Source organism: Helianthus annuus, chromosome 15 (assembly GCF_002127325.2).
Source record: "Helianthus annuus cultivar XRQ/B chromosome 15, HanXRQr2.0-SUNRISE, whole genome shotgun sequence".
Classification (NCBI taxonomy): domain Eukaryota; kingdom Viridiplantae; phylum Streptophyta; class Magnoliopsida; order Asterales; family Asteraceae; genus Helianthus; species Helianthus annuus.
In genome coordinates this window covers 27,336,450-27,408,538 of record NC_035447.2, presented here as the reverse complement: position 1 = coordinate 27,408,538, position 72,089 = coordinate 27,336,450, and the positions used below count along the sequence as shown (strand labels likewise).

Below are 72,089 nucleotides of genomic sequence, written 5' to 3'. Positions count from 1 at the left end.
AAGTTGGGTGTAAAACATGTCTAAAATGTTTTGAGTTTAGACATATAATGGAAGGATGATAAGTTAAGGAAAGCATCTTGGTGATTTATCTCGTATGTTAGTCCTTTCCCTTATAATTTAGTTATGTTGGAGAAGCTCCACTTAAAGAAAGTTTATTTCCATTTATATCTAGGAATAACATTTGGGTCTCACTGGAAGCAGCCTCTCTATTCTTACGGGGTAGAGTTAAGGTTATCTACATTTTACTCTTCTCAGACCCTACCTTAATTTTGCTATTGGTAAGATATACTGAGTATGATGATGATGACGACGACGACATACCATAAAGTATTTATAAACTATAACTATTTTTATAAAAAGATGAGACTTGATGTATCATATGATAATTTATGTGATTAAAAAAACATATTACCCAACACTATAATTTTCAACATGGTTAGGTATAAAGGCGTTGTAATTTATACTTTGGGGGTTTTCCAAAAAAAATTTTGAATTTTTTACTTTTAACTCAAAATTATTTGATTTTTTTACTTTTAACCCTAGAACTTTTCTTCTTTTACAATTTAACCTCACAACTTTTTTACTATCAACTTTGGTCCCCTATACTTTTCATTTTTTGCAAAATTTTTGTTTTACGTTTCGTTCTAAATTTTGCGAGCTAACACAGCGCAACGTGCGTGTGTGGTTAAACGTTTTTATGTCATCTATTTTTTCCTGTTTGACAGCTTCATCGTAACGCGCGAGTCCTAGATTGACTTAGTTATTCTTTTAAATGTTTACGTTTCGGTTTAGTTTTTTCGCATTAACACGCCACAACTTCAGCGTTGGTGGTCGCTGACAGTAGTGTGTCATTGATGTTCGCCCCAGCCGCAACGCGGGGGTGCTTAATACTAGTTATGATTAAGATAGAACGTAGTGGGGCGCTATGCCCCAAGATGGCGCCGGAAAACGCCCCCAAACACCAAAACGAGGGGCGGTATAAATGAAAAAATGGGGTGAGGCGCGAGTATTATAGCGGCGGTGTTGGGGTTGGTTTTCAAACTTTAACCAATCAAATTTAAGCAAGGTTTTTATAATTAATTTATAAAATTGAAAATTAATAATTAGGTAATGATGGGTAGGGGCTTTATGACTACGGGCTTTAGTGATATAACGCCCTATAAAGCCTCCGTATGACGTGGCACGACACGTGTAGCATAACGCCCCACAAGGGGCTTTAAGACTACGGATGGCCAAATAAAGACTCTTAGGCCATGTGTAGTGGTAGCATCACATAACTCCCTTTATGGGGGGTTATGTGACAAGTAGCAAAAAAAATTGAAATGTGAGGGGGTTATATAATATGTGTGTGTAGTAAGGGATTTAAGTAGATATGGGGGCGAAGTATAGAAGGGGCAGGGAGGGGCGCCGACCCCCTGAACTTTTCGCTCAGTAGTGTTATATATATAGTTTTCGTATAGAAATTTTTGGGTATATACGTTTTCGCTCCCCCCCCTGTCATTCGGGTCAAGCTTCGCCACTGGTTATATGTGTGTGTGTGTGTGTGTGAGAGAGAGAGAGAGAGAGAGAGAGAGGCAAATGTGTTCACTCCGCTATAATTTTCACGAGGCAACCGGGTTCAAGTGGCATGGCGCCCCTCGGGGCGGTGTGGGGAGGCGCCATAGGGCGCTATAGAAGGGTTAGGTGCCATACAACCGTCGTCTACGGAAGGACTTATCATAACTCGTTCCGTTAAAAATTACCAATTCATATATCATAGAATGAGGGTTTTCTATTATAACTTGTCTTGTGGATGAGGGGAAATGGAACCCACATATTGTTACGTTCTCATGTCTCACAACTTATTTCTAACGTTTTTAGAGTAGTAAATATGAAGGTTATTGATTGTGGTAATTAGTTTTTAGCTCTTATATGATCATATAAAATTCTAAACAAGTTAATTGATTGTGGTAATTAGTTTTTACTTTTCTTTTTTTTTCTAAATCGTACAACACATTAGTCTTACTAGGGGTGTGCACAGGTTCGGTTCGATTATTAGCATTAACCGTAACCGTAAGTCCGTAATCGAAGTCATCGGTTAATCAGTTCGGTTAATGAGCAAATCAAACAAGAGCCAAAATTTTTGCTTATAAATACATGAAATAAAGGTATAGGTAAATGAAATTGAGGTATAAATACATGAAATGAAAGTATAAAACATGAAATAGAGGTATAAAAGCTAGAAATATATAAAAATATAAATGGTTCGGTTAAATTATCTTCGTTTTAACTGATGGTAAAAAAATAACCGATAACCGACTTTAGGTTAGTTCAGTTTCGGCTAATTTCGGTTCTTTCATTGGTTTTCCGTTCGGTTTCGGTTAACGGTTCGATTATTCCACACCTTTGTCTTACTAAGGCGTCCATATAAAGATGCTCAATTTGAATTCATTAGAATATTGTGTTATACCTAACATGATTAACATATACATTCATGATACAATAAATTCAAATTGGTCATCTTTATATGGACATCCTAGGGGCTGTTTGGCAACTTCTGAATGATTAAGTGCTGAACCAGTAAGAGATCCGAACCATTAAATGTTGAACCAGTAAAAGGTCTAAACCAATAAGAGCCAATATAATGCTTAACCATTCAGAGAAAAATGTCTGACCAGTTCAGATTAGATGTCTTAACTATTCAGACTCAGTCTAATGCTTAACCATTTAAAGGCAAATGTCTAAACCATTCAGACATCTGGTCGCGAAACAAATAGTCTGAACCATTAAGTATTTAACCATTAAGAACCTCATTAAGAGGTAAATAAACAACCCCTTAGTAAGACTAATGTGTTGCACGATTTCAGTACTTACTTTGGTTTATGCACTTAGACTAGTTTGAGAGTAGATATGAAAGAAAAAAAAAAAAAAAAAAAAAAAAAAAACTTGAAAAATGTTTGCAGGTAGATACAATAAGACCAAATCAAGTATTAACATAGCATAATGTCATGTGATTATACACAACTGCAATCAAGCAAATTGCAACACTCAATGTATTTCTTGATAGGAACATTAACTTAAAACACGAAAACACAACAATAAGGGTTAATCTTGAAGGCTTTGAAAACTTCACAAACGGTTTTAAGTTTAAGCAGCCTTTTCACAAACCACAAAACTTCCTGGATTGATAGTGATGCTCTTGGTACAATTGTCGGTTTTGTATATCCCCACGAGCCGGTCAGCCAACTCAAACATGTTGTTTCTTAGGCTGCATATGATAAGCGCGGTTAAAACAATATAAACAATGTTTAACAAATGTCACATGATATATATTTACCTGATGATGATGAACTGTGCATCCTTTGTACGGTCTTTAACATAATGACCCACGATTGAAACGTTCTTAAAATCTATCAGCCAAAATCGCAGCGAATTATTGTATGGAAATAATGAAAATAAATAAGGAGTCACCCATGATGATATAAAGAACATACCTAGAGCAGCATCGATTTCATCCATAACATAAAGTGGCGTTGGTTTGTAATGATGAAGTGCAAAAACAAGCGCGAGTGAGCTCAGAGTCTGGAACAAACAAGTAGTTGTAATACAAATTAAAAATAACGATTACATAGAACAACGCTGCGCGCATAGTTGTCGATGGCGAATAGCGACAAGGCACCTATAGGCTACGTAGCGAATAGCGACAAATAGCGACGGCTATTTTATAAATAGCGATTACACTAGAAAAAGAATTTTGAAAATTTTTATATGTATATTACATCAAAATACCCTTGTATATATGCTATTTTACATGTATATTTAACAAAAACCTATAAATCCAGCTATTTTATAGCTATATCTAATTGATATTAACATCAAAAAAAAAAACTAATTGTCGCTAAGCTCGCTATTCATCGCCATAACCTATATAGCGACACATAGTCACATCGCCATATAGCGCGCTATAGCGACAGCTATAGCCGCTATCGACAACTATGGCTGCACGTATGTTGGAAAGAATTTAATCAAGTAATCTTATACATTTAGTGTAATTAGAAAGTCAAAGTAAAAGTCAAACTGTGTCAAATTAAAAGGTAAATTGTCGTTTAGGAATCAGTGTTAAAAACCAACATGTCTGTTGGTTAGTTAAAACGGTTAAACAACCATCATATTGTAAAAATTAAAATCAGAAAATTGGGTGTACGTGTATCGTACCTTTTCCCCTCCTGATAAATTAGCAATATTTTTCCAACTTTTTTTCGGAGGTCTAACGCTAAATACGACACCTTCGGAGAACGGATCGAGAGAATCCACCAACTCGAGCTCTGCATCACCCCCGAGAGTGATCATCTGTAACAATATTATGATATAAGTTACCTCAAATTTAATCAAAAAAAGAATACGACATGATGAATGAACATATTCATAATAAAAAAAGAAGTTAATAATTGTCATTATATATATATATATATATATATAACAAACCTGATACATTTCCTTCAACTTTAGAGATATGGTGTTAAACCCTGCCATGAATTCATCTAGCCTGAAAGACGGAACCGAATCAGTATATAAGTATACAACAATCGCTTTCAGAGCACAAATCCAAACACCCGAAAACAGAAAACGTACCTTCTCTTTCTCCACTCATCATATTGTTTTTTCGTTTCGTCGCGTTCATTGGTTACCACATTAAGCTCCTCGACACGCTCGTTGTAAACGCTTACTTTGTTCCGGTAACTGTGAACAGAAGCAATAAAAGAACAGTTAACAGCTTAAAACAAACATGTAATAACAAACTGATTATTTTACGACTTTATGCACACGATTTCTCATTTCTTACTCAGCGATGGAATCAAGATTAGGGTTCATCTCTTTCATCTGTGCTTCGAGTAATGCCACCATTTCTAGCGACTTTTTGAGATCCGAACCATTAGAGAAAGATTCGTCTGCTAGTGTAGCTTGAAGTTTTTCGGGGTCCACTAAATCTTTTTTAATTCTGCAAAAATTTAAAAAAAAAAGAATTATGTTAAATTTGGATGTTTTAAATGTGTTGAGAAGTGGTTAATATTTGAGACTTACTGTTCCATTTGCTTCGAAAGACTGTTGTTTAATTCGTCGACCTTTTTCTTGTATCCCTTCTCTTTCATTTCCAACTCTTTTTGCATCTTCTTCATGTCTTGTAACTTATAATCTGCATCAACCTGTTCCAATCCGTGTTATATAGAAGCCGTAATTTCGACTTGTTTATGAATGGGTCGATTTATGTTGTGTTTTATCAACGGGTGGGAGGACAAAAGTCCCCAATGTGAAAACGTTAAATTATCTTACTTTAAAAGTTGGATTCTCACAGAATTAGTATAAAGCTCAATATAAAGCTCTAAGCGGGCTGAGCTTTGCTTATCGAGCTCGAGCCGGCTCGCGAGCCTTAACGAGGCCACTGTTTGTATAATTTTTTAATTAATATATTAAATATATATTCAAATAATATTAATTACTATTTACAAATCCACGAAAAAATAACTAAATTATATATAAAATAATAATTATAATTAATATATATTCAATCAATAAATAGTAAACGAGCCGAGCTCGAGCTTTAAAAACAAAGCTCGAATCGAGCCGGGCTCGGCTCGTTTGCACCCCTAGTTATTGTCTGTATACCTTTTGTAACCATATTTGTCAAAAATTAAAAATATACACAAAAAGTGTGTTTCGGATCAATCATCATAACCTGTTTTGACATGTACAAAAATCCCTAAATGTGACCATCACCCAACCCATTAGTCAACCGACTTAACCAACTCTCGTAATATAAAAGAAGCAATAATTTATAAGTCTAATACCTCAGATGTCCGTAACTCATCTACCGTCTTCTTCAACGTTTCATAATTGGATTTCGCTTCTTCAAGCACAGCCTTGTGTTGATCTATCAGCTACACAAAACAAAACAATATAACTTTAAAAAAATAAATAAATAAATAAATCCTCAAATCAATTAACTTTAATAAATGACAGTAGTAAAAATTAACCTCTTCTGTCTTCTTATAATCATCCTGAACCTTGAACGCTTTCTGCTCTATCTCTTTAAACGTTTCAAGCAAATGTTCCTTCTGCGCAATTAGTTTATCTTTCTCCTTCTTTGATTCCTCAATCCCGTTCGTTAGTTTTTTCAACATTTTCTGACCCGTTTCTATTTGAACTTTGTGTCGATTGATCTCTGTGCTGTTTTTATCAATGTCCTAATGGGAGCAAAAACATCAGCATACTAAAAAAAAACACGATAAAACAGTCGACTAATGTATTGTACTTACATTTTGAATTTTGGTAACCTTCGACTTCTGGCTTTTTAACCGTTCACCGCCTGCATTCTCGATTTTGCTTTGAAGCTCCAACACCTAAACAGTATTTGCGCTTTTAGTTAACGATATATTTAAACGTAGTTTTGACAGAATTATATAATATATATGATACGATAACGATATCAACCTTCTCTTTAAGCTGCTTTGACCCTTCGGTCAACCGTTTGATCTCCTTTTCTTCTTTCGATATAATCTTCGTAAGTTCATCAATTCGATTAAGTTCAGCCTTACTCGGCTCCGCAGCCGCCTTTAGAGAGTCGAGTTGCTTTGCAAGATCTTTTTGTTGTGAATTCAAACTTTCAATCTGTCACATTGGAATACGAATTAGAACTTTGACTTGTGAAGTCAAACCTACATAACGTTATCAATGAGCCTTTACCTCTTGTTGACTTTTCGCTATATCGAGTTCAAGATCGGTGTTTTCTCTTTCCAAATTTTTGTAATGCCGGACCATTTCGGAAATCTGTTGCCTTACGTTTTTCAACTTTTCGGATATTTGAGCGAGTTCGTTTTCGACTTCTGCAATGGCTTCACTGGAAACGCTAGCGGCTCTTATGGACGTCCCCATCTTACCGCCGCGTGGTTTTCCACCACCACTCATGGTTCCTGATTTCTCAATAAGAACACCGTCAAGTGTGACAACACGCCTGAATTCTTTATCCGGACCGTACGCAATACGGGTCGCCTGATCTTTATCCTTCGCAACAACGGTGTTACCCATCGCTGCAAAGAACGCGAGTTTCATTCTTTCGTCTTGCACCTTTATTAGATCGAAAAGACGCGGAACACCTTCCGGGGTGCTTACCTTTTCTTTCATTCTTGACATTTGGTTCATTTGTTTTTCCTGCATGAACATTTGGTTAAAAATGACAAACAAACAACATATGCGCTAGATGATGTTTGACACAAAACTACCACCTGGCGTCAAGGCGTTGCAACCATTTTCAGAAGATTCATCGATAAAAAAAAAGTTGCAATTCAAGTATGCATTTTTAATCAAAGTGGTAATTTTGATCCGTTTACTTATGGATGGGTCGATTTGGATAGTTTTTTTACCTCAAACGGGCCAGGTCATATAAAAAAACTAGGTAAAAGCGGAGAATGGGTCGAACGGGTTGAGTAGTTGTTTAAAGTCAGTATTTAATGAGTTAATGCATAAACCTTTCTATATATTTTAATGTAAAAGCTGTTAACTCTATGCGCTGAGCGAAAAAGCCCCAACACCTGTGCCTCAGTTTTTAAAACCAATTCAGAAGCGATGACCACCTCACTTGAGGGCCTCAAGCGTGCTTTTTAAAACTAAAACTACGGTTGCTTACAGAGTTATAGATATAACATGAGACAGAAACTAAAATGCCACAAAGGAAGCATCATAATACCAGTATCATGAATGTAGCAACACCGAGATTGTTGGTGCGAAGCATGTCGACGCATGCTTGTGCTGCTGCGCTCGTTTCGACCACAATATAATCAAGTCCAGGAACTGCCGTTGAAATAGCCACATCATACTTCCCTGAAAACAGAACTCACGTCAGATTCTGGAACTTTTTAAACACAAATATTAAAAAAAAAAAAACATTTTTAGAGTAAAACATACCATCGATCGCTCCCAAATCGCCCATCCTTCCGTAAATTCCTTCTATTGAATTTGAAGCTTTTGCTTGCAATAATGCTTTCAGAACAGAACCCTGAGTCTTTTCGGTTTCCATGACAGATTTAAGCTCGGTATATTTTTGTCTTGCAGCTTGCTCACGAGTGATCAATTCCTCTTGTTCTTTTAAACATTCCTACAAATTCGACACATTTTTTATTAATCAACTAATTAATAAAAATACAAAACTGCTTACGCTAAAGAGCCTAAAGTTGCATACTTGTTCTACTTTATGAGCTTTTGATGATTCAAGCTCGTTTTTCTTTAATCTGGTTTTCATTTCCTCTATCCGTGAAGTATTCGTTACGATTCTCTTCTGTATCTCATCCAACTGTTTCTGACCGTTTGAATACGCGGCTCGACCTGCTTCGTGCTGAAACACGCAAGAATTGATAAATAAATGAAAACAAGTTAAATGGTTTCAATATGGTCTCTCACCTTCTCAGACAGAAGTTGTTTTTCGGCGGATGCAACGTCAAGTTTTCCTCGATGCTCAATCAGTTGTTCTTCCCACGGTTTGAGTTCGGCACGAACTTTGGCAACCTCGGTACGGAATGCCTCGGTTTCAACTGTTAAACGATGCATAATCATTCAAATTTTAAATATAACAATACTAACTGCCAAATTATTATCAGGTTAGTATCTAAATCTTAAATCACCTTACTAATAATAAAACAAAACGTGTTTCGATATTCAGTTTGTGTGTGAGCATAAGAAGTTAAGAACATACCTTTAGAGCTCTCTATAATTTCCTCCAATATTTTATCCTCATCCGATAATATTTTTTGCAGTTTCGGAATATCTTCCTCTAGTTTCGGGATTGCAGCAGCTGACTCTTCAGATTGCTTAGTGATGTCAATGATCTTTGCTGAATCCTAAAGCAGAAAAATAAAACATTAAAGCTTAATTATATAATATTATACAAATATATATATGTATGTATATGTATATGTATATACACACAAATTACCTTTTCAACTTTCTCATCCATTTTCTTAATCTTTTGTTTCACATGTTTTAAATCTTCTCTGTGTTTCACATCCTGTCGTTCAAATTCCTTGAAATCATCCTTGCATCGTTTACGCCTAGTGTCGAGTTCCTTAAAAACGCAACAACAAAATAAAGTTTAGGGGTTGTTAGGATAACGTCACACAGAGTAAACACACGAACCTCTTCTCGTTTCATGTACTTATTATGCACCGTCTCGAGCTCCTTCAATTCTTTCTTACTTTCCTTAATCTTTTCCCTAAGCAAAAATAACGACCATTTATATTATAAGTTAAAAGTTAAAACTGTCATTTAACGATATTAAGACGACAATCACCTTTCAGACGTTAAGTTAGCTTCCAAGCCAGACGCATTCGTTCGAATCTCTTCCAACTTCACCTTGTTTTCCTCAGAAGCAAATTTTACGGCTTTTTCTTGCCATTTTAACAATGACAGTTCCTTAAGCATGTAATCTTCTGCTTCATTCTTAACACTCTGAAAGTATCAATCATGTTAATAACTTATTAGTTACTATACGATATATAACAACAGGCTTGTTGTAAGTTATAACCTCTAGACTTTCTCTTTCTTTATCAGCTAACTTAACCATCTGCACCACCCCGGACCTCTTTTCGTTAAGCTCTTCAAGCCTAATACACCAAAAGAAAAAAGAACATATACCCATTAGAAACAAAACAACATTCGATACTATAACTCAAAGTCAATGTCATACAAACTTTAAAAAAAACGTCAGGCGCTCCATTCGATATGAACGAAAACGCCTTCTCCGCCGTCACGGCGGAGCTCGTCGCTGTCGACGGAGAGGGGCGTGTCTCCCACAGCCGGATGCGACAGTTGAGATTCTGGTGACCGTTTTACCCTAACTTGGCTACTCTGTGCGTGTGTTTGGGTGTGAAAACGTGTGTGTGCGAATAGCGTAGCGAAGCGCTCATGTGTCGCTATCTGATTTTGGCACCTCCATAGCAGGATTTTAGGTTTGCTGTTTTTTTCAGTTTTAATATAAATAGAGGGATTTTGTAGGTATAAAATAGCGGGATTTTAGGTTTTTTGTTAAATATACATAGAAAACTGCGTACTTGGATATAACATACATATAAAATATTTCTAAAATTTTTTTCTAGTGTCGCTAAACATAAAACAGTGCTCGCTATTTCATCGTGATCGCTACGTAGCGTATAAGTAGCTTGTCGCTATCGTCCACCATTCACTGTTAATTACAACAGAAGTTATGTCTCTCTCGTCCGTTTACATAAGAACCTTTTTATCACGTAAAACTTTTATAACTTTCTCATCCTTTTTATTGTTTTTACATTATTACATAAATATCATAGAATCCTTTAAGCTCGCCTTTTAAAACTAATACGTAACAAACTCATGAATCATAACTTACTGCTTATGGGATTCCTCGATTTTCTCCAAGTATTTGTTAGTTCCAATAATATCCTCCAGATATTCAAGAAAGCCTTCATCATGGGGACCTTGAGCTTTCGGCTTCATAAGCGAAATTTGCTCAACCTCACCCTACAAACATTCAGCAAAATGCAATTCAACACTTGTAACAAACACATAAAAAGACGTAACTTTGTTGCACTAACTGCCAAACCTGAAGAATCAAAAACCGATTATTGTCCAAGTCAACTCCTTTCCCTTTCAGCTTGTTAGTAACCTCGGTAAATTTACTGTCGCGTCCGTTTATATAGTATTTAGAAGAGTTATCGCGAAACGCTTCACGCGCTATTACAAAATCACTTCCTGGAACAACTTCATATGATCCGTTTTCCTATAATCATCCAAATGAAATCATTACACACCAAAATCACTCAAATAGTCAAATCACACCAAACTGAAAGCCGGTAACAGAGACCATTACATACCAGATCAATAATTTCCTGAAAATGAACCGATACGCGTGCACTGTTGAGATTTTGGTGGTTTGTTGAATTGTGAATAAGCTCCGAGACTTTGTTAAGACGCATCTGCACCATTTTTCAGACAACAACAAACATTAGTTTTAACCAGTGTTGTAAAAATCACGACTAGTCGGCGATTAATCGCTAGTCGGCCAGTAACTGGGTAATTTTTCGTTAATCGGTCCATTAATCGCATTGGAGATTCAGGCCAGATTCCAGCAAAAAAAACCTGTATATTCCGGCGAAAACCTCTAAATTTCAGCCAGTTTCCAACCAAACCGTGTGAATTCCAACAATTAATCTTGTATACTTAAAAAAATAAGTTGAGTAAGAGTTAAAACCTAGCTACTTAAAATATTTACCTATAAAAATGTGTATATGTATACATAAAACTGAAAATTACATATAAAAAACCCGATCCGAGTAGTCGCTAGTCCCCACCTCACCGGCAGACTAGCGAATTCTCCAACCTTGGTTTTAACTGTCAAATAAAGCAAACCCGGTTTCAAACCAGTTCAGTTTTGTTTCAGGCCCAGGTTTGAAACCAGTTTTAGCCGGTTCGGTTTGAATTTAACGGTTTCAAAGCATAGATCCCCAAGCCGATTACAGTAACAAAACCCTAGAAAACCCATACCTGTTTGGCTCTTTTGCCAAACACAAACAGCATAGCATCAATAACATTACTCTTCCCACTTCCATTAGGCCCAACAACAGCAGAAAAACTCTGTACAACAACCCAATTCCAAATCAAATCAAATCAAATCAACAAAATAAACAAAACCCATAAACCCTAACAAAAAAGATTCAAACTTTCAATAACCCATTTAACGAAAACCAAAAAGAAAACCCTGACCTTGTGAAATGGGCCCACGCGTTGTTCACCGGCGTAGGATTTGAAGTTTTTCATAACCATTTCTTTGATGAAAAGCCGAGGTGTTGCGGTGGGTATGGAGTCGCCGGTGGTGTCCATTGGTGGTTGGTGAATGGTTTGGGGGTGAAGTTGTGAGATTTGTGTTCCGAAGGTTGTGGTGATTTGTTGAAAGTGGGAGGAGATTTTGGTGTGATGAAAATTTTTGAGAGGTTTGAATTTGGGAAAGGGTTTTGGCGGGATCTTTGGTTTTTGTTGAGGGTCGGTGACTGGATTGATGGAATTGAATAATTCTCCTATGTATTACTAGGTTAGAACCCCGTGTATTACACGGGATTAAATCAATAAAATATTAAATTATTAAATAAGTAAAAAAATAATAAAAACATTGAAAAGGAAATACTAAAGAAAAGAAATATTCATAGATTAAATATTATAAAGAAAAATAATAAATAGTTAAGAAACTTTCTCGTCAACTGACTCGGCGGGGAATTCGTTCTCTTACTCATTGCCAACCAGTTACTCCCATGCCTTGGCATAAACAGGCTAAATGGTTGTTTGTTTAGCTCTTAATGGTTCAGATCTCTTACCTCTTACTGGTTCATAACTTAATGGTTCAGACTGTTTGTTTTGTGAACAAATATCTGAATGGTTAAGCGTTATACATGGTCTGAATGGTTAAGACCACTAATTTGAATTGGTCTGATATTTGCCTTTGAATGGTTGAACATTATACTGATTCTTAATGGTTCAGACCTCTTACTGATTCAGCACTTAATCATTCAGAAGTTGCCAAACAACCCCTAACTTTCCTTAAGACTGCTTCTGGAACATCTCTATCCTTCTATGGATACTGTCGACATTACTTGTTATGAGGCGAGGATTGCCACCAGATGACTTCACTTGAGACATAACTTCTTCCGATAACTAAACTTCAAGTCTTAGCTACCCGAAATAAAATAAAATAGAATAAGGTATAAAATTTTATTTAATTACTATCAACATTTCTTATTTTAGAATAGTTACCTTAATTTTCGACCTCTAAATATATATGTTAAACTAATCAATATTTTTTTGTTAGATTAGGTATCCTAAACCTTCCTACAAAATCAACTTTTACCTTAGACATTTTAATTTATAAGTTATAATGATATTTTTTTATTTAAACCTTTCAAAAGATAGATTTTACGAAGTCTTATGAAATCTTTTAATATTACTTAAATTTAATATTTTATATTAAAAAAAACAAACGTTAGAGATTTTGTTGAAAAAAAGTATATAGGCGACTTTAGTATATTGAATTGAATATCGATTTTGATAGTTAACTTGCTCACCCAAAAATGATTATCGACTATTATTCAAAATTAATCAATAATTGAGATGCTAAAAGATGTCACATTTACACAACATACAAACTAAACCGAGGAGAAAAATATGAAAACATCACAATTATCACAAGACTTTTATTTCGTTCTATCATTTTTCTTAAACTCAAGTTAAGTTTATGCCAATAATTTAGGGTTGATAAGATTTATATTAATTTAATTGGTATTTAATAATTTAAATTAAATAATAATTATTTGCAATTAAGGATGCTCTAGAATAATGACAAGTGTCCCGAAGTTGGTTTCTTTTATTATAGAGTATAGATTCTTGAGTTTTTTCCCAAATGGATGGAGGTGGAAAAATTATTTACTAAAATGGATGATTTGAAAAATATTTACCAAAATAGATGCTTTTCTTATTTACTTATTTTAACTAATATATTTGTAACTCTTTTCTTTTTATTTATCATTCAATTAACCGGTTATCTTTATATACTATAAGTGAAGAGTAAAGTTTTTAAACGTGGACCAGACATCCGTTGTAGAAGAAACATGCCCCAGTTCGTTTCGTATGGATTGGACACATCTAGGGGGTGTAGCAATTGGTTGTTTGAATTTACAGTTAAACGAGCCATAATGTGGGACACAAGAGATCATTTATAAAGGGGAAAGAGATCAAAGATTTTACGTTGAAAAATGTGAGGGAAATAGATGGTCTAGTATTAAGTTTATAATTCAAAAATAAGTAACGAGTACCGCTAGACAAGTATGCGACGAATATAGGACACGGTTTTATAATCAGGTTTGAGTTAAGATTACCAAAATCCTAATATCCAAATAATTGTCATCCATTATTGTTGACAATCAAGCCTCCGAGTAACAATAAAGTTTGTGGAGGGTGATGGTTAATGTAATTAACATTTACACAAATTAATTTGTTAATAAGTTGTTTAAAAATAATCAAATGATAAAACCAAAAGCTAAGAGAACTTATAGTTTATAAAGAAATTTTAACTATTGCTACTAAATATTAAGTCGTTTTTACTTTGTTTGTAGAGTAAACTGCCATTTTGGTCCCTGTGGTTTGGACATTTTTGCCATTTTAGTCCAATTTTCAAACTTTTTAAATCTGGGTCCCTGTGGTTTCACCTTTATTGCCATTTTAGTCCAAAATTCAAAATCCTCCTTTTTTGACTGTTCCAAAAAGTTTGAGATTTGGACTAAAATGACAATAAAAGTTAAACCACGGGGACCAATATGACAGTTTACTCTTAACATTGGACTAAAATGGCAATAAAAGTGAAACCACAGGGACCCAGATTTAAAAAGTTTGAGATTTGGACTAAAATGGCAAAAGTGCCCAAACCACAGGGACCAAAATGGCAGTTTACTCTTGTTTGTATTTAACATGAACGGGTCAAGTTTTATAAATTGTTTTGCTTTCATGCTTCTTAGTTCACTTCTTTTAATTTAGTTTTAGATGTTTGTTAACTTGCTTTTTGTTTTCAAACGTTCAAACGATCAACTATTAGTTTAATGATGAAGAAAATAACTTATATTGAGTGAATCGAAAAAAAAAAGACAACCGGTTAATTAAATAATTAAATGATAAATAAAAAGAAAAGAGTTACAAATGTATTAGTTAAAATAAGTAAATAAGAAAAACACCTATTTTGGTAAATATTTTTCAAATCACCCATTTTGGTAAATAATTCTTCCACCTCCACCCATTTGGGAAAAAACTCTATCATTCTTTACATACCATTCTCCATATATGAAAAACCAGCAGGATTTCCGTGTGATACGGCGGGAGTGATATATCGCATTGCGATACTCGTTTTTTGTAGTTTACTTATTCATATGATATTTATTGTAGCATCGTTGTGATAGATATACATCAAAAACGAAGTAATCGAGTAATTCATTTCATTGTGTTGTGCATGGTTCGGTTATTATCCTTAACCGAATCCGAAACCAAAGTCATCGGTTAGGATATTTTATTAACCAATCCGTTTTCGGTTAATCACTTCGGTTTATTCGGTTAAATTGACGATTTTTTTTGTTCATTTAATTTCAGTTAATAGCAAAAACCAAACTTTAGCTAAAATTTTTGTTTAGAAATATATGAAATTGAGGTATAAATAAATGAAATGAAAGTATAAATATATGAAATGAAGATATAAAATATGAAATATATGAACTGGGGGTATAAAAGCTATAAATATATGGAAATATGAATGATTCCGTTCGGTTCACCTAATTTTAGTTAAACGATACTACAAAAATATTGATAACCGGTTTTTGGTTAATTTGGTTTTCAGTGAATTCAGTTTTTGGTTGATTTCGGTTCAGTTCCGTCTGTTTTCGGTTTGGTTTAGGTTAACGATTTAGCTATTGCTCACTTTAGGTCATAGATTGGTCTATTTTATTAACCAATCCGTTTTCAGTTAATCAGTTAATAGCGAAAATCAAATTTGGGCTAAAACTTTTGATTAGAAATACATGAAATTTGGATATAAATACATGAAATGGATGTATATGTATATGAAATGAGGCATATATACATAAAATGGGGGTATAAATACGAAATACATGAAGTGAAGATATAAAAGCTAGAAATATATGAAACATGGATTGTTCGATTCGTTAAATGAGGGTACAAAAAAATCGAAAACCGTTTTTGCTTCATTCGGGTTTCAGTTTTCAGTTAATTTAGTTTTTTGTTGATTTTCGGTTCGGTATCGGTTAAGGATCTGGTTAATACTCACCCTTAGACACTATCAATGACGTAGCATATCAATTTTTTTAACTAAAAAACTACAGCAATACTATATTCAACGTGTAGAGAATAAAATACTCATTTATATGGTGTAATTTAAAAAAAAATTAACGTACCAAAAAGTTATGGTCGTTTAAAAATCGGGGGGTAGTTTTTTATAAGATGATAAAGTGTAACTACTAACTAAATATCTATAATTTTGTTAAAGATGACAGATTAAAGTGTAATATAGATGAGAGGATTAAATTGACAATATTTAATCACTTGACATTAGGGCTGGCAATAGGTAACTTGTATAAGACACGATTAGACATTTTTACTGAAAAGTATATGAGATTTTTCACTTTTTTAAAAATAATTAAAATTAGAAGGTTAGGATCCATCATTTCTCCTACTTGGTACATAAAACATACAACTGTGTTATAGACATTGGATATAAGGTACTTAAACGAGTCATATTCATCTTTAGAACTTATGTTATCCGCGTCGTCAGATACCTGTTAAACCCGTTAAGACACGATTTGTCAGCCCTACTTGACATTCTGTAACTATTAAACATTATGAGATAATGACTAAGTACGTTGGGCTTTAATCACCTGTACACTAAGACATCATCTACTTGTACATTTTAATCCACACGTCAATACTGACCAAGACAACTATCAAAACGTCGACAAAAATAAGTTGGTTGTCACAATACTTTTGGATTTTTTTTAACATTATAGTTTATAAGATATGCAAAAAAATACGTAAAATAATTATAAGTTTGTTGCAGAGGGGGAAAATTTTAACTAATTACCCATAATTATGTTAAAACTCAAGGGTTTAACCCATAATTATGTTAAAACTCAAGGGTTTAAGTGTAATAAGATGCGGGGCTAAAATATAATTATTGTTTAAAAACCAATTAACCCTCATTTTAGGGGTATATTTTTAAATTAAAAGGGAAATATTCTTTTTTTTTTTTTTTTGCATCTTAAAATGTTTTTCCCTCATGCATTATAGTATATATATTATCTTACTAAATGAGTGGAGAGAATAACGTTTTACATAAATAAAAGATTTGACCATTTAATATTTTTAATTTCGAATAATTATCTTAGCGTCTGTTACCTTCTTTGAAGCGAAACAGACAAAGGTGAAGCGTTCAAAAAGTGGTAATGGAAGACTTTTCGTAAAAATATCGGTTGGCTACCTGAAGCTTGGTTGGAATGAATTTTGTGCAAAGATGACATGCGGAGACCAATTCCCATATAAAGTGACAATCAATATCTATATGTTTAGCTCGTTTGTGTGATACCGGGTTTTGCCTTATAAATAATAAACTTTTGTAGTCACGAAGAAGAGCCGCGTAACTAGTGAGTAAGCCAAATAATCTTCGTCGCGGGATTAGCCATGGCTCGATATTCGGACTCACAACTTGATTGAGATACAGTTGGTTGTTTCTTTGGCCCAATGAGACCAGATTTCCTCCTACATAGATTAAATAACCATAAGTAGAACGTCTCATCTCTATGCACTGAGCCCAGTTGGCATCCGAATAACCAACCAATGTGGTTTCTTTTGGTCTATCGAATGTTAATCCAAAAGATAGAGTTCCTTTCACATAACGTAAAATCCTCTTGACCTGTTCGAAATGCGAATTAGTTGGGTTGTGAAGATATTGACTGGCTTGATTAACGACATACGATAAGTCGGGACGGGTTATTGTTAGATATTATAGAGAACCAACTAATGAGCAGTAAAGGGCGAGATCATGAAATGGAGTACCCGTAGAGAGAAAGATGTCTATGGTGTTAAGCGGCGTGGCCACGGGTCTGGAGTCAAGAAGCCCCACACGAAATACATAGGCATACCGAGCTTGGCTGAGAAAAAGACCCGATGAAGTATGAGAAACTTCAAGACCCAAAAAACAACTCAAGGTGCCCAGGTCCTTTAGTTTAAATTCTTTGTGCAACCGGTTTATGAACTCCTTGATAATGGTTGTGTTATTTCTTGTGAGAATAACATCATCGACATACACACGAGTAAATAGATTAGAATCATGTCTTTTTGTAAATGAATAAGGATGGTCGACTCTACTACAATTAAAACTGAGTTGCACAAGAAAGACACTTAGCCATTGGAACCAAGCATGAGATGCTTGTTTGAGTTCGAATATAGCCCGTTTAAGCTTGCACACATGATTTGGAAATTTTGGGTTTATAAATCCCGGTGGTTTTTCCACGTACACAATTTCGGTAAGATGACTGTGACATCCACAAAAAAAATCCGTATTCGCAACCCGACACGGTATATATATATATATAGGGGATGGTTCAAATGAAAACCACTTTTATTGTGAAAACTCGAAAACTAACTAAAAAAAGCCTAAAAAACACACAATTTTTTTTTTCAATTTTTTTTATAAAAATCGCTAGTTTTATATATAAAAAAACTTTTTTTCAAAAAAAAAAAAAAATTGTGTAGTGCACATGTGTAATAATACACATGTGTAGTACACATACATATGTGCACTATTACACATGTGCACTACACAAAAAAAAAATTTTTTTTTTTTGAATTTTTTTTTATATTAAAAAACCTGCGAAATTTTGATTGCAAAAAAAAAATTAAAAAAAAAAATTTTTGTATGTTTTTTTGTTTTTTTTTAATTAGTTTTCGAGTTTTCACAATAACTAGTGGTTTTCATTTGAACCTTCCCCTATATATATATATGTATATAGGCTAGGAGTTGGCCAGAAAGTCCAAATTTCCTAAAAAGTGTAAAAAGTCATAAAACACCATAATGTCAACCATAAAACACACCAAAAACCCACAAATAATATGATGAAGATTACTAAAACATCATGTATGTGGGTTTTGTGTTGTGTTTTAGATGTTAAGGCTCTGATTATGGAATGACAAATATTATTGTGTTTTATGTTGTTTAGCATTTTGTGTTTTATATTCATAGTGATATGATGGTGCGTTTGAAGTTTTTATGGACTATTAGAGTTTGAATATGGTGTTTTAGTAATATTCATTCTATTATTTGTGAGTCTTAGGTGTGTTTTATGCTTGAAATTATTGTGTTTTATGACTTTTTACACTTTTTAGGAAACTTGGACTTTCTAGCCGAACTTCACCCTATATATATATATATATGTATATGTATATATATATATATGTATATATATGTATATATATATGGTCAGGATTTAGAGAAAACGGTAGAAAGTGTGAGAACGCTTATTGATCGTTCGATCAAAATAATCTATGGACTAGATTGGCGCGGTGGCATTTTATTAAATAACATCATTTTTATTACGTGGACGAGCTTCATTAAGGGTAAAAAGGTAAAACACCATTTCTCACATAAACGCCATTGAAAAATAAAATGACAAATAAATACAAAACACCAATTTTATCACTCATATTTTTTTTGGGTTTTTATTTAAGCTCTCTGGCTACAAAAACGCCACAAAATATGAAACGCCATAATATATAACGCCAAACCTTACATACGAATACATGTTAATTACATTTTTTGTTATAAAAATAATATCCGCCTAAACTACGCGCAAAAAAAATTCTATAAATAGAAACGTCTCACCACCTTCCGTTTATCACACCAAAAAAACACACAAAAAACACAGTGGTTGCTAAAAAAAAATACAACTCAATGTAAAACGCCAAAAAATACAACGACGACAAAACATCTTTTCTTTGATACTAAATAATGTTCTGCATGAAGTTTCACTGAATGATTTGTTACGTGAATGTAGAAAGATTTTGTTGCATGAGATGGACAAAATTGAAAAAAAATGGACTGTTGACACCCGAATGTCATTCTGTCATCTTTGTTCTTGAAGAAGGTTTGTATGATAAGAAGAGACCTATACTAGTGTAAATGCTACTTTGGCCTCGATGATTATAATGAAGACGATGGGTGTTTTGGTCAAAAATCACACAAGGATAATGCAACCAAACTTTCTGTTGTGACGAATGATGCTTGGTTAATTGTATGAACGATAAGTATATGAAATCAACGATGAACACCGAGATTTATACGAGGAAAAAGCCCTTGATCTTTAGAAGATCTCCGGCATAAAAAACCTCGGGTGATGGAAACTACCGATCACCAACTATATTGCAAAAACAGCAGTGATCCTTGTACAACTTCGGAAGAAAACAAGCTCAATACAATGAATTTCTAGTGTAAGTGTGTGTTTTTTGCTAAGTGTTTGCAGAGAATTCGTGTTTTGTGTGTATTTTTTGTGGTGTGCACGAGTTGTGTCTCTAATGAGCTTGTTTCCCCTTAAAAAGATAAGAAAAAACAACTAACTAACTTCCCGAAAAAGGTGGAAGTCACCCATGACCACCACTAACGGTTATTTCTTCAATATGCACGTGCCTAAAAGCATATTCCACGAGATTCCAGCAAAGAAGTAGTCCACTACGTCCATTATCTGCATTTACACATTAAAAACGTGCAAAACATAAGTTCTGTTAAGGATCCTCGAACTCGTGATCCTCAGACTCGTGATCCTCAGACTCTGGATCCTCAGACTCTCTGCATCAGCCATTAAGCATCTGTGATCCATGCCTAGTCTCAGGATAGATGATCCTTAGCATAAAATTCATGCCCTAACAATGGGCAAATAGCATCCACCCACAAACGGTTGATCTATATCTCCAACATTCACAAAGACACTTCAACACATGAACAAAGAAAATAAACAAAGCCAAACCCAAAACGCCATTTATTTGTCACAGTTCTTTTAGTTTCAAAAGACAAAATAGACTCATGACACTGAAGATTTAAATCATAAATTGCTTCTACTTTGTTTTTTTTTTTTATTTTCTTTATCTGTTGTTTGTTTTGTAATTTCAGTTAATAAACAACAAAAGTATTTAAATAGTATATAATAAAACGCCAAAATGAGCAAATGCTTGTAAAACGTCATAATGCCATAAAAACGCCCCCCAAAAACTACAAAACTATAATAAAATTACTTTGAACAACTACTATTATTAAAAAAAATAAATAAGCGTGAAACAATATGCAAAGAATATAAAACAAAAAAAGTCCAATCATTATCTAACAGCCATTGGAAAACAAAACGCCATAATTACAGCCGTCAAAATATTTGACGTGTTACACCATAAAACACAGTTGAGTCTGAACAAAACATGGTAAAACTGCAAAAAACAGTAAAATGAAACGACGGAAAACATAATTACTAACATTTATAATATTAAAAGCCAAATTCTTGGGAAATTAAATTTATTTAACTTTTTCAAAATGCCATAATTACCTGTCATGTGCGGGAAAAAAAACCAATATAAAAGAAGACCATGAGAACAGAAGATCAAACACGCCAAAAAAATTGACTAAAACGCCACATATTATCCAAAACGCCAAAAACTTTTAAAATGGCTAAGGTTATTGCATGGAGGTTTGAAAGAAAAGAGAAACAATTCATCATAAAGTTCTCTGATAGGAAAAGGGTAAAGGTAAGGACAATCAAAGCCATGCTTGGAATGAATGAAAAGGTTCAGAAGGATATCCTGGTGTCACGACCCCCTACCCCACCCTGGACGGGAGCCGCGAGCAGTCAAGTGGTACTGGTGGTTATTTTAAAATCATTTCAGCGGAATTGTTCATCAGGACCGTGAGTTAGGAAAAATATCAGAGTTTAGAAAACACCGGATTTTATTTATTAAATAGATGGGATAAAATCATGTTTTGAAATGTAGCTTTAATATGGGATATACCCGAATAACGTTTAATTTAATTTAATTTATTTGATAAAATAAGCCACTTCTTTAAGCCTTTCGGTGTCGTCTCGCCACTCTTGTTCCAATCTACTGTAATTACCTGAAACGCGTTTTTAAAAAGGTTTTGGTCAGCAGGAAATACTGGTGAGTTCATTCATTTTGTACAAAAACACATTTGTTATAATTCACAGCATTAAAGGTTTTTATATTTGCCCCTATCTTATAATTAGTTGGTTCAGTTGTCAATCGACCGGATCTATGACTGTGGACATATCACTAATTAGGCTCGCCCACCTAAAGTGATAAATCGTTAGTAGTAATGTGCACAAAACCCCCACATACTGCCAGTAATTAAAGATTAGCAAAGACTTAATCACTGCAAAGTATAACTGGAAAACATCTAGGGTTTTGTAAAGCAATTTGATAAAAAGAGAATGACTCACCTTGTTAGCATATAGTCTTTGATTAAACAAGCCTCCTGATTCTATGCCTTCTGATAACTAAGCATCTACTTTATAGTTCTGAATCTTCTGGTAATTTAAGCGTCTATTTTGATTGTAAGTGTATAGTGCAGAGTTTCTGGTAGTTAAACATTTAGTTTAACATAGTGGAATACGTATTAGTGTAAAACCACATCAAACCTAACGACGGTCACGAGATCAGAACCTTAACGAAATTCACAAAGTATAGTCTAATTTAGACAACACTTTGGCATTCGTTAGTTGGTTTCCGAATCGATCGGACATAATATCGTATCGGTGACTTTTGGTTAGAACACCAACGTATAGAGAGAAGAATAGAAGAAATGAGCAAAGAAAAATGAATCCTAAGCTTCCTATTTATAGGTAGGAAGTATGAAATTTCTAGAAAGTTTCCTATATACTTTTCTAGGAAGTTACCTATACATTTTCTAGGAAGCTTCTTACCCACATATATATCATCTTGCACCTTCCTTGCACCTTCCTCATATATATCTATTTCCATGTATATCTATTTAGGTGTTTAATTAACTTTAGTTAATTAATCTTACTTAGCTTAATTAATATTGCTTAACTGATTAATTAATCTTACTTAATTGATTAATTAATCTTACTTAACTTAATTAATCTTACTTAACTGATTAATTAATTAACTGACTTAACTGATTAATTTATCTTAACTCTTATAATTTGCTTAGTCGATTACCTAACTTAATAAGCAGATTAATTAACCTACTCAGCTTGCTTAACTGCTAAGTTTTCTTAACAGCTAAGTGTACGTAATTAGTAAGTTTACTAAGTTTATTTAACTAATAAGTTTACTTAACTATTAAGTTTACTTAGTTGCTAAGTATTTTAGCAGCTCCCTGGTTACGAGTTCTAATTTCTAGAGGTAATGGAACTCGTATTAGTGTATTAACTCAATTCAACTTTAACGATAATCACGAGATCATAACCCACAACGAATGACAAAGTATAGCCAGGTATCAGCAGTACTTAAACATTCATTGGATCGGTTTAAATTGACCGGATAAGTATCGTACCAGTGATTAGAGTTATTACCCTAATAACGGGCAGAGTTTCGGGGTTTAGAATGTAATACCGAGCTACTATTTTGCTATAATATAAGCTAAGAGAAAGAAAAGAATTGAATGATTTCAACTGAAGCTCGAACACCTCATTTATAGGGCTGGAAATGGGGCGCGTCGCGGCCCGCGTAAACTCGAAGAACAACCTACGCGGCCCGCGAGGACCACCCTAGCTACGGCTAGGGTTGCCGTGTCACGTGTAGGTCTGCCACGTGTCTAACACGTGGCCTAAAGCTTATCCGGAGAACTTTTCAAGCTGTCGCGCCCCGCGTAAGCTTTCCTTAAATCTTACGCGGCCCGCGACAGATCAACAAATTTTGAATTTCTTGATTTTTCACAAGGCTTAGGGTTTTAAGAGTACGGATTTTTACTTACGGAGTGTTTTAGGATGTTTTCGTGCAGGTCCTTACACCTGGCCCTTGGGGTTCCAATGCACAACGATTGTGAAAGAACAAGAACTGTAATAAAAAGACTGAAGAGAAAATTTCCGGCAGAATATGATGAAGATGATGATGATATTGACGATACTCCTATACCAAAACTTAGCAGTTGGGTGATGCATGAGGAAGAAGGAACGCTTGAATTGACTTATAAAAACGGGGTGCAATATTCAAGGCCAATGGAAGAAATGTTGAAGACAGGGTTGCTATCTACCATTGAACAACTCAGTGATTTAGCACCTCCAAATGATCCAAAATCCAAAGATGCAGTGATATTCAAGAACAGGCTGCAGCAAAGAAGATAGGAGCTAATGGCGTTATACGCAAATATGAAATTTGATTATGAAGAATCTGAAGAAAGTGATGAACAAAGCGATGGGTACATCTCTGATGTAATCCCACCTACGGAAGACTATTAGTTAATTTTGATTTCGTATTATTGTAATTTTATAAAATATTAATCTATGGTAATCAATTATTAACAAAAAGATACAAAACGCCAAAAAATGACATGGAAAAAGTCATAACGCCAAAAAAAAAATTAACTATGTGACACAAAAAGAATTAATTAAACGAGAAGAAATCTGAGAAAAACAGTAAAACGCCAAATAATTAATAATTCTAGATAACGCAAAAATTATCTTGCACACAAAAAATAAAGCAACATGTCAAACGCGAAAATCCGGAAAGGAGAAGAATACTAAAAAGACAAAAAAACCCCTCGGACCCTGATCATGCCGCGCGTCACGTGTTGGGCCAGGATGCATTCTCACCGTTCCCACACTTTTGAGCATTTTCTCCTGAACCCGTTTCTATATATATATATATATATATATATATATATATATATATATATATATATATATATATATATATATATCTATGTATGTATGTATCTTTAAATATGTTTCCAACTCTAATTTCCAGTTATCATACAATTATATACTCTAATTTATAACATTTCTGTGTAATGAAGTTTGTACATTCTGTTTATAGGTGTGTACTGTAATTTTTAGGTTTCATCTTCTTATTGGATAGTTCACTCTTTCCATTTTACCCCCCCAACACAAGGAGTGATTGGTTGAAAGAGAATCGGGAGAGAGGGGATCTGAACACACTTTGGTGCCCCCTTACCGGCGATGGGTGGTGGTTTCTATCCGGATGGTGATGATGACGAACGGTGGTGGTGGTGGTTCGAGCAAGCGGTGATTGGAAAAAAAAATGGAGGTCGGAGTGGCAGTGGTTGCGGGTGGAGTTTGCGGTGGTGGTGTTTGAGCGTGGAGGGGGCGAACTGTGTGGTCAAATCGGATGTGGGCAGGTCCACGATGAAGAAGTTGTTGATGTTATTGGCATATTTGGCCGTCACACAATCAGCAAAGCTTGATTTACAAGAAGGTGCTACATATTTGGTGGTTTTTCATTGATTACTTGGTGATTATTGTGTGTTCCAGTGAAGGTACTGCAGCAAATCTAGGAAAAGTTAGGGCTACAGTAGCCAAAAAATTTGGATCGGTGCAGTGTCAAAGGGGGGTTGGTCACCTGCGATTGCTCTTTCGAAGGTCATACCACCTGCCATGTTAATAAGGTGTAGGTTACCGATCTTATTAGTTAATTTGTTTAATCGACATTCACAGAGACACAATATTTGACTTCTATTTTAGGCGATGTTCAAAAATATAACAACGAATATAGCTGCTACATATTACTTTTCCCTTATTGATAACATGAAGCTTAAGCTTAACCTAATATCATAATCCCCCGTTAACAATAGTTTCCCAATATTACAATAATAAGACATTAAGACTTGATGCTTATTTTTCCTTTACAATCCAGGAATATAAGATACCAAAACATGTCAGGAGCTCTCCTATTGGAGTTTATTAAGCTTCCGTACCTTAAATCTTTGTAAGACCATAATCAATATATTCATCTGTATGTTAGCTTTTTATGTAATGATTATAGTGAAATGAAAACCATATTATTTTATCAATGTAGGGATCTTAGTCTTAACAACCTCACCGGCAGTATACTCTCTGAATGGGCTACTATGAGCTTGAGCAATCTGTATGCCATATATCACTCTCTTTGCCGGCTAAATAAGTATCTTACTGACCATAGTTTTTAAAGGCACTAGGCGCATAGGCCTAGCCTGGGGCCTAGGCGCAAAGCGCAAAAAAAGCGAGGGCCTAAGAAAAATAAAGCGCATAATAAAAAATAATTAAAAAATATATTATGTATTAGAAAAAGAATACTATTCTTCAAATAAAATAAACAAAGTCTATTATGTAACACTTTATATCATCTAATTAGTACCAAAATATTAGTGTATTAGTGTAGAAAAGTAGTTTTCCTTACTTTAAAGGAGAAATTTGGCTAGAATCTTGTCGGAATTTAGCCGGAAACTCTCCGCAGTCTACGAATTTTGCCGCAATTTGCGCCTGAACCATCACCTGGAGAGTTAAAGCACAATTTCCTTGACTTAAAAGCGCAACTTCCTCTCCTCGCCTGAAAAATGGGCCTAGGCGTAAGAGGCGATGGCTTTTAACAACTATTTGCAGCACACTAATGGGAAACCGGTTGTCAGGCCCGTTTCCAACAACTCTCACAGCAATGACCACCCTTCGACTATTGTAAGCCACATCACCACTTATTTAGTTGTTAAATAACAATAATGACAACGCTACTAAATGCTGAACTATAGACATGATGTAATATAACTTCATTTTGACTTTACATTGCTTCAATTTATTTTTGTACAACAGTTCTTCAATATGGTGGTACTTTCTGTAGTACACGTGCCCTCATCACCACTTTGTATGTCTTCCCTCATCACCGCTTTGTATGTGTTCAAATGATACACGCAGAGACAAAGAAAGGTAAAGGGAAGAAAGAGATAGAGAGCAACAAGGGAGAGAAACAGAGATGCGGAAAGGTGAGTCACCGGTGCCCGGCTCTAGACGCGTGCTCGCCTCCCACCTACAGAACCGAAGTCGTCAAGTCTAGGGTTTTCTGGTGAAAATTCGAGGGTTCAGAGGTGGTAGTGGCGAGTTCCGATAAATCTAGGGTTCCGAAATGTTCAATCATCTTTTAATCTATCCAATCACATGTGAAATTCATATCCCTCTCTCTCCCTCTCTCATATTAAACCGTTATTTCGTCATTGTTGTTTTAATTTCATGTCACGAATTCGTAATCCAGATCGATGTAATTAATTATGTTTGTCTTTTGTTTGTTTCTTTTATTGATTTGGGGTTGTTTGGATGAATTTGAAATGCACTTTGTTTGTATTGGTGAAATTAGGGCTTCGTTTATCTTTCATTCATTGTTTGTTTTGTCTCACGGTTTTGGTATATGTTTATGTTTGTTGTGAAGTTTATATTCGATTTGTTGTTTACTTTTTTTGTATTATGAAATGATGAGCATGATTTAGGAAGATAATTAGCCTATAAAATTATGTGTGATGATAGATATATCGGGTTTCTAATAGATTGATTTTGTATTGTTTGTAGGTCGACTAGATGTTTGTTTCCATGATGAAGAATGCGTAGTACGGTACATGGACCATGGTTAATTGCTTCGATGTGTTACTTATTTTGGGTGGACATGTGAATTACTGAATGCCAACCACTTCTAATACCATGATTTTGATTATAAAAGCCCTTAACTACTGTGTTGAAAGGAAGAATTAGAAATAGAACTACAAATTGTAGCCTTGAGCAAATGCACTTTGCCATAGGGTTGTACTAATTGCGAAGGGACAAGCACTTGCTGATTAATATGGCATTAAATCTTTGAAACTGTAAGTTAACCAACCAGCAGACTAATGTTTTAGTTACTTTTGTTTAGACTACTTAAAGAAATTATTGAACAACTTCTGTAATTGGCAGAGTACAGGCACGAAAGTCGGGTAAAGAGGACTAATGAGACGGGTATACGGCACAAGGATCAAATGATGAAAACTGGTCGGCATGTCCGTTGAGGGTGAAAAGAACCACCTCATATGCAGCCTCAGACCTTGAATGTTGATAAAAACGTCCCCTAAGCTAAGAAAGTGACTGAAAGCCCTCAAAATCTTTGAGGCTGTCAAGGAAGACAACAGTGCACTTCTTTCACAAGCCTATCTTTCCAGGGTTGATGTGTCTAAAGATCTTACTCAACTTGAGCTGTATGACCAGTGCACAAGCATGATGGATACGGGTCTTGAAGCATCATCTGATGGATTTGACTGCAAGATTTTGTTTTTGGAGGCAAGGATTATGTTTCTCTATGACCAAGTTCATCTTTTCACTTAGATGCATCTACTTAATTGTTTTCTTTTATGTGTCACAGGAGGGTGTAGATGTCGATGCTATCCGAGAATGTAGTTGCCATTGGAGGCTGTGGAGAAGATTGTGTAGACCTAAACAAATCTAATCAGGTACATCATGTGACTCTTGATTTAGTCATTGTACTTTCGGTTATTTTGTTTTTGAATTCGGAGTTGAAACTAAACAGAGGAAGTTCAGGGGTTGTTTTATATTTTATTGAATTTGGAGCTTCCAAACAGAAAAGTGAAAAAAGTAATTGAAAGTTGTGTTAATTGGCATGTTTAATTTGGTTGGTTTATTGTACTCAGAGTTATTGTACATATATGGAGGTTCAAATGACAGTATCCATTTTATGGAGCAAGCTTTGGGGCAGCTGGTGCCTGGTATGATTACTGCTGCAGGTGAAGCACCGCTTTTTATCCATAGATGAACATGGCTTTGTGATTTTAGTAAAATGTTTTATTTTTGTTGATTATCTTTCAGACATAGAAGCCTGATGCACTGATGTGTAGATTTCATGGTATGTATGAAAAGTTGAGTGAGGTTTTGGATCGATTAGTGTATAAAGAACTTGGAATCACAAAAGAAGGTCAAGGGTAAATAAATATTTGATGTAGTAGCGGATATTAAATGCTCATATGTCAAATTTAGGGCCGATTAGAATAGTTGAAACACTCACTGTAGAATGTCAAAATAAGGGAGGGAAGATTGAGATGGTTTAGGCATGTTAAGAGAAGGCAGATGACAGACGATTAGAATAGTTGAAACACTCACTGTAGATGGAGGGAGGAGTAGAGGTAGGCCGAAAATGACTTGGGAGGAGCGGATTAGGCAAGATTTGCTAGATTTGCACCTCTTCGAGGACATGGTCGATGATAGAACTTCGTGGAGACGTAGGATTAAGGTTAAGGACTTTTAGGAGTTTGGCCTGGTTTTTGGTTTAGGTTCTTGTCTTATGAGTTTAAATTTTTTCGTTTTCTATGAGGTGTGATATAGCTTTCTATAAGTTGTCACTTATTCCCGGCGTCGTAGTTTTACTAACAACTACTTATTTATTTATGTGTTTATTTTTATTATTTTTCTTTTCCACATTTTTTTAGTAGTTGTGTGCTTATATATGTTTTTCTAGAAGCTTATGTCTTGGTTATGGTTTTTTGGAGCCGGGGGTCTCACTGGAAGCAGCCTCTCTATCCCCTGGGATAGAGGTAAGGCTTGCCTACATCCTACCCTCCCCAGACCCTATCAATAGTTGCGCTTATAGGTGGGATTATACTGGGTATGGTTGTTGTTGTTGTTGTTTATGTCAAATTTAGGGCCACCTTTTTGTATATGTGATTTGTAGATGTGACTATAGGAAAAAAGAACTTATGTAAAAAAGACTGTGTACCCGGCCGCAACGCGGCGGGTACTTTTCTAGTTATATTCTATTTAATAAGTTATTTTTATATAAGAAACATTGAATATTGTATCAAGGAAATTACAATTAAATAAGGAATTATTTAATTGATTTATACATAATTTCTATAATTTTTATAAAATACTTTCTATTAATGAAACTAATTCATTAATAATGGTAAATATAATTAAATCAGATTTTGTTACTTATGGGTAATATTTAATTAATATAAATTATACTACGAGAGTTAAATTGTATTTTCATAATACCTGGAAGGCTAAGTAAATATATGAGGAGAAAAACTAAGAGGGTGTTTGGGATTACGTTTTGAAGTGATTATTTGATTATTGTGTTTGTAAAACATAAATAATCTAAAAAAGTGTTTGGATGAAAAGTGATTATCTGCCTCTAAAACGCAGTTTTGAAGAAACATGTACCTATATGCTTTTTTCAGAACGCAGTTTTGAAAACGCAAAATTTATTTTGAAAACGCAACACCAAACACTCCCTAAAAGTCTTTCTTCTACCAACCTGTAACTCACGATCAGCTTCGAAACCGTCATAAATCTTTCATTGTGTAACCTATGAATTTTTATTATACTCATCATTAACATTTAAACTACAAATTGAAATGATACAATCCATTATTTGGTTAAACCATCTACTAGACAATCATTCCTTCAAAACCAAACCTATAACGCTCCGCATTTTCTGTACTTACCATATTTAGAAAGTTGTATTCGTATTTTTTTAGAAACTTGCATTCTTACTTCATTTCAATCATTGTAATCTCGAGACTTTATCATAATGCAAATCGTATTTTTATATCAACATTGTTTAATCATACATGCATAATATGTAATCAGTCACGAAATACGCGTTTTAATTTAAAACCGAGACATACATCGAGATTATATTTTCTCAGAATCACATTCATACATGTATCATACTTATAATATACATGCATACACCCTTATATCATAAAATAACTAACAATACAAGTGCAAGGATGTTAGGACATTACATGACTTTATGAATTCTAGGGGTATCATACTCATTTAAGACACAATGCAATGAATTATAGGCTTAAAACTTAAAACACCATGCAAGAAAGTTAAGTAATGTGTTTTAAGTGTTAGGCAGTGTGTTTTAGTTGTGTTTTAAATTTCACGCCCATAATACGTTGCATTGTGTTTTATATTGTTATGCTTGGTGTTTTTCTTGCCAGAACAACCCAAAACATCATGTGTAAGTCCAAAACTTGATGCCTACATGTCAATTTTTATGCCTTCTCACGAAAAATGTCCTCTTTGCAGAAACCTCACCCTATATATATATATATATATATATATATATATATATATATATATATATATATATATATATATATATATATGGGAGGGTTCAAATGAGAAGAAACTCTTTGTAAGAAGAAAAAAGAAGAAATTTCAACCAATAGGAATGCTTCATTAGATTTCATTTAATATTTGTACTTAATGTAACTATAAGGGTATATTAGTGAATTTACATACATCATTAATTGGTAGTTTCATCTTTAATAACTAACTATATTAAATTTGTAACTTATTTTTAAGATATATATTTTTCACAAAAAATAAAAATAAAAATTCATTTATAGTGTAGGATAAATTCGAGGCGTGTAGGATAAATTACGAGTTGTGTAGGATAAATTTCAATATGTTTAGGATAAATTTCGAAATGTGTAGGATAACTTTTGATGTGTGTAGGCAAAAATATTTAGTGTGGAGGAGTGTAGTCTTAATGACTAATTAATTAGTCACATAATAATAAATGAGATGAGAAAAAAACTATTTAATGTTTTACAATTGTACCCTTTTATTCTTTTTCTTCTCAATAAAAAATTCTTCTCAAATGAACCCTCCCCTATATATATATATATATATATATATATAGGGGACCGCTAAAATGAGAACCACCTCGAGTTGTAAGAACCGTGAGAACTACACCGTACGGGGCGAGGTGGACCAAATTTTTTTTTCAAAAACGTAGTTGCGTGTATTATAAACACATTTGTAAAAAAAAATCAAAAAAAAAAATGTCGTGTGTGTAGTTTTGAGCACCACAAGTTTGTGTTTACGGGTACCGTAAATCTAACCGGAAAATTTACGGGTACCGTAAACACAAACTTGTGGTGCTCAAAACTACACACACGACATTTTTTTTTTGAATTTCTTTTACAAATGTGTTTATAATACATGCATCTACGTTTATGAAAAAAAAATTTGGTCCACCTCGGTCCGGATCAAAAAGTTCTCGCGGTTCTTACAACTCGAGGTGGTTCTTATTTTAGCGCAATTCTATATATATATATATATATATATATATATATATATATATATATATATATATAGGGAGCCGCTAAAATGAAAACCACCCACAGTTGTAAGAACCATGAGAACCGCTCTCCACCAATCAGATTATGTCAACCAAAAGGGTAGTTTGGTTATTTACCCCAAATGTCAAATCTTCCTCTCTCTCTCTCTGCATTTAATGCCATCAGAATTTATCTCTCCTTATTTGTTTCCTTTCATTTCTCTCTCCTCATTTTTCAAAAAAGACAGACCTTCATCTTCTTCATCCCAACCCACAACCCACCACCATACACATCCACCCCAATTATTCTTGTATTCTTCTCATACATCACCTAACTCACAAAACCCTCTTCTCATTTGACCAATCCTCACACACATGACCAGATTTCAAGGACAGACAGAGATCGAGAGAGTATGACTATTTGAAGGAGAGAGAAAAGGACGGTGGCGGTGGTGTTACAGCTCTGGCAGTGGCGACGACAGCGCCACCGTGACGGCGGCGGCGGTGCTCTGATTTCCGACGGGATTCACCGTTCTGCGCAGATAGAGAGAGACGGAAAAAGGAGATGCCGGTGTCGAGCTTCGGTGAGCTACGGCGACGGCAGACAGGAGCGCCGCCGTCTACAGCGACGATGGTGGTGGTTTTTGTTGTATTTCAGTTTTGCTCAACTGGTTCAAAGATTCGGGATGTGTTTGGCTCGAATTCGAGTTATGTTCGGGAACCGGTTTTCATTTCGGGTTGGCTCAAAAGAGTAGTTCAGATTACGGGTTCGGGTTTTGGGACGATAGCAGCCCGTGTGTTCCTCTCGATCTTCCTCATACCTCGGTTAGTAGTATGTTGTCTTTGAATATTTGTGATTCACTATAAATCTTGATTATAGGATTCACTGTTTTAGAACATGTGTTTAAAGAATATGTTGTGATTGTGTATTGAGTTTGGTTGATGAAAGAAAGTTATAGGATTGATATATGTATGAGTTGTTTTGTTGTTACTGTGTTCTCTTTCATTTTATAGGGTTTTGTATGATTGCAAAATGTTGGAGTTTTGTACTGCATAATATTCATTGGTTGTTCAAATGATAAAATGGTGTTTATAGTCTTATACGTAAAACGTAAAGTTTTTAACGTAAAACATATAGTTTTTAACGTAAAACGTGTAGTTTTTAACGTAAAACGTAAACTTTTTAACGTAAAACGTAAAAAGTTTAACGTAAAACGTAAAACGTAAAACGTAAACTTTTTCACGTAAAACGTAAACTTTTTAACGTAAAACGTAAACTTTTTAACGTAAACTTTTTAACGTAAAACCTAAACTTTTTAACGTAAAATGTAAGACGTAAAACGTAAACTTTTCACGTAAACCGTAACACGTAAACTTTTTAACATAAACGTAAAACGTAAACTTTTATGTAAAAACTTTTTAACGTAAAACGTAAAACTTTTTCTACGTTAATTGTAAAACGTAAAAAACCGTGTGATAAAACGACGCCTAAATAAGGGGCGTGAATACGGGGCATAAAAACGCCGCGAAAAAAACGGGACGTAAAATACGGCGCATTAAAACGGGGCGTAAAATATGGCGCGTTAAAAAAACGACGCTTGAAAAAGCCGAGCGTAAAAAACGCCGTGCAAAAACGACGCGTTAAAAAACGATGCGTGAAAAAGCCGGGCGTAAAAACGGCGTGCAAAAACCGGTGCGCAAAAAAAATTGTTTTGTTAAAAAAATCTGAATTTAAAAATGCTTTTAATAAAAAAAAATTATTTTTAAAATATAAAAACTAATATAATTATACAAAAAAAGTAATAAAAAAATAATAAAGATAAAAAGACAAAAAAGAGTAATTTTACTAAACTACCCTTTTAGCTTAAAATGTTAAAGATATAATAAGACAAAATGTATTTAATATTAATTTTAGTTACTTTTAATCTCATCCATCCATCTTGTTGATCTAGTGGTTCAAAAGTGGTTCTCTCGGTTCTTACAACTGGAGGTGGTTTTTAATTTTAGTGGTCCCCTATATATATATATATATATATATATATATATATATATATATATATATATACAAGAGTAAATTGTCATTTTAGTCCCTAAGGTTTGTTCCAAATTGCTTTTTTAGTCCAAATATTTTTTTTCTTCTCTGGGTCACTGAGTTTTCTATTTTTTTGCCATTTTGATCACATTGCCTAACTCCGTCTAAAACCTCAGTTTTAACCAGGGGTATTTATGGCATTTTCGTTATAAACTTTTCAAATTGTCATTTTAGTCCAAAACTTATTTTATATTGAAAAATAAAAGAAAATTATCTAATTAGTGGGACCCACCCTTACCCTCCCCTTCTTCATCAAACTCGCTCTCTCTCTCCACCTTCACCTCACTTTACATCTCCCACCCAACACCACCATCAACACCAGCCACCACCACCATAAACACCAGCCACCACCACCATCAACACCATCCACCACCACCATCAACACCATCCACCACTGTCACTACCCTCGTCAGCCTCTCACCACTGCCACGACCATCACCGCCCACCACCATCACTATCCTCGTCAGACTCTTACCACTGCAGAGACTAGGCAGATTCCGACAATACTATTGCATGGACTAAAATAGCGATACGATTGTAGGGACTAGGCAAATTCTTACCACCATATCAGTCAGCGATAGGGTCGGCCAAACAGTCAGCGAACAGTCAGCCTCTTGAAACCCTATTCAGCCTCTTATAACAGTCGACTAGGCAAATTTCAAAGATACTATTGCAGATACGACGTCAGCTTCAGATCTATGTTGTCCATCCAGATTCCGGCGATACTATTGCCCTTACATTCGAACGCTACAGATTTTGTTGCCTTTACAGATCTACGTCGTCAATCTAGTGGTGTCGTTTGTTGATTTTTTTAGTGATTGATTGAGGAATGTGGTGGTGGTGATGATGATAATGGCGAGGATTGAATTGATTTGGGGTTGGAGGTGATGGGTTTGATTTGATGGTGGGGCTGGTGGGTTTTGATTTGGCAGTGGTTGTGGTGGTGATTGTTGAGGGAGAGAGACATGAGAGAGAGTGGGGGTTGTGAAACGGTGGTGAGTGGTGGTGGTTGTGGTTGTGAGTGGTGGTGTTGGGTAGGAGATGTAGAGAGGGGTAGAGGTGGAGAAGGGGAGGTCGGGGGAAGCGTGAGAGATAATGTGTGTAATTATGTGTGTGTGTGTATATTAATTAATAATTAATATTTTGTTTTATGTTTTTTAATAATTAAAGGGTTTTTCGAATCTAAAATAGAAAAAAAAGAATGGATCAAAATGACATCTTGAAAGATTTAAATTGAAAACCCCTAAAATACCCCTGATTAAAATGAGGTTTTTGGGCGGAGTTAGGGCATTTGATCAAAATGGCAACAAAAGGGAAAAGTCAGGGACTCAAAGAAGAAAAAAAAACTATTTGGACTAAAATGAAAATCTATGTATCTAAGAGCATGCGTACTGGGGCTTGATATACCGCCCAAAACAGAGATGGCGCCCCCATAGCGCCCCGCACACCGCGACGGGCGGCGTTATGGGGGGAAAAATGGGGGCAGGCGCTATATGTATCACGGCGTTTTGGGGAATCTTTCAAAATTTGGACCAATCAAATTTAAGCAATGTTTTTTATAATTAATTAATAAAATTGAAAATTAATAATTAGGTAATGATGGATAGGGGCGTTATGACTACGGGCTCAAGTGATATAACGCCCCATAAAGCCCCTGTGTGACGTGGCACGACACGTGTCGCATAACGCCCCACACGGGGCTTTATGACTACGGATGGCCTAATAAAGCAAACCAATGAGGGACACATGTCACCCTATGGTTGATGCCAAATAAGCATACACATCAGCAGACAAGTGGCATATATCAAATGAGTGGACATGTGGCTAAGCTCTCCGTGTCGGATTGAATTTTGGCTTCTATCATACTCTTCTCAACTCTCTCTCTCTCATTCTCACAAAATCTTCCAAACGATTGCTCCCAAACCCTAATCGACGATTCCTCTACTGAGCAACCTTAATCGGCGATTCCTTTCCTCACCGTTTCAATCGATCCTGTGCGATGAGGTATAATCAATCTTGAATAGTCAATAGTGATCATCGACGGTATTGATTCCCATATCTTCTTCTTTTATGATTGATTATGTTTTAATCGTTTGCTGTATTATGATTTCTACACCGTCCGGTGTCTCTGTTTTGTGGGTTTCTTGGAACCTGCCAGAAAGATTGTATGGTGGGATGGTTTATATCCAGGCTATTGGACAGAAGACATGTCTCTTCTTTGTTTGTTTGCCGACGACCAACCACCCACTACCAGAGAACCGCCGCCACTCAACCGTCTGGTTCGTTTACATTCACTTTCGTCTATCTGTATTCATGTGAAAAAATCACAAAATCTGCTATTTTGGGGTTTCTTGATCTTGCAAACTAGAAATTGGGTTTCTTGGGATTTTCTTTTTTTTTGTAAGTGAAATCTTTGGGTTTGTTTTGCATTGGCACTAGATTTTCAATTTGGAGGTAATTTTTTACCGCCATTATTGAAAATTCTAGGGTTCATGACACAAAGACTAGAGACTATATACATATAAAATGATCTTCAGTTAAATTATATATACTGGGTTCGTGACACAGAGACTAGAGACTGTTTAGATATAAAAAGATGTTCAGTAATGTTTTATATACTATGCTACTCAATTAATAGAGCAATGGAAATGAACAGTGGTTTTGGTCTTGGTTTGTTCCGATTGAACTATTTGGGCGGTCATCCCCCTTGAGACGCCTGTCTTTGGCTTTAAATCTTACCCCTTTTTTACAAAGAGAGGGGTAGTAACCAGAGGGTCACCACTAGCGGATTCCGGCAGTCTTGGCGGCGATGAGTTTAAACATAAAATCTTTGTCGATGTTTTAGGCGACGACAACTGGGATTCTTGTGAGGTTTCGGCCTTTTGCCTACCCGAAGATGATGGTGGCTTGCTACTTGGTATGACAACTTCGGTTGCAACCATAGCGCCACTGAGCGGGTTAAACGATGATGATAATCTTTTCGGATCTGATCTGTGATGAATTCATATAATGACTGTAAATCGGATGTTGATGTTGCCTTGGCGTGGGCGCGTGACAGGTATGGATTTTGTTTTATGTGGGTTTTTGTTGCTAGCTGTACTTTGAGAACATGAGGAACATGAACATTGTACCAGAGAAATAAATAGGCCGTGATGATGTAAAAAATTCGACTATCTTTGTTGTTTTGGCTTGGCAATTTGATGATTTGCAGCCACAATGAGGTAGTGTATTTAAGCCTACGAAACACATCTAACCAAATCAGTTGTGTTAATATTTGAATTTTACTATTGATGATGTTGCTTTCAGTGCTATTCTTTGATAGATTGATTTGGGTTTGTTTGTTTCTATCAATTTTGTTGCTTTATGTTATAGGGACTTTTGGGGTTTTTATGGGTTATATTGAAATAAACAATTTAACATGTTTTAGTTAGCGTCTATAGTTGTCGACTTTTTGGTGCAAATTGTAACAGAGAGAAAATTAAATGGGCGGTGATGATATAAGAAAATCCTCTATTTTCGTAGTTTTGGCGTGGCAATCTGATGATCTGCAGCCACAATGAGGTAGTATATCTGAGCCTTCGAACACACGTCTAAGCAAACCAGATGTGTTCATATTGAAAATTTACTTTTGATGGGTGCCGGTTACTCTCATCGGTTGATCTAGAAGACAGAATGGGAGACTTGAAGGTGATCTTGAACAACCGCAGCCTCAGACACTTGAATCGGTGTTACAGCGAGAGTTCGGTAAGCTCTTATCACCTGCATGTCTCTATTTTCCTGTAGATCGGATCATATAGTAACTAAAGAATCCTAAATCGCTATATTTACCTTTGTTGAAATTGAAGTACAGGAAAGAGGAGTAGAGAATATGTGTGAGAGACATCGATTCAAGATTGATTTCTTCGATTTTCCTACTACAGATTCAAACACAATGGAGACGATTAGGAGAGCATTGCACGCAGTTTCATGGTACTCTACTGATCGTAAGCTTCCTTCAAGTTGATAGGCAATTTTATGCTCCCCTTTTTATTTACCCTAATTTTTTCGTTTGATTGAAGCTGTCAACTAGAGTTAGCAACCATTATACAGTTTATGTGTTTTAATTACCTCATCTTTTGCTTCCTTTATGGTGAGGGTTTCTAACGTTTAAATATTGAATACAATTTTTTTTTGTGTAATTATTAATGATTATAATTAATATTAAAACAGAGAGATGTGGGATACATCAAGGAAAGGTCTATTGAGCTTGGTCCGCAAGACTGCACGTCATCTTTTACTTAAGGTAATGCAGGATACCAAATCATCAATAAATAATAATTAGAAACTTTCTGGATATGCGCCCAGATGGATGAATTGGCATGCTTTGCATGAGGAATGATAGCATTAGGGTCATATGGTTATGGTCCTGATGATTCCAGTAAATTTTTAAAATTTGACACAAGAGGTATTGTGTTAATTCTTCACCATTAATAATAAAAACAAGTTCTTTTAAGGATTGTCCTTTGTTATAAAAAAATCATTTGCAACAGAGGTGTGAGGTGGTCAGGAGAACGCCTCAGGGCCTTGAGATGGCGCTTCATACACATTACGTCGAATTTAGGGCCCGTCGAATTGAGGTCGGAGTTCGATTGTGAGAAAATTTAAAGTCATAGGTGTAGACACAATTGCATATTCAAAAGAAATTAAATTTCAGGGGCAGTCTGGGAATTTGGATTTATATGGTAATAAACTACAGGGTTTTTTTATTTATAAGTGAATGACAATGCATTTTTTTTTGGTACAAGTAGGTGTCATAGACTTTTGCAAATTAAAGACAGGGTGTCAGTGATAAGGATTACAATTCTACAAAACTGAATGAAGATTTTGCTACTTTGGAACATGTTAGTTTAGTATTTTAGTGTTCTGATTACTTTAACCATACTTGATGGGTTGTTTCTTATAAATTTAATACTTTAATGATGTTCATTTGTCTTAATTATCTAAGAACATGTCATTTACAAGGTATTGAACTTATCCTTCTCGGTGAAGATGTACATCAACATGAATTCCCCAAAAAGATTAAGATGAAGTTTCATTCTCTACAACAATCGGTAATTGCTTTTAAAGTTTTATTATATACCATTCATCTTTAAACATACATTTATTTATTTTTGAGCAGTGTTAACTTTTTTACGCTTACGGTTAATTTTTGTTTTTTTTGTCATATATATTGCTCGGTTGGCTAGGACTGGAGATTCAGTGCGCTGAAGATGAAGAATTTTGGTAAGGGTTACCCTATTTGTTCTATAAATTCACTAAACTTATTATGGTAAGTTCGGCACCGGGTGACATACTGATTGCTGAAACAATTTTCTTAAAGGAACACCCGTGGGCTTCACGACATTTAGTAATTATAGATTATTTAAAGTACCATTTAGTAGTATTAGATTATGAGGATTTAATCACAGTAAGGGTGTGTTTAGTTTATTATGAATTGAAAATATTCCAAAAGTAAAGGAATTTTTTGGACTTCATATAACCGTTGTGTCCTAATCTATTGAGACATTTGTAATTTTCAACTTGAATAGGCTTGCTTTTGTTTGGTAGAAACACCATGGAAGTGAAATAAAGGGTTTGGTTATTGCCTATGTAGAGCCGCCTAAATCCTATATCCAATATGTCGTTTTTAGACATTTTTAGTGTTTTATGATTGGCTCTTGTCACCAGCAAGAAACTTTTTTGTTTCCGTATCTATTTCTATGAGAATCCATGTAAACTTTATCATTTGCTTTCAACAGGAATATGGTATCAAAGGATTTCCAACTATTAAAGTATTTGTTTCTGGAAAACCTCCTGTTGATTACCAAGGAGCTAGGGAAGCAAAACCAATAGCAGAATTTGCACTTTCACAGGTCATCATATCGAATTTTAAATCTGCTATTCGTTAGACCATGCGTAGTGGTAAGGGTGAATAATGCCCCCACCGTTGGGCGTTTTCCGCCATGTGGCAGTCCAGTCACAAGGGACATTATTCGGCATTTTTCTAAAATGGGTATAGTGAGGATGTGGGTATTATGTTAAAAATTGGTGTAAAGAATTAAATAAAAAAAACTAACAAAAAAAGGGGATTGGCGAAGAAAAATAGGGATACATTTGATTGGCCAACCAACTTGCTATTTAGCGTGATTCAAAGCACGCCTGGAGGGCATTTTTGCTAAATCATGCTCAATCACGCCATGGGTGTGGGGGAGCGTTTTTAGGGGAGAATCACGCTGGATCACATACCACTATGCATGGTCTTATAAAATTGTTACCTTTCTATCTTTCTATATGTTGAAATGTGTTGTCATGGAGTAAAACTGTTAGGATGCTCTCTAAATTTTGACAAGAATTTGTATGTTGGTGGTTTGAGTCATCACAAATCACCATCATTCACAAGTCACAACTATTTTCATTACAGTTTAACCCTGTCACAGTAAACGTTGGCATGAAGAGATTAGTTTTTATATTAATTAACATGTCTCACTGAATTAGACCCTGTCTTGCGCCTGTCATCTGTAATTCATATATGCGTGCTTTACTGTTTGAAGTATTCATAGATAGTTTACTGTGCATAGGTCAAGGCACTCCTCAAGGACAAGTTAAGTGGAAAAACAACAGGAGGATCAAGTGAGAAATCAGAACCAAGTTTATCAGTCGAACTGAATTCGCGTAATTTTGACGAATTGGTTGTTAAAAGCAAAAATCTCTGGATGGTGGAATTCTTCGTACCCTGGTATTCATTCTATGCTTGAGTTGTTTCTTTAGCAATGTGTTTTCCAAATGCCCTTATTTCTTGTTGTAATACATTGAATATTCTCCAAACCTTGTGATCGCGCCCCACTGGGATTTGAATAATTTTGTTTTTTTTTTCAATGTACGTCTTTTTACATAGTACTAAATTTGAATCAAAATAAATAATATGGTTTTGGTTGAAGCCCGCGTATTACGCGGGCATTAACCTAGTTACTCTATATATAAATATAAATTGTTTGCCCGCTCTCTCTGCCCACTATAAATTAAAACTCATATTCCTTGTGACTTGTGTGGTGGAAAATATAATAATCTATTATATATAATAAATGTGTTAAATTTTGCTGATGTGTCAAGTTATCAGGCCACTAAATTTTTCTTTTTGGCGGGAAAATCTCGTCCACTTTTCTTTGACACGGGATCTGAAATAATTCGGGTCAGAATATGGGTCAAGCATGACTAATAATGGATCCTTTATATTTCTTTTCAATGCCGCTCCACCACAATTAGGGTTTCTTCTTCTTTGTCTTCGATCTCTCTGCTACTCCTCCATGTAAAGGTATGATTTAGACAATTAATCAACCATCATTCTCGGTTAATTCAAGGTTTTCTTACTATTATTTTCTTTGGTTTGTATATCTCATACTTTTCAGTGGATCCGTGTTGTCATCTAAATTATGTGTTGAGTTTTCTTTCAATCAGCATTCATATGCTAAATTCATTTGTAATCGATTAAGCAAAGTTTCTGTCTGATAAAGATTCGTGAATCTGTGAAGCAAAATTATGTGAATCGATGAATTGAAATTGCAACAAATCTTCGAGCTCATATTTTGGATATAGATTGTTGATAGCCATTGTTATAGGTTTAGGTTCAATAAAAAGGTCAGTTCATAGTTTTTTATGTTCTTACGAGCACCAAAGTTTTTTCACCTATTTATCTTTTTAACAATCTGTTTTTGATTGTTTGTGTATATATGATCTGAACTGGTGTGCACGATGATTAATCTGCAAAACCCACTTATTTTGCTGGAAAAAGGTGGCTTCATATGAATATTAGTGTTTTTGATTATTCAAAACCTTAAATTTGTCACCAAGCGCTTGCAACATCTATTTAGGTAATCTTTCATTTTGTGAATTCGGTAATCTGTGGTTGGTTTATTGCATTTGGGCACATGGAGTATGCATTTTATTTGTTGAATCTCATGTTATTAGGTTGCACACAAGTTGCTCGATAAAATGCTTGAATGAAGTTTTATTCTCACATTGGTTACATTCAAGTGTTTGCCACCATAAGGTAAAATACTACCAATTCTTACCTGAATAAAAGCTTACCAACAGGTAAATCAATTTTTATTTATTTATTTATTACAATATCATTTTTATTCCTTTTCTTATTAAGGGTCGCAACGGATCAGGCATGTGGAAATTCAACAGAAGGTGACACATCAGTTTTATCAGTTTAAAAAGAGAGACTGTGATGTCTTTATTATGTTGATATTTAGGGGAAAACGGTTACTGATTGATTTCAAGGGTTTCCTTTTTCTATGTTTTTTTTGTTCGTTATAATTGCTATATCTACTTTTTTGTCTACTAGATGTGGATTTTGATAGTAGATAAAAGTTATGAAACGGCATCATTTGGATTTTTTTGTTTTTACACTTAATGATGGTTATTGCATCTGTTTATTATGTTGGGTTTTTGTTTTAAATTAGTTTGTTATAAAATATTGATGTGAAGATCGAGCTTTGTTTTGTAGTGGAAGTATGTTTCGGATACTTCAAAGGAATACAACCCAGGTTAGATTAGAAAACGGCATCTTTAAATAATCATATTAATATTGTAAGTACTTTATATGCTAATTAAGTAATAATCTACTTCTATCTACTTCTATGTAACCTGAGATCATACTTGAAGGTATCACTCATTAGAGGGATTGCTATGGGAGGTGGTGCAGCCATTGCAATACATGGTAGATTTCGAGTTGTTACAGATAATACGGTATGCCTCTTGCCATCAGCCATATATTTATGTATATTGTTTCATAAGGATGGTGAATCTTCTAAAAAGACATTCTTTTTCAAGATCAACAAATTTGATGGTATCATTTTTGCAGCTTTTTGCAATGCCGGAGACTGCATTAGGGTCATTCCCAGATGTAGGTGCATCTTATTACTTATCAAGACTACCTGGATTCTTTGGTAATTTGAGCTCGATCGTACTCTGATTGAGTCTTACGTTATACAATAAAAATTAATAATTTATATGTAAGAACTTTAAATTGGTAAATATCATATATCTGCAACATTTTGGGTGCTTACAATATTCATGGGCAATTTAAGTTGAATGCAGCACCCTATTTTGATATAATAGTTCATATTGTGGCAGGAGAATATGTGGGTCTTACGGGTGCAAGATTGGATGGTGCTGAAATGCTTGCATGTGGTCTTGCAACCCACTTCGTCCCGTTAGAGGTTCATTCTATTTTGATTTTCTAGATTTATTTCTCTATTCATCCCAAAATTGTTTTATTGCTCTTAGTAGTCATTTTATTCGGCTCTTGAGCTTAAATATGCTATTTGTGCTTTATTGACATGTATGTATTCTATCTGTGAACAGAAATTATCCTCATTAGAATATGCATTATGCAAAGCAACTACAGGTGATCCAAAAATTATCAACAATATTATACTACATGACTTCTCAACTACAGGTTCATAGTTCGACTAAGGAAGTGCTATTTTAAGGTAACACGTGTAAATGACTTTGGAAAGCTCATGCTGTCATACTGTTGGATTTAAGCGGCAATTATGATTTCAAACTTCCACCCTTAGTTAAGTGGTTTAAGGTCGGAAGTTATATCACTTAACAAAAAGGCAGCGAGTTGGTCTAAAGGTCCTTGATTAGTCTTTCGGAACCGGGCAACTCGGGTTCTGGTCCTGCGGTACCAGTCCTCCTTTACTGTTTTCGTTTTCTTTTTTTTTTCTATTTTTAAAACTTCCTTTCCTAATTTGCAAACCTGGTCCTCTAATCTTTACTATTATTGAATTGCCATTTAGTCATTTAACTTAAATATACTGACTTCCAAGATCAGTATGTAATAGAATTGCCATTTAGTATGTAATAATATATTGATATGTATTGTGTATCTATGTGTATATAGATTTTATACAGTCATAAGTAAAATAGCAATAAAATAAAAAAAATATCGGTATATATATATATATATATATATATATATATATATATATATATATATATATTTAGGCTAATTATAATGAGAAAACTCACTCCAGTTGACCAAACCCTGAAAACTCTAACATGTGGCTAGGATTGATCCACGTTTAAATTTATATTGAAAGAAGTAAGGGCATGATGGTCTTTTTCTATCTTACATTTTTGACATTATGGTGATGGTTGGTGATGTGTCTGCACACGCAGACTTCTCATAGTCCCTTCTTCTTGTCATCTTTTTAATTAATGTATGTTGTACTTGTTTAGACTTCTCAAGTTAGCCTTTTCTCTCACATCTTCCTCTCACCACCACTTTAAAAAAAACCAACCAGACCTCATTCATTTCAGTTAAGACTACCTCTCACCTCATTCATCTCTCTCCTCTACCAAAAAACCCACCACCACTTTGTTCAGATCAAAGAAATTCAGAACAAACCCACCACCCATGGAGAAGCTTTTGTGCTGACATCCCCTTAACCTTCATCACCCTCACACTTCTCTACCTCATCCCACACACTTCTCTCTCTCTCTCTCTCTCTCTCTCTCTAGATAACCATTTTCCAGATCTAAGATCTGAAACAAAAAAAATTCTTTTTCTTATCAAAATCCTTCATAATCAACCACCAAAACTCCAGATGCTCTGAAAAAAAAAGATGATCCGAATAAAAAAAAGATGCTCCAGATGCTCCAGTTGAAGATGCCCCAGATGCTTAGGGAAGATGCTACCAGATCCAAAAAATGCTCCAAATCCGGTTGAAGATGTTCGATGATGTTTCAGATGACGGTTCGATGTTGAAGATGATCCAAAAGATGTTTGATGTTAAACATGATGTTCCAGATCTATAAGATCCTCCAGATCCATAAGTATGTTTGTGTTTTTGTAGATCTTCATTTTTTTGTGTTTTGTAGAACTTCACTTTTTTGTAACTTTCAGATTTGAAATTTTTTTTGTGTTCCAGATCTAAAAGGTCATCTAGATTTGCAATTTTCAGATTTGCAATTTTTTGTGTTTTTTAGATCTTCATTTTGTTGTGTTTTGTAGATTTGTAACTTTTTTTTATTTTCTTGTTTAAGAAGATTAATGTTATTAAGTTCTTGTTTTCTGGATATGTTATTTTTTCATTACTGATTTTATGGTTGAATCTAAAAAATCTAGTGTTGTTGGATGTAACAATTCTTTGCCTCTTAGGTACGAAATGTAACAATCAAAGAAAAAAATGCATGTTACATTTTTTCGTGTTAGATAAATAATGTATGTTACTGAAAATAAAGTGCATTATTACACTTTTTTGTGTTACATAAATAATGCCCGTTACATTTTTTGTAACAATCAAAGCAGAAATGCCTGTTACATTTTTTTTGTGTTATATAAAAAATGTAACAATCAAAGAGAAAATGCATGTTACATTTTTTTGTCTTACATAAAAAATGTAACAATCAAAGAAAAAATACATGTTACATTTTTTATGTTACAGAAATAATGTAAAAATTATATGTTATGTTTCTATGTAACATTTGATGATAGAAAAATTATATGTTACGTTTCTATGTAACACATGTAACAAAACCAAAAAAATATGTTACGAAAATATATTATCATATACACATGTAACAAAACCAAAAAAAATATACGAGCAAAAAAGAATATTGAAAAGTAGTTGGTATATCATATTTGGAGAAAAAAGAAGTGTAATGATGAATATTGATGTGAGGGTTTCTTACAATATGCAGACTTTTGTCTGATTGTAAGAGAAATTATGTTAATGTTCCAATATTACCCTTCAGTACATGAAATATATTAAACAATTGAGACAAAAGGACACAAAAGCATCTGATGGGCAAAAATGAATCCTAGCCATCCATCAAGTATGATCAATGGTTGTTATTGGGTTTTCAGGGTTTATTCAACTCAAGTGGGTTTTCAATTTATCCTTACCCTATATATATATATATATATATATATATAGGGTAAAGTTCTTGTACAAATAATCTTAACATACTAAACATACAAATTGAAGGAAAACTCAAAAAGACAAGGTGACATTTTTGTAATTATCAATAACTATCAAAGTTACTCTACAAATATACCTAAAAAAACCTAACCACTCCCCCCACCCCCAAAAAAACCTAAACCCCCCCTCCCACCACCCCCCAAAAACCTAAAAAAACCTAACCCCCCCCACCCCCCAAAAACCTAAAAAAACCTAACCCCCCCTCTCACCCCCCACCCCCAAAAACCTAAAAAAAACCTAACCCCCCCCCCACCCAAGCTAAAATGCTAAAAACTAAACCCCCCAAAAAACCTAAAAAAATCTAAAAAAATAAAAAAAAACACACAAATTATTTTATTTTATTTTTTTAACATTTTTTTATTAAAAAATCGCTACTTTTAGTAGCAGCCAAAAAAAATTTTTTTTTTTTTTTGCTACCGAAATGTAGCGATTTTTTAATAAAAAATGTTTAAAAAAAAATTTGTGTTTTTTTAGGTATTTTTGGTTGTAACTTTGATAGTTGGTGGTAATTACAAAAATGCCACCTTGTCTTTTTGGGTTTTCCATCAATTTGTATGTTTAGTATGTTAAGATTATTTGTATTTGATCTTTTGCCTATATATATATATATAGGTAAAGAGTATGGTACAAATAGGGTTATCGTACATTATATACGCTATATTTTGAGCCATACACGTGTCCTGATTCATTTCGGTTTAATAAGGTTAAATCAGACAATTAACCTAATCATCAGAGGGCAAATTCGTCTCTTCATTCATTCAGCGTGAAGTTCGTTACACTGATATCCCGGTAATTATTATTCAAATCAGTTTCAAATTTTCCATAATTCACAATTTGCAGTTTTCGTTCTTCTGTGTTAGGGTTTCATTCAATTTGTTTATTTCGATGGGTCCACAGAGTAGCACTGGACGAACAGAAGTTGATTTTGAAGAAAATCGACCGATCGGTGATCATGCTCAATTATCTGCTTATCAGAGAGTTTCGATTGAGGATGTTTTAAATCCGCGACCTGCAAATCCAATTCCAATTCCAATTTCAAGTTCAAGTGCTGCAAACGAGTTTTCTATTGGTAATTATGTTAATTCAGATATCTTAATTGTTTGTATAATTGTTTTTTTGTTTAATCGTAGCATTGTTGTAGCTGTTTTTGTAGTTTGAATGTTTGATTACACTTTTGTATTTTGAAAAGCAACATGTATAAATTCGCATGTTATTACTCTTACAGTTTGCATTTGATTTTATTTTTTTTTTGCAATTTCGCATGTTATTATGTAATAAATCGCATATGTAATTCAGATTAATCAATATCATCATTTCGCATGCTTTGATCAGACAATTCGCATGTGTTTTATATGACGTTTTATGTTTTTTATTTTGATTCATGTAGATGAAAGGGTTTACACTCCGGAGGTTCAGGCATCAGCTACACCTGTTGTTGGAATGCAATTTATCTCTATTGAACAAGCATATGCGTTTTATCAATCATATGCTAAGTTAGCTGGTTTTTCTATTCGGAAAGGTGGTGAAGTATACAGTGGTGGTATAATCAAAACTAAGTATTTTGTTTGTTCTAAAGAGGGACATAAGCCTCTGTGTATTGATGATCATTCGAAGTCAAAAAAGCAATTCAAAACAAGGAACAGGGAGACTATTAGGACCGGATGCAAAGCTCAACTTATGATTTGCACTGTGGATGGTAGATTATATACAGTAAAGAGATTTGTTGATGGTCATTGTAACATTCCCAAAATTTTTATTTATATATATAACAACTTATGTTATTAAAAAAGATGCATCATGGGTAGATTAACTGTTAGAAATATAAAGTACCTAAACGAGCCTAGGAACCATTTAATAATTTAAATTGAACCTACTCTGTTTTAATGAAACTTGGTTCAAAATGTAGATAAAATTATTTTCATTCTAGTAGCGTATTTATAAAACATCATAGTTTAGAAGTTATATGCACCAAATAAGTAAAACAGTTGAATTAATTATAATATATAAAATAATAATAAAATAATAAAAGAAAATAATAGAAATAGAATCCTAAATATGCATAAGTATAAATTAGAATCTTTAACAATTGTATGAAATTCAAAACATGAAACCAATACACATACAAATAAGTGTACGTGGCCATTCAAAATGACATACAACTCAAAATAACAAATTAATAGAAAAATCTATACTTTTGAATTAAGATTTTACATGTGTACGTGGATAACAAAGAATAAATGCAGTAACTTAGCCTCCAAGCTATTTTTGGGATTCAACTATAAATAGAACCACTTCTGAGCTTCCAAAGTTGTTCAGCTCGTTCATTTATTTCTATCTCGCTTACACTGTGATATAATTACACCCACTCTTCTTTAGCCCTGCCCCGTTTTAAGTGTTTTAACCCTTGATCACTAATACCCTGTCCGACTGACGTAGGGCCCCGTAACATATGTCAAGGCTCTGCCTAAATTCGTTGGGGTTCTGTCTCGTGACGTAGGGATAAAGTAGAATTGGGTTACTATATTTAAGCGTGAGTGCACTATATATTTTACCAAATCACCCAGGAGTGATACCCAAAATATAACTACCCTCCTAAAACACCCCTGACACCCCTACACTTCCTGAAATACATCCCATACGTAAAAACCAAGTCCGAATTATAATATAGTATTAAAAATAAATGGAAAACAAGAAAAAGTAAGTTGAGGCGGGCCGCGTAGACCCACCCCAACCATTCACGCGGGCCGTATGAAGGTGTAACCGGATTCCTTTGATTTCTTAAGTCCAGGCGGGCCGCATAAACAACATATTAAGATGACGCGGGCCGCGAGTGACCTAAAGTGTGGCGCAGCCCGGTGCCGACACGTGTCGACATCGTGGCAGGTCTAGATCATGACCAGGATAAGCTACGCGTTGACTGGAGTTTGACGCGGGCCGCGTAGACTCCTGTCTACCCTTACGCGGGCCGCGTGGGAACCAGAATCAGCACCTATATAAGAGGGCCATCGGATTTCATTCGAATTCGCTCACAACGATTTCTTTCTCTCAAATTCTGATAGTAGGCCTATAATACGCAGGTATTATACCCCCTAATTAGCGACGCTCTGCCTCGTTGTAAGTATCATAACCCCTGGATACGTATTAGATATTCTGCCCGATTGATCTAGGGTTCCGTAACGGCTGTCGTGGTTCTGCCCGACGTAGTCGTTGGAATACCGTCTCGGGGAGGGTATTACTAATGTTAAAATGGGTTATTATACTAACGCGTGTGCATTGTTTAGACTATAACCAGGAAATCACAGAGGAAAGCCTTATAATAACAATGTGAGTGATCCTTCTTTTTATGAACTCATTTTTGTGAGTTGATCCACTTTTTGTTAAATGTTTTTACAAAACCTTGCATACTTTTCTATGCAAATAACAGTTATTGAGTATTTGTAAGAATACAATTGAAAGACCCTAATGCGTATTTGACTAAAAGTCGCAGCGGAAGTTCAAGCCATAAACTTTCTTTCCTTATAATTACCTTGACTTACTTAAAACTTCATTTTAATACAACCTTTTCACATGAAGTCATCAATTGACTCATTTACAATTAAATGCATGACATGGGTTTTCTAAATTTCAACACCTACGTTTCCGTACAATCTGTCTTGTGACTCGATCCTCGATCTCTAATCCTTGAAGATCCTCGTGACTCGTACAACCTGCACTCACCACATTCATTCATACATTAGCACACATTATATAAACAAGATTCATTCACAAACACTTCACTGTTCGTCATTTTTCAAACTTTAAGCATTACATCTGCGTATCCATTCCCTGGTGAGGCTTCAGTAATGTACCTGCATAACCTTTCATTCTCAAGGTACACCATTAAAACGTTAACACTCAACGTGTCTAAATCATGCTTATATACATACTTACATACAAACATACATTCACATCTACATACATACATATCTTTCCTACATCTCTACATTCATGCATACACTCATACATATCTTTATACATACGTACGTTCACATCTACATACGTACATACCTTTCTTACATCTTTACATACATGCATACACTCATACATACCTTTATACATACATACATACACATCTATATACGTAAAGGAAATTCTTAACTTAGAATCCCACAATTAGGTACCATATTACTACATATTCTTTAGGATCCCACCTTTGGGTACCATATTACTACTTATTCTTTAGGATCCCACCTTTGGGTACCATATTACTACATATTCTTTAGGATCCCACCTTTGGGTACCATATTACTACTTATTCTTTAGGATCCCACCTTTGGGTACCATATTACTACATATTCTTTAGGATCCCACCTTTGGGTACCATATTACTACATATTCTTTAGGATCCCACCTTTGGGTACCATATTACTACTTATTCTTTAGGATCCCACCTTTGGGTACCATATTACTACATATTCTTTAGGATCCCACCTTTGGGTACCATATTACTACATATTCTTTAGGATCCCACCTTTGGGTACCATATTACTACATATTCTTTAGGATCCCACCTTTGGGTACCATATTACTACTTATTCTTTAGGATCCCACCTTTGGGTACCATATTACTACATATTCTTTAGGATCCCACCTTTGGGTACCATATTACTACTTATTCTTTAGGATCCCACCTTTGGGTACCATATTACTACATATTCTTTAGGATCCCACCTTTGGGTACCATATTACTACATATTCTTTAGGATCCCACCTTTGGGTACCCCTACCCGTCGGCGACGCCCTCTAGTTTTTTTGCAGTTTTCTGCAGGTTCGTTTCGTCGTCCGTACGCACTAAAACGCACGTAACTTTTGAACCGTTTACCCGTTTGACCTCCCGTTTCTTCCTACATGCTTGTAAATTCACATTCTATCATATGAACATAAAATCTTACCTCCGGATTACGGAAATCCTTAACTTACATACATTCGACTTAACTATTTTCTAACTATTTGACCCGTTAAGGGTATTCGCGCATTAATTGGTCTATGACTGACCAAACCATCATCCCCACTTCCATACATGCCCAAAACATTACTCTAATCGAATAACTTGCTTCTAAACCACTTTTAAGTTCGTTTACCCCAAAATACCCATCATGGGCATTTTGGTCAACCTTAAACCCATCATTTACGACGAAAGACCTTAACACATATTTGACCTCAAACATCATATTTAATTCATTACAACACTTTATTACTTACTTGTACTACGAAGTGATTACGGAAATCACTTACCTTTAGTGTTCGTATTCGCATCCGTTTCCTCGCCTCTTTTTGACCCGTTAACCTTCCATGCTTCCATCCATCTTGACATGATCCCTATACTTTCATGTCATCGCATTCACATTCTTGTTAGCATACATGATTGTACATATTAACAATCATATCAAATTCATGTTTCACATTTGACTTTCATTAGTCAATTCTAACAAGCATAAGGCATATTTCCACAAGTTAATCTTTCAAACTCATACAATTCATCGTGTCATCACATATAACACGTATGGATATAACACGCATCATATGACTTTCTATAATATCACAATTGTGACAAAAGTCCAACATTGCTACTTATGCACAGTTGACTTTCAAAAAGTCAACAATTTATCATATGAACTTTCGACTTAACCTCATACATCCATGTCATTATAGTAGACTATACTAATGACACTATATACATTTCATACTCACGATGCAATAAGCATACAACCACATGATCATCTAGTTATATGCACATACCAAACATATTTAATTCCGTTCATTCTAGTAACATAATTCTACAACTAACACCATGACCTATGCTTAACAACCCAACATCATTCTAACTTCATCCTATTCTAATGATCTCATATGCTTCACATTTAGTGTACTTTTACTTATCAATTTTGATTAAGCAATTATTCAAACATGTAGTAAACATCATACCACTCCAACATAGAGTACAATATTCTAATGCATACTTTTACTAAATAACATGGCCAACCAAATCCTACATGAATTCCATATAAAAATAGATTTCTCATGTTTATTTATCATCAAATACATCATATCCCCATATTATACGATTTCATCCATTACTTGCATACCATTTCATCTATTAATCCCACCTAGGCATTTCATCAAACACTTGGTGTGCATGCCACAATTTATGCATAATGTACAAGTGTTTCATGCTTTACTTCCTACTTCATGCTTTCATTCATCAATTAACACAAAAACATCAACAAATTCATATCACATTCAATCTACCTAACAAGAACGCATTACATACACCATAACACAACAAGATGTGAACAAGGATTGGACTTGGGTGATCATTCAAGTCATCATCCTTACCAAAACAAATGGGTTTCACCTCTAAACATCAAATTAACCTAAATCATGCATAACCCATGTTCAATATGATGATTCTAACACACACCCATTCACAATTTCATACAAATTCGCAATTTACATCATAACCCACTTCGTGAAAGATCACCAATCTAACTTTTAAGACATACCTTACAATCCCCTTGTGAAGGTGATCATTAATCCGTGTTCATTCATGAATTTAGACCTTGATTTGCCCTTCGATTTGATGATTCTTCACGTTTAGGGTTTCTTGAGCTCTCATGAGAGCTCCTGCTCCTTTCTAGAACACACGAATGTGTGTGTTTGTGTGTGTTGATTTTCATAAATAAAACCCATCTTTCCATCCTAACCGTTTTGGTCCCTCAAGTTTTCTCACTAATTAGAATTGACACAACTTTCATTCCTTATTTGTTTCTACCATACTTTTAACTAGGACGAATAACCTAGTTATTTATTTCTTGATGTACCCGATCATAACACTTAACGAATATAAACATTCGGGTTTTGGGGTGTTACAAGTCTACCCCCCTTAAATAAGGTTTCGTCCCCGAAACCTTTCTCATTTCCTCTTACACACACACATCTATGTTTGACTTCATAGTCATATCATAATTATATGTAATCATCCTATCTCAGTTCATATTTATTCATACTATTGACTTTTTTTATAATAAGTCCATATTTTTCACACCATACCTTCACATAACATTTTCATTTCCCTTGACCCGTTTTTAATAGGTCAATATACATACTTCTTCAAGCTTGTGGTAATACGTTCATTCGTAGGATTTGTTTATAACGGATCTAATACTTTCATCTTGTCTTTTAAGATTACATTTCATACACACATTCTATAACATTCAACTCTTGTTTTGTTATCACAACAAAACTACTACTTCATAGTTACACCTACATGCTTAACTCCATAGTTAGCATCATTCTACTTTTCTATAGTCATTCGTACCTTACATATCCTTACGTTACCTTCAACTTGCCTCATTCGTTCTACATTACTATACCTCTCATTTCGTGCCTTACTTATTTTGCATAAGCATACGTGTCGTGCAATTCATTTCATGAGATTTTAACCAATACTCGAACTTTTCACTCAAAACCTTTGAGATTCGCTTCTTGATGACATAGTTTTCTTCTTATGTCAACTGAAAAAAAAATCAAACTTCCCATACTATACCATACCCATTCCATCATTCATTTCGTAGGTCGTACCCAATTAACCAATTCATACTTATCTAACATAAGTTAAACTTTTTACTGACCTCATCTCATATCATCAATCGACGATCCGTAACCCAGATCGATCCGCATTCTTCACGAGTACTAGCCATACCAGGCTAGATTTCATTCATCCGCGTAATGCGCTTTCGCCCGTGCACATCCTTCCACCAATTCGGTTGGTTTCATCACATCAAGAGTTTCTAACATTATCATCTACAATTTTAGCGGTTAGCACATTTCATTCAAGCATTCATTAAACTAGGTGATTACTCACCTATAATTCTTTACAATTTCCTACGCACATGCTATAACATTTTCCACACTTCATTCCTTACATGCAATTCTTTATTTTGGTTACTTATTTTGTCGACCTTTGCAGTTTGACGTTTCAAGGTCAAACTGACATTTCTTACTTACCGTAGATGTAAAGAGGTACACATTCGTACGTCTTTCCCTTCATGTTTACCTACAAGGACATCCATTACATCATTTTGGTATTCTTAACAAAACTCACCCTTCTCATTCATACTTAAATTATTGTCCGGGTCGTAGCCCGTCATTCATTATGACTCCTAAGAGTCCATTACTAACATATTTAACACATAACTTGTTCGAACTTCTTTCTTTCGCTTTAAAATTTAGGTTTGCATGCCCATTACGATCATTCTTTTGTTTATTACTTTACATTTATCCGTATGACTCGTTTGACACAACCATGGTCAAACTGTCGACACATTGTGATGTGGATTAATTTCATCCCTTTTTATATTTTAAATCCGTCCTTCGGACGCAATCATAGCATCCATACCTTTCATTATTTCTATGTTTTGAATCCGTCTAGCGGTTTCGAACATTCTCTTCATGCATTTCATACCTTGAATCCGTCTCACGGATTCAAACATATCATTCATGCCTTTCATCCTTGAATCCGTCTCACGGATTCAAACATTGCATTCATAACTTTCATTCCCTGAATCCATCTCCCGGATTCAGACATATTATTCATATCTTTCTTTCCTTGAATCCGTCTCATGGATTCAAATCATTTCATTCATACATTGCATTCCTTGAATCCATCTCGTGGATTCAAACATTTCATTCATACATATCATTCATATCTTGTTGATCCGTACCTTCTTACGGATTCAACATTCTTCATTTTTTTTTATCACTCATACTTTTCATTCCTACATAGTACTCTCAACTTCCCGAGAGTCTTAATTCCCATTTCCCCCCACACGCCCGCCTGCTACTCAACTCTACCGGACATACCTGTAACAATTATCATAATCTCACGAACGTCATACGTTTCTCGTGTACTGGCCAGGTACACAATCCACATAGTAGTTTCGTGCCTTCATGTATGTTGGGGCTGGATTTTACTATAAATGATCCTTATACGTGATCCTGACCAGTGATCCTTGTTTCTTTGGCAGATAGTGATCCTCAGACAGACTTCAGGATCAGGATCATGGGACGATATGGTGATCCTTACACTAACGGTCACTTCCACTTGTTACAAAATTGTTTTGCAGGAACACCTAGCAGGATACGCCCTACACATCATGATCCAGGGACGCGTTTTCACAAATATGGCAAGAGCTAAATTGGAGATAGACGTTGTACCGGATATGGAAACTTAGCTTGATTAATGGGCAGCAATTTAGGCTAGATTATCTTTATTTCTAAAGGGGTAATGAGCTGATATTTAGTCATTTTACCTAAAATAAGTCACACACACATGTATAAGTACCCGTCTTCCTCATTCGGAAGGACACACACAACATACGACACAACTCTCAAACACTTAGACACTCAGTGATCCTTGTACTCAGCTCATTACTATCCGAAGTTGTAACTACATTTTTATTATATTGAAGTTGGTGATCGGTAGTTGCCATCACCCGAGGTTTTTTATGCCGGAGATCATACATTGATCAAGGGCTTTTTCCTCGTATAAATCATTGTGTCTTTGTATCTTTATCACAGAAGTGATCCTTTACTTCCATAGCTAACCAAGCATCATACCCCGTTTACATAAAGTTTGGTTACATTATCCTTGTGTGATTTTTGACCAAAACAGTTTGGCGCCCACCGTGGGGCAATTGGTGCTTCATTCATAAAGAAAATCTTTTGTTCGAAATCATTTCAAAGAGTTACATGGCTTCATCATTGAAGAACACCTCCACGGCGATGTCTGCAGTCACCTCAGCACAAACCACTCTACCTCCTCCACCGGCAGGATCCCAGAAAAATGCTGAGAAGAGAACAACCCCTTCTTTCTCTAAACCTCCATCTTCTTCTGCTATGAATTCTTCTATTCCCAGTACTAGTGATGTGTTTGCTTTAATTTTGCAGATGAAGGATCGTATGCAGCGGCAGGATGAAACTAATGACAGGATCCTCAGGGAGATTGGAGATCTCAAAAGACAAAAGAAAGCGGCAGAGGATCATTCCCCACTGATGCCAAAATCCTTGAGTTTTGAGACTCCAATGGTCACCTCTCAGCCATCAGGGATCCCAGACGTACAGATCACAGGGGAGACGAGAGGATTACATCTCAAGTCAGCAGCAATGACTCAGACATCGGGCTCGTATTTTCAGCCAGCAGGATCCTATCCTCAGTATATGGGATCCTTCATGAATCCGGGAGCCTATCCGGGGTCACAGCAGTTTCAAGGATCCTACTTTATCCCAGGATCATTCCAGGGCCAAGGATCCTCCTTTATTCCAGGATCATCCCAGGTTCAAGGATCCTCCTTCGTTCCAGGATCATCCCAGATACCAGGATCCTTACAGATGCCAGGATCCCTAAAAAGTTTGCAAACAGGGAGTCTAGATGTCCATCAAGGGGACTTCATTCCAATGCAGACCATTGCTTCCACTGGTCCCTCCGTTGTTCCAGAATCCCAGCAATATGGATTCCCTAACTTGAACCCAATGGGAGGTAACACTTTAAATAATTATCCTACTACTAACCTTGGGTTCATGCAGGATACAGGTACCAATCATGTTATGGCCAGGGAACTACAGAAACTAAAGGACATGATCTCAAGTGTTCCAGGGGTAGTCAAGCCTATCCCAGAGATTGCAGATGGGAGCCACAAGGTATCTCGCTTTGCACCACCAATCTGTGATGCAGAGGTACCCAAAAGGTTCCATATCCCTACCATGAAGTTGTATGACGGCACAACGGATCCAGAGGAGCATATAGCACAATACAGGGAAAGGATGGAGATCAATCCTATCCCAGAAAAATTGAAGGAAGCATGCCTATATAAAGGATTTGGATCTACTCTTACTGGATCAGCCCTTAAATGGCTGCTAAGTCTTCCCCCTTACTCTATTACTTCATTTGCTAATTTAGTTAACTTATTCAATAACCAATTCTCTTGTAGTAGAAAGTTCGAAAAATTAACTAGTGATTTGTACAGGATAACTCAAAATCATAACGAATCATTAAGAGATTATATAACCAAATTTAGTAAAGAATCCTTGGATATTCCCAACTTGGATATGGCTACGGCTGTTGAAGCCTTCAAAATGGGACTTCTTAAGGATTCATTATTCTATGATGATCTTGTTATGACACCTTGCAGGAACTTAGATGAAGTAAGAACTCGAGCACTCAGGTTTATCCGGCTAGAGGATGACAAGAGGATCCAGGAGAGACAAGTAGGATCCTCAAAACAAGATAAGCAAGGATCCTCCTTCAAAAACAACAAGTTCAAATCCTACCATAGAAACGAGAACAAGAATGTGCATGCTGTCGACCAAGAAGAGGATGATGAAGAATATCCTCCAATCTCGGAATATTGTTTTTCCGTTGATAATCATGAACTAATCCTTGCAATGCAGAATCTAGGTGAGAAGGCTAGGTGGCCCAGGAAGAATGATAAACCATCCGGGACTAAAGACAAGTCCAAATGGTGTGCATACCATGAGGATTTCGGCCATCTGACTGAAGATTGCATAGCCTTAAGAAAAGAAATTGGATACCTGCTAAGCAAGGGGCATCTAAAAGAATTATTGGGGAGAAAAAAGCAAAGGACCCAGGATCCTGAAAGGATCCCTGAAAAGGCTCCAGCACCTCCGGCAAACGCACAAGTGATTAACTTCATATCCGGAGGATCAGACATTTGTGGAACATCCTTCTCAGCGGCCAAAAGACATGCAAAAGAATCAAAAATGGATAATGGAGATAGGCCTATTAGAACCTCAAGCGTCTCAGAAGGAAAGATGATAACATTTGATGAGGATGATCGCATTAATGTTCAGGATCCTCACCATGATAGCTTAGTTATCACTCTCTTTATCTCTAACCATTTTGTCCGCAGGATCCTTATTGACGGAGGGAGCTCAGTGAACATTATCCAGCTTGATGTCTTGAAGAAGATGGGAATCCCAGAATCAGACATCACCCCAAGATCCTCCGTGCTTGTGGGATTCAGTGGAGAAACGAAGAAAACTCTGGGGGACATCAAACTCCCAATCTACGTGGAAGGATTACATAATTACCAAAAATTTTGTGTTATTGACTGTTTACCTTGTTGCAACGTTATCCTTGGCAGGCCTTGGATACATGACATGAAAGCGGTTCCATCTACCTACCATCAATGTGTGAAGCTCCCTAGCCCATGGGGGATAATCAAGATCGACAGTGACCAGCAAGAAGTTAAGGATTGCTATACCTCATCCATGAAGCCAACCTCGAGGCCAAGGGAGCAATAGCAATTACAGTATCCTCCGAGGAACGTCTTGGAGGCAAGGGAACAAGATGTAGATGAAATCCTCTTGGATCCTAGTGATCCTGAATCGAAAATCTATATCGGATCAGGGATCCTTGGCAAGATGAAAGAAGACATGATATCCTTCCTCAAAAGAAGAAAATCTACCTTTGCTTGGAAACATGAAGATATGACAGGTATATCTAAGGATATTATTACTCACAAACTTGGCATTGACAGATCTATCAAGCCAATCCATCAAAAAAGGAGGAAGTTTGCACCAGAAAGGAATGCCATTATCCAAGAAGAAGTAGAGAGACTACTCCGAGCAGGTATGATCAGAGAGGTAAAGTATCCTAAATGGTTAGCCAATGTGGTTGTTGTCCAAAAGAAAAACGGAAAGTGGAGGGTATGTGTCGATTTCACTGATTTGAATAAGGCATGTCCCAAGGATCCTTTCCCATTACCCCACATTGACTCCATGGTGGATGCAACAGCGGGGCATGAACTGTTAACTTTTATGGATGCATCATCTGGATTCCAACAAATCCAGATGGAACCATCTGACCAAGAGGATACAGCCTTTATGACCCCAACCGGTTTATATTGTTATATTGCCATGCCTTTTGGACTAAGAAATGCAGGTGCAACATATCAAAGGCTGGTAAATATGATGTTCAAAGATCAAATTGGAAAAACTATGGAGGTGTACATAGATGATATGGTGGTCAAGTCAAAGAAAGCTGAGGATCACCTAAGGGACTTGGAAGAAGCATTCGATATCCTTGATAATTACAACATGAAACTTAATCCTTCAAAATGCCATTTTGGTGTTAAGGCAGGAAAGTTCTTAGGATACATGGTAACCCAGAGGGGCATTGAAGCAAGCCCGGAACAAATCAAAGCATTAATAAATATCAAATCTCCTGCCAATGCCAAGGATGTTCAAAGACTAACAGGCAGGATAGCAGCTTTGAACAGGTTCATATCGAAATCCTCAGAAAAGTGCAAAGAATTCTACGATATCCTAAGGAAGAATAAGAAGTTCGAATGGACTGAGAAGCATGAGAATGCTTTACAAGCCCTAAAAGAATATATGTCCTCAGCACCAGCATTAGCAAAACCGGAAAAAGGAGATGTGTTATCCTTATATCTGGCGGTATCCTCAACCGCTGTAAATGCTGTCCTTGTTAAGGATCACGAAGGTACACAATATCCTATCTACTATGTAAGTAAAAGTCTACTTGATGCCGAATCCAGGTACTCACACCTCGAAAAACTCATCCTTGCATTAATCATGGCATCCACGAAGTTAAGGCATTATTTTGAAACCCATACTATTATTGTCAAAACTAATTTTCCAATTAAGAATGTCCTCAGGAAACCGGATATGTCAGGGAGAATGGCTAAGTGGGCAGTGAAGCTTAGTGCCCATGATATAAGATACGAACCAAGAACAGCCATTAAATCTCAAGCACTAGCTGACTTTGTGGCTGATTTCAGTAGTGATCTACAAAAGGAAGCAGAATTGGAGGTCCAGCAGCTGGATGAGACCAAGGATCCTTGGATCCTACACACTGACGGATCCTCAAACATCAAAGGCACAGGGCTAGGGATCCTCCTAAAATCGCCACAGGGGGACATAATACCCCACTCCATAGCCTGTGAGTTCCAAGCAACTAACAATGAGGCTGAGTATGAAGCCCTAATTGCTGGCTTACAAATCGCTAAGGATATGGGGGTAAAGTATCTTAACGTATATGTAGATTCATTATTGATCACTAATCACTTTAACGGATCCTATGCTGTTAAAGGTGAAAAACTAACGAAATATTTAGAGATAGTCAAAGAATTGGCACTCTCTTTTGTTTCTTTTAGCTTAACACAGGTACCAAGGGAGGATAACACGGAAGCTGATGCATTGGCCAACCTAGGATCATCCTTAAAAATTCCAGAAGATATAAGTATCCCTATCATCCATATCCTGGCTCCTGCTATCGAAAATCAAGTAGCCATGGAAATAGAAGAGGATACTGCAGTAATCCCTAGTGAAGAAGCTCGATCTTATTCAGGATCATGGATCCCACCAATCATGAAATACTTGCAAAACGGAGAGATTCCAACGGGAGAAAATCCTAGAGCTTTCAGGATTAAGGTATCTCAATTTGCAATCTTAAATAATGTGCTATATAAACGATCCCTTGCAGGACCATATTTAAGATGTATTGAAGATCCTGAAATAGAAGAAGTATTGAGAGACTTCCACGAAGGAGATTGTGGAAACCACACTGGGGGCAGGGCATTATTCTCAAGGATCCTTAGAACAGGATACTACTGGCCAACCATGAAAAGGGATGCTGTAGAATATGCTAAAAAGTGTGATCCTTGCCAAAGACATAGCAATATCCTCCATCAACCAGCTGAATTCTTACACCCAATACCATCCTCTTGGCCATTCATGAGATGGGGAATGGATATAGTTGGCAAGCTTCCTAAAGCACCTGGTGGAAAAGTATTTATGCTCGCCATGACTGACTATTTCTCCAAGTGGATAGAAGCTGAAGCCTTTGCTCAAGTCAGAGAGAAGGAAGTTATATCCTTTATCAAAAGAAACATTATAACCAGATTTGGCATTCCCTCTGAAATTGTATGTGATAATGGTTCTCAATTCATTGGAAGGAGAACCACTAACTTTTGTGACAGTTGGGGAATCAAGATGATCACATCAACACCAGTTCACCCACAAGCCAATGGTCAAGCAGAATCATCCAACAAGATCATCATCAACAATCTGAAGAAGAAGCTAGGATCCAAGAAAGGGAAATGGGCAGAAGAGTTACCTTATGTGCTATGGGCTGATAGGACAACTCCCAAAAATGCCACCGGTCAGACACCCTTCTCTTTAGTATTTGGGGCAGAAGCAGTGATCCCAACAGAGATGGTGATCCCAACTGCTAGAACAAGTGCTCGTGATCCTGAAGAAAATGCTACGATCCTAGCTCAGGATTTGGATACTATTGAGGAAATCAGGGATCTAGCTAGGATAAGGATGGCAAGCTACCAACAAAGGATGGCTGGTGCCTACAACAAGAATGTCAGGATAAGGAAGTTCCAAGTCGGAGATATGGTGTTGAGAAAAGCATTTCAAAATACCATCAATCCTGCTGACGGGAAGCTAGCACCAAAATGGGAAGGTCCCTACTTGATTGAAGCTGAAGCAGGAAAGGGGGCATACAGGTTGCTAACCATGGAAGGAAACTTGTTACCAAGAGCCTGGAATGCTGTTCACTTAAAGAAATATTTCATGTGAACATGATCCTTCCTGCATGTGATCCTTACATTGAAGTATCCTTGAAGGATCCTGGAGATATCGGTGATCCTTACTCAGGTAATATGCTTATCCTAAAACTATTGCATTTTCTTATTTTTTTTAAGGATAAGGATCATGTATCCTTCATCCCCTACTCACAAACCATTTGAGTTATGATAAGTTCAGGTATCTTCAGCATATCATCAAAGATCTTCAAAAGCACCACAGATCCTTGGGTCCAACCCCAGTTATCCTTGGGATTATCCCCAGTTTCCGCTAGCAGCGCACGATGATCCTGATATAGTTCACGTCCTTGGGATCAGTACCCACTTTCGGGGCTGGCGACCTCATCGTACTGGCTATACCCAGGATCCTACGTATAATGGTGGACGCACCATACATCCGTTCCTAAGGTTTCTAACGTTTTCACGTTAGCTAAGGTTTTGACATTTTCATGTCACTAAGTTTGGATAGTTGCCAGAAAGGGCCATACTCCAGTTTACATACGATCCTTTGGGCTTGTCCCCAGTTATCCTATGGGCTTGTCCCCAGTGATCCTCCGGGATCATCCTCAGTTATCCTATGGGCTTGTCCCCAGTGATCCTCCGGGATCATCCTCAGTTGTCCTATGGGCTTGTCCCCAGTGATCCTCCGGGATCATCCCCAGTTATCCTTTGGGCTCGTCCCCAGTGATCCTCTGGGATCATTCTCAGTTATCCTTTGAGCTTGTCCCCAGTTACTAACTTATCCTTTATATTGGCTTAGTCCCAAGTTGTATTCCATTTTTTCAGGTTTTCGAAGTTAAACAATTAAGGATCCTTAATCCTTATTATCCATTAAAATTTTACCTATGGTAATTCCGATTAAAGGTTAGGATCCTAACTTGGATCCTCAGGTATGATCCTTAACTACTTTTAATTTCATTATTCATTTGAATAACCTTTAGACCTTGGCAACTGAACCTATGATCCTTAAAATAAACTATCTTGAAAACTTTCGATTATAGGATATTTGATCCAGGATCATATCCTAAATTTCTTAAACATAATTTGCTCAACTTTTCAAACAAACATGTGTCAAAACAATTGAAAATCAAAAAGGATAATAACACAAGATAAGCGACAAAAGTTTAAGATTTTATTTATTAAACAAAAGGATCTTTAACCCTTTCAAAAAGTTGTCAAAATTACCTACCCAAAGCTTCTACCAGCAATACGTGGCCCGTCCGCTGGGGTAGGTAAAGGGTGTCCATGATAATAGGTTCAAAAGTATTGCAGGGAAATTAAAAGGCGGCAGGATCACAACGGCTTCATCCCCCAAACAGAGGATCCCTCCACCATGTGTAATCCTACCTATTGTCTAAAAGGATCCAGGACCCTTAACCCTAAGAAACTATTGTCCAGAGATTACAAACCATAATTGTTTCAAACATCAACAACCACAAAAGACCACTACCAATCCTAAAAAATTGGGCTCCGGCCTAGTCAACAATATCCATCATCGCCCAATCATGCAGCTTACTTCTTCACTGCTCCATCACCACCAGCTTCTCCACCCTGATCCTTATCAGCATCACCGCCTTCCAGCATGGGGATCTCCTCAGTCTCATCCTCATCCTCCAGGTCCGCCAACCTTGCCTTCCAACCCTCCACGTCCCATGAGCTCTTGTCAAAGGCAGGATCCTGAGCCTCCGCAGCCATTTGTAATTGTATCTTGTACATAGCAGTTGCGGCAGAGACCTTGGCATCCTGGATGATCTCCTGCTTCTCATTATCCATGTCAATCAGCCTCTGAGCAGCTTCATCCTTGGTAGCCTGGAGTTCCTTCTCAAGATCCACTATCTTGAGATCCTTCAACACACCCATTTGCTGAAGATCGGCAATCTGGCTCTCCTGGTCCTCAACATTGCCAAGATAAGTTTCAATCTCAGCAAGTTTCTGCAAACAAAAGAAATAAAGACAAGCTCGGAATCAGGTGATCATCGAAAGATACTAGATAACCAACAGGGGCAGTGATCCTCACCTCGTTCACATAGTCAAGAAATTGCTGACGAAGGAGAGGGAATCCTTGGAGTGCATCAGAGGCTTTCCTCTTTTTTCCCTTACCCCGAATGGACGCTTTAGGAGCTGAGACTGAAGGGCTGGCAGCAGAAGCTTTCTTCTTTGAGGAGGTGACATTGGCAAGGTCACTAATCCCAAACTTGGAGGCAGATTTAACGGACCTGGCAGATTTTCCAGCACCTACACAATTCAAAAAACAAGATAAGTTCCCTTCTAAAATTAAATATTTTTACATAAAACTAACTTTCTATGAGGATACTTACTTGACATCGTGGCAGATGCAGAGGATATCTCTTGAGAATCTTGGATAATGACTTGGAAGCTCCTAACTTCAGGATCAAGCTTTTTAAAAGCTAACACTCTCTCTTTCGCAGCAGGGGTTAACTTCAGATGAGCAATGGAGATAGCTGCATAGAAAAACAATAAAGAAAAGACATCAGTGATCCTCATCAAACGAGACAGGACTGATAGTGATCCTTCAAGGATCCTCTACCCTACCATGAGTGGCCCATTCCTCGGGCAGATCCTTCCCATCCGGGATGGAATCCCTCTTAACAAAGAAAAACCGACGTTTCCAGTTTTTATCATTCTTGGTAACTTTGAAGATAGGGTGATCCTCCCCAGATTTCCGTTTCAACAAGTACCGGTGAGAACCGAAGGTGGTGAGATCATAGAGCTCAGCTAACTCTGACATCCCCAAATCAATCCCTTCTTGCTCGATGATCCTCTCAAAGGTATATAGAACCCTCCAGATCATCGGCATAGCTTGGATAAATGAGATGCCGGTAAGAGAAAAGAAAGATTGGGTAAATGTCGGAAAAGGATATGAATACCCGATGAGGAAAGGAGTAGCAGGAAAGGCCACCCAAGTGTCCGAAACAAAATCACTCAAAGCAGTAGGATCAAAAGACTTAAAAACAACGTTCGCCGGAAAGCAATGGCGAAGCTTGTCTATTTGGATATCGGTAAAACAGCATCTCTCCATAGGAGAATCTTTGATAATCCCCTGGCTTTTCAAGGGACTATCCTTCTTAGAGCCTTTGTGCGGTGAATTCCGAAGAAGCATATTCGAGACGAAAACAGGGTAAAAGCAAGAAAGAACAGGGCAAAGAAGAAAAAGAAGAAGATGATACCTGATCAAGCCTTCAATGATGGTTATAAAGGGAGATACTTCGAATTTAAATACAAAATGATCCTAACCCTATCTCCTATTTATAATGATGATTTGCAGGGATCGTCACATCAATGACGTAAATATCATAACGGCTAGTCCATATACAACGGCTAGTAAATCGGAATCGTCCGTTAGAGATAAGCTCAAAACAAAATATAACTCATCTATTTACAATTAACTCCTTATATTTTGGGGGCAATTGTTGGGGCTGGATTTTACTATAAATGATCCTTATACGTGATCCTGACCAGTGATCCTTGTTTCTTTGGCAGATAGTGATCCTCAGACAGACTTCAGGATCAGGATCATGGGACGATATGGTGATCCTTACACTAACGGTCACTTCCACTTGTTACAAAATTGTTTTGCAGGAACACCTAGCAGGATACGCCCTACACATCATGATCCAGGGACGCGTTTTCACAAATATGGCAAGAGCTAAATTGGAGATAGACGTTGTACCGGATATGGAAACTTAGCTTGATTAATGGGCAGCAATTTAGGCTAGATTATCTTTATTTCTAAAGGGGTAATGAGCTGATATTTAGTCATTTTACCTAAAATAAGTCACACACACATGTATAAGTACCCGTCTTCCTCATTCGGAAGGACACACACAACATACGACACAACTCTCAAACACTTAGACACTCAGTGATCCTTGTACTCAGCTCATTACTATCCGAAGTTGTAACTACATTTTTATTATATTGAAGTTGGTGATCGGTAGTTGCCATCACCCGAGGTTTTTTATGCCGGAGATCATACATTGATCAAGGGCTTTTTCCTCGTATAAATCATTGTGTCTTTGTATCTTTATCACAGAAGTGATCCTTTACTTCCATAGCTAACCAAGCATCATACCCCGTTTACATAAAGTTTGGTTACATTATCCTTGTGTGATTTTTGACCAAAACAATGTAATTGTCACCTTATGTCCGTAGACTTAGGTTTCGGCGCGTGTATCACTTTCAGTACCTCATTACATACAATCCTTGTCTTTCATTTAAAACTTTTCCTTCCTTTAATGGACTTTACCATTGCTTACATCCTTACATTAAATTCACATACCTGGGCTCATTTGCCTACTTGTCTCATTACCTCTTTGCCTACCTTAGTATTCATTCTAGGCTGCATTCACGGATCATCCTCTTCCAACACTTATGCTTACCTTGCACATACAAAACCGTCAGTTTTGTTATACGTATACATAAATGCATACTTTCATCAACCCTTTACCTTTGGATCTTGATCGAGTCTTGGATTGTACGGATTTCTTATCTCAAGAGCACACAAGTTTGAGTTCAAGTACTTACCTTCTCGTACTTGATTCCCTCAAACCAGGGCTCTGATACCAACTTGAAAGACCCTAATGCGTATTTGACTAAAAGTCGCAGCGGAAGTTCAAGCCATAAACTTTCTTTCCTTATAATTACCTTGACTTACTTAAAACTTCATTTTAATACAACCTTTTCACATGAAGTCATCAATTAACTCATTTACAATTAAATGCATGACATGGGTTTTCTAAATTTCAACACCTACGTTTCCGTACAATCTGTCTTGTGACTCGATCCTCGATCTCTAATCCTTGAAGATCCTCGTGACTCGTACAACCTGCACTCACCACATTCATTCATACATTAGCACACATTATATAAACAAGATTCATTCACAAACACTTCACTGTTCGTCATTTTTCAAACTTTAAGCATTACATCTGCGTATCCATTCCCTGGTGAGGCTTCAGTAATGTACCTGCATTACCTTTCATTCTCAAGGTACACCATTAAAACGTTAACACTCAACGTGTCTAAATCATGCTTATATACATACTTACATACAAACATACATTCACATCTACATACATACATATCTTTCCTACATCTCTACATTCATGCATACACTCATACATATCTTTATACATACGTACGTTCACATCTACATACGTACATACCTTTCTTACATCTTTACATACATGCATACACTCATACATACCTTTATACATACATACATACACATCTATATACGTAAAGGAAATTCTTAACTTAGAATCCCACAATTAGGTACCATATTACTACATATTCTTTAGGATCCCACCTTTGGGTACCATATTACTACTTATTCTTTAGGATCCCACCTTTGGGTACCATATTACTACATATTCTTTAGGATCCCACCTTTGGGTACCATATTACTACTTATTCTTTAGGATCCCACCTTTGGGTACCATATTACTACATATTCTTTAGGATCCCACCTTTGGGTACCATATTACTACATATTCTTTAGGATCCCACCTTTGGGTACCATATTACTACTTATTCTTTAGGATCCCACCTTTGGGTACCATATTACTACATATTCTTTAGGATCCCACCTTTGGGTACCATATTACTACATATTCTTTAGGATCCCACCTTTGGGTACCATATTACTACATATTCTTTAGGATCCCACCTTTGGGTACCATATTACTACTTATTCTTTAGGATCCCACCTTTGGGTACCATATTACTACATATTCTTTAGGATCCCACCTTTGGGTACCATATTACTACTTATTCTTTAGGATCCCACCTTTGGGTACCATATTACTACATATTCTTTAGGATCCCACCTTTGGGTACCATATTACTACATATTCTTTAGGATCCCACCTTTGGGTACCCCTACCCGTCGGCGACGCCCTCTAGTTTTTTTGCAGTTTTCTGCAGGTTCGTTTCGTCGTCCGTACGCACTAAAACGCACGTAACTTTTGAACCGTTTACCCGTTTGACCTCCCGTTTCTTCCTACATGCTTGTAAATTCACATTCTATCATATGAACATAAAATCTTACCTCCGGATTACGGAAATCCTTAACTTACATACATTCGACTTAACTATTTTCTAACTATTTGACCCGTTAAGGGTATTCGCGCATTAATTGGTCTATGACTGACCAAACCATCATCCCCACTTCCATACATGCCCAAAACATTACTCTAATCGAATAACTTGCTTCTAAACCACTTTTAAGTTCGTTTACCCCAAAATACCCATCATGGGCATTTTGGTCAACCTTAAACCCATCATTTACGACGAAAGACCTTAACACATATTTGACCTCAAACATCATATTTAATTCATTACAACACTTTATTACTTACTTGTACTACGAAGTGATTACGGAAATCACTTACCTTTAGTGTTCGTATTCGCATCCGTTTCCTCGCCTCTTTTTGACCCGTTAACCTTCCATGCTTCCATCCATCTTGACATGATCCCTATACTTTCATGTCATCGCATTCACATTCTTGTTAGCATACATGATTGTACATATTAACAATCATATCAAATTCATGTTTCACATTTGACTTTCATTAGTCAATTCTAACAAGCATAAGGCATATTTCCACAAGTTAATCTTTCAAACTCATACAATTCATCGTGTCATCACATATAACACGTATGGATATAACACGCATCATATGACTTTCTATAATATCACAATTGTGACAAAAGTCCAACATTGCTACTTATGCACAGTTGACTTTCAAAAAGTCAACAATTTATCATATGAACTTTCGACTTAACCTCATACATCCATGTCATTATAGTAGACTATACTAATGACACTATATACATTTCATACTCACGATGCAATAAGCATACAACCACATGATCATCTAGTTATATGCACATACCAAACATATTTAATTCCGTTCATTCTAGTAACATAATTCTACAACTAACACCATGACCTATGCTTAACAACCCAACATCATTCTAACTTCATCCTATTCTAATGATCTCATATGCTTCACATTTAGTGTACTTTTACTTATCAATTTTGATTAAGCAATTATTCAAACATGTAGTAAACATCATACCACTCCAACATAGAGTACAATATTCTAATGCATACTTTTACTAAATAACATGGCCAACCAAATCCTACATGAATTCCATATAAAAATAGATTTCTCATGTTTATTTATCATCAAATACATCATATCCCCATATTATACGATTTCATCCATTACTTGCATACCATTTCATCTATTAATCCCACCTAGGCATTTCATCAAACACTTGGTGTGCATGCCACAATTTATGCATAATGTACAAGTGTTTCATGCTTTACTTCCTACTTCATGCTTTCATTCATCAATTAACACAAAAACATCGACAAATTCATATCACATTCAATCTACCTAACAAGAACGCATTACATACACCATAACACAACAAGATGTGAACAAGGATTGGACTTGGGTGATCATTCAAGTCATCATCCTTACCAAAACAAATGGGTTTCACCTCTAAACATCAAATTAACCTAAATCATGCATAACCCATGTTCAATATGATGATTCTAACACACACCCATTCACAATTTCATACAAATTCGCAATTTACATCATAACCCACTTCGTGAAAGATCACCAATCTAACTTTTAAGACATACCTTACAATCCCCTTGTGAAGGTGATCATTAATCCGTGTTCATTCATGAATTTAGACCTTGATTTGCCCTTCGATTTGATGATTCTTCACGTTTAGGGTTTCTTGAGCTCTCATGAGAGCTCCTGCTCCTTTCTAGAACACACGAATGTGTGTGTTTGTGTGTGTTGATTTTCATAAATAAAACCCATCTTTCCATCCTAACCGTTTTGGTCCCTCAAGTTTTCTCACTAATTAGAATTGACACAACTTTCATTCCTTATTTGTTTCTACCATACTTTTAACTAGGACGAATAACCTAGTTATTTATTTCTTGATGTACCCGATCATAACACTTAACGAATATAAACATTCGGGTTTTGGGGTGTTACAACAATTATCACGGGTATGTTGGGGTTTTGTATACAAAATTGTTACAACCTGGATAGGAAACCTGGATATGGAGTAACATTACCACAAGTCGGGTATCGACAGTACCATGGGTGATAATTGATATAACTTGGAAACAAATGTAATTGCGGGATCGCCCTCAATACTGTTCACTGTGACTTTTTATTTAAACTTGATTAAACTGGGATTCACTCACCAGTATTTCCTGCTGATAAAATGTTTTAAACACGTGTTTCAGGTAACTTAGTGTAAAGCCAATAGAAGCCAGCTGGAGAGCACTGAAGACTTGGAAAAGTGGCAATAAAGTTACCTAAAATAAAATAGATGTTTTTATTAAATAAAATAGGATTTATTCCTATAGAAATGTATGTACTGCAAAACTTGGGTTTTATCCCATATGTTTAATATTATGAAAACAAGGTGGTTTTACTCTGATAAAATATTTCCTAACTACGGTCCTGATGTAAAATTCCGCTGCCAAATTAGACAATACACGATACCACCGAAACTGGCTCACGGTCGCCCGTTCCCGGGGATTAGGGATCGGGGGTTGTGACAGAAGGTGGTATCAGAGCTATGCCACTGGTTCAAGCCAAAGAAGTGTTCTGCTGACACTTAAGTTTTAAATTATGTGTTAGGAAATTAATATAACAATTTATGTGTTATTCTGTGTAGATAAATCTTAATATTTATATTATGGTTTTTATGTTTTAAGTTCAGCGTATGAGTAACCAATATGACTAGACGTACCCATAGGCTACCTCGGCAGATGTATTATACTACCCTCTTATACAATTAGTAACTTAAGGTATCACCTTGAGGGAGACCTCTTCTTAAATAAATGAATGTACCGTAATATATATGTGTGTATATACTACTATGTGTATATACTACTATGTGTATATACTACTATGTGTATATCAACCTTACTAGGAAATATTAATACACGTTCATTTTGTAAAAATACTCATAGATCATGGGTATAAATTTTGGATATTAAATCTAAAATCATAATTTATGGTAAATTACATAAGAAATTGAATAATATTATGTATCCACCTTAAATAAATAAATGTATGTTATTTCAAGTTGATTCATAGACTTCATGATCTATACCATGATCTATCCTTATGAATGGTGGTATAGATTATGGTAAATTCCTGAATCGACCTTAAATCCAGAAATCGTGTTAATATACAAAATTAATTGTATGTAAAATAATATATACGTTGTAGTATAGTATGCTTCTAATAAACATACGTTATAATACACTATAAAAAAAATGCCAAGAGAAAATAAAGAAAATAAAGAAGTCACAACCAAAGGAAATAATAATGCACAAACTCAGGAAACAGGTAATAACCTACCAAGGGAAGATGAATTAGATAAACAATGGGTAAATCTCCATATGTTATCCTCTACAACAGTAAATGTTAACTTATATTAAATAGTCGAACGGCCAAACTAGTACCAGCACCCATGTCACTTATGAGCCAGAAATTTTACAGAAACTTTGCCCATTAAATAAACAACCTAGTAGAGGAAAAGAAATAGAATAAAGCTTACATAAAAGCATATTGAGCATAATACTCTTATAACCTAAATAAACTAAAATAAGTCACGGATGCATAATCACTAGTTTGTTTTGAATTCCAGTTGTAGCTTATAATAATTATATATATATATATATAAGTCGCAATGTTCGTCGTTTTTAATCAATCTATTTTTATGATTGTACCCATATGTTTATACTAGAAATTTGTCGGTGATAATTAATACCACCTACTCAAGTAATATTATAATATACATCGAACTAAGTTAGTTATTAACAAAGCAGTCATGTTTATGACTCTCTGTTGGAACCAATCATTTACTTTGATTTAAAATACATATTGGAATATATGGTATAAAGCTTTAAAACTTTGTGGTTTTAATAATATTGTTTTAAATTAATTTTTAAAACCAAAGCTATTAAATTAACCAAAAGGGATTTTAAGAATTAATAAAATTTAAAAGATTGCTTTAGTGGATCGAGCCAAAGCAAGTTTTGAAACCCAGGTGTACCAATTTACCACTCCATTTTATCCCTTCTGGTTTGTAACCAGTTGACCATAAGACTTTATACTTTCATAATTTTATGTTGGAATTATTTGTAAAGGTTTCTATTAAAATACTTAGCGATAAAATAAATGGTTAAATGAATATGAGGGATATTCATGATTAAATAAAATCATTTAAATTTTTTTTTGATTTGGGTTGATTAGACTACGTAGAAATGTCTAACTAAACATTAAAAGCATTTCTACAAATCTTAAAGGTATGTCCAGAATAGGTCTTATGCATGAAAATAATTGATATAAGATTAACCCGTCATATTAGTTATATGATTGTGTATCCTAAATTATAAAGAAAAATATTCAAGTCAGCTGGTTGATATATAATAGTTAATTAGTAAATGAGTTGAGTTGATAAATTAGATGTTAAACTTACCTTAAGTGGTCTCGAAGTTCTTATACTTTAAAAAGATTATAATAA

At 35.7% G+C, this 72,089-nt stretch overlaps 2 protein-coding genes and 1 long non-coding RNA gene across 52 annotated transcripts; 2 read left to right on the top strand and 1 right to left on the bottom strand.

The window, feature by feature from the left end:
- Positions 1–2,949: 2,949 nt before the first annotated feature.
- LOC110911128 (structural maintenance of chromosomes protein 4) lies at positions 2,950–12,044 on the bottom strand. Its single transcript, XM_022155710.2, has 27 exons — positions 11,764–12,044; positions 11,545–11,634; positions 10,875–10,976; positions 10,604–10,780; positions 10,391–10,521; positions 9,551–9,629; positions 9,317–9,474; positions 9,163–9,238; positions 8,963–9,091; positions 8,723–8,867; positions 8,431–8,561; positions 8,213–8,365; positions 7,939–8,128; positions 7,721–7,854; positions 6,721–7,185; positions 6,469–6,645; positions 6,294–6,377; positions 6,012–6,221; positions 5,826–5,915; positions 5,062–5,183; positions 4,823–4,978; positions 4,612–4,719; positions 4,465–4,525; positions 4,195–4,329; positions 3,474–3,561; positions 3,317–3,389; positions 2,950–3,247 (listed from the first exon to the last, which is right to left on the bottom strand). The coding sequence occupies exons 1-27, from the start codon at positions 11,878–11,880 to the stop codon at positions 3,127–3,129; spliced, it is 3,702 nt and encodes a 1,233-aa protein (XP_022011402.1). The 5' UTR covers positions 11,881–12,044; the 3' UTR covers positions 2,950–3,126.
- A 23,594-nt stretch (positions 12,045–35,638) lies between these two features.
- On the top strand, positions 35,639–43,718 carry LOC110911126 (3-hydroxyisobutyryl-CoA hydrolase 1-like). Of its 50 annotated transcripts, none has more exons than XR_004880609.1 (17): positions 35,639–36,081; positions 36,648–36,860; positions 37,273–37,363; positions 37,470–37,546; positions 37,648–37,771; positions 37,861–37,931; positions 38,012–38,084; positions 38,804–38,892; positions 39,028–39,064; positions 39,580–39,693; positions 40,399–41,688; positions 41,786–41,867; positions 41,973–42,010; positions 42,330–42,369; positions 42,488–42,571; positions 42,687–42,771; positions 42,959–43,222. XR_004880609.1 is itself a non-coding variant. In XM_035983745.1 (10 exons), the coding sequence occupies exons 5-10, from the start codon at positions 41,991–41,993 to the stop codon at positions 43,289–43,291; spliced, it is 417 nt and encodes a 138-aa protein (XP_035839638.1). In that variant the 5' UTR covers positions 38,908–39,064; positions 39,580–39,693; positions 40,399–41,688; positions 41,786–41,867; positions 41,973–41,990; the 3' UTR covers positions 43,292–43,718. The 50 variants fall into 50 exon arrangements, 1 of the variants encoding a protein (XP_035839638.1); XR_004880607.1 differs by having other exon boundaries at positions 37,467–37,546; XR_004880616.1 differs by having other exon boundaries at positions 35,640–36,081; positions 37,325–37,363; positions 37,653–37,771.
- Positions 43,719–46,353: 2,635 nt separating this feature from the next.
- Positions 46,354–47,246, top strand: LOC118487175. Its single transcript, XR_004880592.1, has 3 exons — positions 46,354–46,605; positions 46,714–46,885; positions 47,204–47,246. It is a non-coding gene; the product is annotated as an uncharacterized LOC118487175 (long non-coding RNA).
- Positions 47,247–72,089: the final 24,843 nt, after the last annotated feature.

Bases quoted from the DNA above. Each gene is read 5' to 3' on its own strand.
- LOC110911128 (XM_022155710.2), bottom strand. From the start codon at position 11,880: ATGGACACCACCGGCGACTCCATACCCACCGCAACACCTCGGCTTTTC. The intron at 7,855-7,938 runs GTATGTTTTACT...TTCTGTTTTCAG, and splicing joins CGATTTGGGAGCGATCGATG to GGAAGTATGATGTGGCTATT. The intron at 4,979-5,061 runs GTAAGTCTCAAA...AAATTTTTGCAG, and splicing joins CTTTCGAAGCAAATGGAACA to AATTAAAAAAGATTTAGTGG.
- LOC110911126 (XM_035983745.1), top strand. From the start codon at position 41,991: ATGTGGAAATTCAACAGAAG. The intron at 42,370-42,487 runs GTTAGATTAGAA...TCATACTTGAAG, and splicing joins TTCAAAGGAATACAACCCAG to GTATCACTCATTAGAGGGAT. The intron at 42,772-42,958 runs GTAATTTGAGCT...ATATTGTGGCAG, and splicing joins AAGACTACCTGGATTCTTTG to GAGAATATGTGGGTCTTACG.